The 72089-nt window shown below is 43.4% G+C and overlaps 2 protein-coding genes, 1 long non-coding RNA gene and 1 pseudogene across 3 annotated transcripts; 2 read left to right on the top strand and 2 right to left on the bottom strand.

Annotated features, from left to right (window-relative positions):
• Positions 1-22746: 22746 nt before the first annotated feature.
• Positions 22747-24014, bottom strand: LOC115382136 (uncharacterized). The gene is made up of 2 exons (XR_003930498.1): positions 23893-24014; positions 22747-23747 (listed from the first exon to the last, which is right to left on the bottom strand). It is a non-coding gene; the product is annotated as an uncharacterized LOC115382136 (long non-coding RNA).
• A 6803-nt stretch (positions 24015-30817) lies between these two features.
• Positions 30818-36170, bottom strand: LOC115381974 (serine/threonine-protein kinase pim-3-like; annotated as a pseudogene).
• On the top strand, positions 35977-48083 carry lrrc8c (leucine rich repeat containing 8 VRAC subunit C). The gene is made up of 3 exons (XM_030083699.1): positions 35977-36140; positions 41001-41143; positions 44709-48083. The coding sequence occupies exons 2-3, from the start codon at positions 41006-41008 to the stop codon at positions 46956-46958; spliced, it is 2388 nt and encodes a 795-aa protein (XP_029939559.1). The 5' UTR covers positions 35977-36140; positions 41001-41005; the 3' UTR covers positions 46959-48083.
• A 1589-nt stretch (positions 48084-49672) lies between these two features.
• On the top strand, positions 49673-57163 carry lrrc8db (leucine rich repeat containing 8 VRAC subunit Db). Its single transcript, XM_030083391.1, has 2 exons — positions 49673-49954; positions 51606-57163. Exon 2 carries the CDS (start codon positions 51608-51610, stop codon positions 54161-54163), a length of 2556 nt encoding a protein of 851 aa, XP_029939251.1. The 5' UTR covers positions 49673-49954; positions 51606-51607; the 3' UTR covers positions 54164-57163.
• The last annotated feature ends 14926 nt before the right edge of the window (positions 57164-72089 follow it).

The following is a 72089-nucleotide window of genomic DNA, read 5'->3' as shown; positions in this document are numbered from 1 at the left end:
TAATATTGAGCTAGAATTACTAGTAATGTGCTACAACAATGGTATACATGAAATCCCGGCAGGAGAACAAGATTTTTTTTCTTATTTTAAGAGAGAGATAAATTGCAAAAGTTCTCAAGTCAAGAAACTACAGCGATTCAAGTCTGAATTCACCTGTTTTTATGCACTGTCAATAGAACAGAACCAAAATCTGGTGTACCCTCATCTTAAGCGTCCTTTGTTTACAATTGGAGCGATAGTCTAGTGGTAGAGCATCTGCCTCTCAGCCGAGAGGTCCGGGTTCGCGTCCCGGCTGTCCTCGTGACAGTCCTCGTGACAGAGAAACTTCCCACTGCAACTAGTGGGTCGATCCGTGTCTGCGACCCGCTAACCTTCGCCTTTTTAGACGCCTTTCCCACTGCCTGCAGACCCTGTCGGTTCCCGATCCGTACCCGGAACACGATCCGTACCAGACGCCTCTGCGCATGCGTCAACTCCCCGCACATGCGCAGAAGTGGGCGTATTTTACGACACTCTGCGGTGGGAATTAAATATAAAAATAGATATTTTAATTGCTGCCAACTGTCACGAATTGGCCGGATTCACACGCTCCCACGCCACATCCTCCATTTCTCCCGCTGAAATGTCTTTTCAGGGACTTTGTTTTAGATTTCGGCTCAAAAGTGATCTGTGATCTACCTGTTCAGCCTGTGAACTCGCGATCGTTTAGTTTTGTCTCAGAGGCCGTGAAGAGATGAACTAACGCTGTCAGGTATGTGTGTTTTCAGTATTTATGCTCTTAAAGTTATAATTACATTTTCTAATTCGTTTATGTGTGTTGTGAGAACATTTTAAGGCATTTTGAGCGCTTTGTGGACACTCTTCGGAGGGTTCCATGCTTCATCCGTGAAGCTGCTTCACTCCGTCCTCCCAGCCTGCTCCTTGCTACCATCTGGTCTGTATCGATGCTGATCAATCAGGGACTCCAGAGCAGGATTCACGATTGTTTATCAGTTTTGGGATACAGCTGTTGTTCTTGTGAGTTCGTTTGCAAGCTGAAATGTGGTCAAATAAAACTAGACAGACATATCTCTACAGTTACTATGCATTCAGTAATTCATGTCTATGTGTAGAACTTAAGAACAGTTTTATGGTCACTTGTTAACGATTTGTTTTCACATGTTAAAAAAGGGGAATTACAACACACTTGCTTGTGATATTAACCTGTTAGGAGACAGTCACTGGTTCACTCCTGTAGCTTTAATAAACCAGCATGAGGTTTGATAAGACAGGGCCAGTGGCAGGAGGAAAGAGGGAACAGGTTTTATCAAGATCAACAGAGCCTCAGGACGACAGAACAAGAACAGCTTTGTTGTTTGCTGATTCAGTGAAAGGAAAACAAGAAAACAGCAACATTTAAGAGCTGATTCCCTCTGTTCTTTGTCCAGTCTTCATAGATGATGGGGCTAAACCTGTCCCAGAAGTTTGCCCCCATCACAGGGATGGTCCTGGTCCTGCCCCACTCCAATGCAGATGCAGTGTGTTTTCTGTGGTGGGATTAAACAAGACCAAGACCAGGAACAGCTTGGCTCTGGTTGGAACCCTGGAGTCCTGGATTCCTGGAGCCCAGCTTCAAGTGGGAGCCCTTCCCCTCCCCAGCATCTGGGCCTCAAAGACCACGACTCAGTACAAGAAGACTCAGAGCTTCAACGTTTTGACTACAGCATCCTCTATCCTTTAAAGTTGTGACTAGCGTTTTGAAGTGATAACAAATTTAGCAGGAAGGTTATTATTCATGAACCGCCTCCCCCTATATCGCTGCTTGCCAGTTAGCTGTTAATCATGTCAGTAAAAAGTTGAATTGATGTTTGTCTCATGGTACATGGCAGAAGCGGACCCCCCTGGGAGATGTCTGCCTGGATCTACTGAGAAGCTCCCGGGAGGCCCAGAATCAGACTCCTCGCTGCGATCAGGTGTGGTGAAGCAGGACTGAAGTTCTCCAGTGTGTGTGTGTGTGTGTCTGTGTGTGTGTGTGTGTGTGTGTGTGTGTGTGTGTGTGTGTGTGTGAAAACCCCAGACCTAAACATAGAAAATCTTAATACAAAATCAATTTAAAATATGTGACACAATATGTTTTCCAGGAGCTTTTCCGTCTGTGCAAGATAGCCAGAGCCTTCCCAGTGAGCAGTGCAGCATGTGAGCGAGCGACCTGGGTGTCCTCAGCATGTCCAAGCGTCTTCTTGGGAGAGTTTCAGCGCGGCGGACACTGTAGCTGAGGTGGATAAGTGTTCCTTTCTACTTGAACACTTTTAAGGTTTGAGCACCTGTGGAAGCACCATTTGTAGTTGTGGAAATTAAATTACTGAACAAGTTTGGAGCGCTTGTAAAAGCAAAACTTGAACCTGTGTGTTGTCCCAGGAGTTAAGCTGATGTATTTACATCACATCTGTAAATAGACAAAAAAAGACAAGCTATGCATTTACATAGTTTTACGTTGTTTCTTTTTTTTTTTTTTTGACTGAAAATGTGATGTACTGCACCTTTAAACGCTGGAGTTTCATCTCCTGACATGTGACGGCCGTCTGTCCAGCAGAACATGACTCTGATCGGCGAAATCAACCAGCTGCGTCTGGCCAGGACCCAGATCAAGGACTACAAGACTCAGGTCTCCACGTTCAAAAGGTCCAGCAGGCTCCGGCCCGCCTCGGATCAAGGAGCAGCGGGGGGCCGAATGAGGACGACCTCTGACCCCGTCAGCTCGGGGATCGGCTGAAGAACCAGCCTCAGTTCTTTTCTCTCCATCGTCATGCAGCAGCATCAGCTTTACAGTAAAACCAGAGTGGAAATGTGTTTCTAGTTTGAAGTCCAAAGAGGCTGGGCTGATCAGGAAAACAGAAGAGTCGGCATGTCGACAAACTTTTCATGAGAAAAATATGAACAAAAGTGATAAAGAATTTTTCCCAACACATGGTTGACCTGGTTTGTCTTTATTAATCATTAGACAGAACACAAAACAGCATTAAACAGATGAGCTGTCAGACTGTGGAAGCCCCCTCGTCTGATCAGGCTCTGAAAGTGAGAACAATGAGAACAGTGAACAGGCTCAGATGTTTGCAGACATCTTGGCGACGGCGAGCTTCAGGTCTCTGGAGTGAGCCTCGATGCGCTGGTGGAGCTTGTCCATGGCAGCGGACAGGGTGTTGTAGATGGCCTGGAGGGGACAGGAGGAAGGCGTCAGCGCGGGAACAGGAAGTGGCCTGCTGCTGCTGCGGGAGGCCGCCGGTACCTGGGCTTTCTCCGTCTCCTCGCCGCAGACGTCCCTCAGGCTCTTGAGCTCGGCCCTCAGTGCTGCGTCTGGCCGGAGATCTTCTGGATCTTGTCGGCCATCTCCTCGCGATTCTGCTTACATATAGTCTAGTGGAAATGTACTATAATATGAATGCATATAATCTGGCTTGTAAAACTGCTTGTGTAGCTTTAATCATAACTGGACGAGCCCCCAGAAACTGGGGACTGAATGAGCCACGAGGCTGGGAGTGAGGATGGCAAGGTCTGATGATCAAGGTTTTGTCCACTGTAGGGACGTTACTGTTGTGTTTCTGTGTATTTGTCTGCTGTGTTGTCCCATGTTTGAGGAGGATGGTAACTACAACGATTTCACAGAAGACTGTGTTGCTTCCATCATCTCCAGCTGCAATCTGATGTCAACGTACATGCAGGCAGTATCAAAATAACATATTGTGTAGTGGAAGCCAAAATTACCTTTCACAGTAAATGTCTCTTTTTATATTAACTATGCTATGCATTGTATAACATATAACAATCATCGTCAATTTCTTAAAACGAAATTAAGCATATTTTACCACAGAAAATGGACAGAAACAATAAGATCAGAGGGTGTTTAAGATTGTGGTTACGAGTGTCATTCAGTGTCCAGTGAACCTTCACAAAGCAATCAGGAAGCAGCCATGAGCAGTCAGTCCCGCTCTCTCACCAGCACTCTGAAACGTGTCCGCAGAAAAAAGGGATCTGCATCCAGAGCGTCTCAGGTTTACAGTCAGGCCCTCCTGAAGACACGCACTGACACTGCAAAACAGGATTTCTAAGAAAGTTAAAAAAAAAAAAAAAAAAAAATCTTATTTCAGGGAAATTGTTCTTATTTATTGTCTAAAAATTTAAATAATCTTGACAAGCAAGTTTTGCTCTGGAAAATTTTTCTTATTTTATGAAAATATATCTAACATTTTCTCAATAAGATACTACAGCTAATATTGAGCTAGAATTACTAGTAATGTGCTACAACAATGGTATACATGAAATCCCGGCAGGGGAACAAGATTTTTTTTCTTATTTTAAGAGAGAGATAAATTGCAAAAGTTCTCAAGTCAAGAAACTACAGCGATTCAAGTCTGAATTCACCTGTTTTTATGCACTGTCAATAGAACAGAACCAAAATCTGGTGTACCCTCATCTTAAGCGTCCTTTGTTTACAATTGGAGCGATAGTCTAGTGGTAGAGCATCTGCCTCTCAGCCGAGAGGTCCGGGTTCGCGTCCCGGCTGTCCTCGTGACAGAGAAACTTCCCACTGCAACTAGTGGGTCGATCCGGGTCTGCGACCCGCTAACCATCGCCTTTTTAGACGCCTTTCTCACTGCCTGAGACCCTTTCGGTACCCGATCCGTACCCGGAACACGATCCGTACCAGACGCCTCTGCGCATGCGCCAACTCCCCGCGCATGCGCAGAAGTGGGCGAATTTTCCGACACTCTGCGGTGGTAATTAAATATAAAAATATATATTTTAATTGCTGCCAACTGTCACGAATTGGCCGGATTCACACGCTCCCACGCCACATCCTCCATTTCTCCCGCTGAAATGTCTTTTCAGGGACTTTGTTTTAGATTTCGGCTCAAAAGTGATCTGTGATCTACCTGTTCAGCCTGTGAACTCGCGATCGTTTAGTTTTGTCTCAGAGGCCGTGAAGAGATGAACTAACGCCGTCAGGTATGTGTGTTTTCAGTATTTATGCTCTTAAAGTTATAATTACATTTTCTAATTCGTTTATGTGTGTTGTGAGAACATTTTAAGGCATTTTGAGCGCTTTGTGGACACTCTTCGGAGGGTTCCATGCTTCATCAGTGAAGCTGCTTCACTCCGTCCTCCCAGCCTGCTCCTTGCTACCATCTGGTCTGTATCGATGCTGATCAATCAGGGACTCCAGAGCAGGATTCACGATTGTTTATCAGTTTTGGGATACAGCTGTTGTTCTTATGAGTTCGTTTGCAAGCTGAAATGTGGTCAAATAAAACTAGACAGACATATCTCTGCAGTTACTATGCATTCAATAATTCATGTCTATGTGTAGAACTTAAGAACAGTTTTTTGGTCACTTGTTAACGATTTGTTTTCACATGTTAAAAAAGGGGAATTACAACACACTTGCTTGTGATATTAACCTGTTAGGAGACAGTCACTGGTTCACTCCTGTAGCTTTAATAAACCAACATGAGGTTTGATAAGACAGGGCCAGTGGCAGGAGGAAAGAGGGAACAGGTTTTATCAAGATCAGCAGAGCCTCAGGACGACAGAACAAGAACAGCTTTGTTGTTTGCTGATTCAGTGAAAGGAAAACAAGAAAACAGTCACATTTAAGAGCTGATTCCCTCTGTTCTTTGTCCAGTCTTCATAGATGATGGGGCTAAACCTGTCCCAGAAGTTTGCCCCCATCACAGGGATGGTCCTGGTCCTGCCCCACTCCAATGCAGATGCAGTGTGTTTTCTGTGGTGGGATTAAACAAGACCAAGACCAGGAACAGCTTGGCTCTGGTTGGAACCCTGGAACCCTGGAGTCCTGGAGCCCTGCTTCAAGTGGGAGCCCTTCCCCTCCCCAGCATCTGGGCCTCAAAGACCACGACTCAGTACAAGAAGACTCAGAGCTTCAACATTTTGACGACAGCATCCTTTATCCTTTAAAGTTGTGACTCGCGTTTTGAAGTGATAACAAATTTAGCAGGAAGGTTATTATTCATGAACCGCCTCCCCCTATATCGCTGCTTGCCAGTTAGCTGTTAATCATGTCAGTAAAAAGTTGAATTGATGTTTGTCTCATGGTACATGGCAGAAGCGGACCCCCCTGGGAGATGTCTGCCTGGATCTACTGAGAAGCTCCCGGGAGGCCCAGAATGAGACTCCTCGCTGCGATCAGGTGTGGTGAAGCAGGACTGAAGTTCTCCAGTGTGTGTGTGTGTGTGTCTGTGTGTGTGTGTGTGTGTGTGTGTGTGTGTGTGAAAACCCCAGACCTAAACAAAGAAAATCTTAATACAAAATCAATTTAAAATATGTGACACAATATGTTTTCCAGGAGCTTTTCCGTCTGTGCAAGATAGCCAGAGCCTTCCCAGTGAGCAGTGCAGCATGTGAGCGAGCGACCTGGGTGTCCTCAGCATGTCCAAGCGTCTTCTTGGGAGAGTTTCAGCGCGGCGGACACTGTAGCTGAGGTGGATAAGTGTTCCTTTCTACTTGAACACTTTTAAGGTTTGAGCACCTGTGGAAGCACCATTTGTAGTTGTGGAAATTAAATTACTGAACAAGTTTGGAGCGCTTGTAAAAGCAAAACTTGAACCTGTGTGTTGTCCCAGGAGTTAAGCTGATGTATTTACATCACATCTGTAAATAGACAAAAAAAGACAAGCTATGCATTTACATAGTTTTACGTTGTTTCTTTTTTTTTTTTTTTTTGACTGAAAATGTGATGTACTGCACCTTTAAACGCTGGAGTTTCATCTCCTGACATGTGACGGCCGTCTGTCCAGCAGAACATGACTCTGATCGGCGAAATCAACCAGCTGCGTCTGGCCAGGACCCAGATCAAGGACTACAAGACTCAGGTCTCCACGTTCAAAAGGTCCAGCAGGCTCCGGCCCGCCTCGGATCAAGGAGCAGCGGGGGGCCGAATGAGGACGACCTCTGACCCCGTCAGCTCGGGGATCGGCTGAAGAACCAGCCTCAGTTCTTTTCTCTCCATCGTCATGCAGCAGCATCAGCTTTACAGTAAAACCAGAGTGGAAATGTGTTTCTAGTTTGAAGTCCAAAGAGGCTGGGCTGATCAGGAAAACAGAAGAGTCGGCATGTCGACAAACTTTTCATGAGAAAAATATGAACAAAAGTGATAAAGAATTTTTCCCAACACATGGTTGACTTGGTTTGTCTTTATTAATCATTAGACAGAACACAAAACAGCATTAAACAGATGAGCTGTCAGACTGTGGAAGCCCCCTCGTCTGATCAGGCTCTGAAAGTAAGAACAATGAGAACAGTGAACAGGCTCAGATGTTTGCAGACATCTTGGCGGCGGCGAGCTTCAGGTCTCTGGAGTGAGCCCCGATGCGCTGGTGGAGCTTGTCCGTGGCAGCGGACAGGGTGTTGTAGATGGCCTGGAGGGGACAGGAGGAAGGCGTCAGCGCGGGAACAGGAAGTGGCCTGCTGCTGCTGCGGGAGGCCGCCGGTACCTGGGCTTTCTCCGTCTCCTCGCCGCAGACGTCCCTCAGGCTCTTGAGCTCGGCCCTCAGTGCTGCGTCTGGCCGGAGATCTTCTGGATCTTGTCGGCCATCTCCTCGCGATTCTGCTTACATATAGTCTAGTGGAAATGTACTATAATATGAATGCATATAATCTGGCTTGTAAAACTGCTTGTGTAGCTTTAATCATAACTGGACGAGCCCCCAGAAACTGGGGACTGAATGAGCCACGAGGCTGGGAGTGAGGATGGCAAGGTCTGGTGATCAAGGTTTTGTCCACTGTAGGGACGTTACTGTTGTGTTTCTGTGTATTTGTCTGCTGTGTTGTCCCATGTTTGAGGAGGATGGTAACTACAACGATTTCACAGAAGACTGTGTTGCTTCCATCATCTCCAGCTGCAATCTGATGTCAACGTACATGCAGGCAGTATCAAAATAACATATTGTGTAGTGGAAGCCAAAATTACCTTTCACAGTAAATGTCTCTTTTTATATTAACTATGCTATGCATTGTATAACATATAACAATCATCGTCAATTTCTTAAAACGAAATTAAGCATATTTTACCACAGAAAATGGACAGAAACAATAAGATCAGAGGGTGTTTAAGATTGTGGTTACGAGTGTCATTCAGTGTCCAGTGAACCTTCACAAAGCAATCAGGAAGCAGCCATGAGCAGTCAGTCCCGCTCTCTCACCAGCACTCTGAAACGTGTCCGCAGAAAAAAGGGATCTGCATCCAGAGCGTCTCAGGTTTACAGTCAGGCCCTCCTGAAGACACGCACTGACACTGCAAAACAGGATTTCTAAGAAAGTTAAAAAAAAAAAAAAAAAAATCTTATTTCAGGGAAATTGTTCTTATTTATTGTCTAAAAATTTAAATAATCTTGACAAGCAAGTTTTGCTCTAGAAAATTTTTCTTATTTTATGAAAATATATCTAACATTTTCTCAATAAGATACTACAGCTAATATTGAGCTAGAATTACTAGTAATGTGCTACAACAATGGTATACATGAAATCCCGGCAGGGGAACAAGATCTTTTTTCTTATTTTAAGAGAGAGATAAATTGCAAAAGTTCTCAAGTCAAGAAACTACAGCGATTCAAGTCTGAATTCACCTGATTTTTATGCACTGTCAATAGAACAGAACCAAAATCTGGTGTACCCTCATCTTAAGCGTCCTTTGTTTACAATTGGAGCGATAGTCTAGTGGTAGAGCATCTGCCTCTCAGCCGAGAGGTCCGGGTTCGCGTCCCGGCTGTCCTCGTGACAGAGAAACTTCCCACTGCAACTAGTGGGTCGATCCGGGTCTGCGACCCGCTAACCATCGCCTTTTTAGACGCCTTTCTCACTGCCTGAGACCCTTTCGGTACCCGATCCGTACCCGGAACACGATCCGTACCAGACGCCTCTGCGCATGCGCCAACTCCCCGCGCATGCGCAGAAGTGGGCGAATTTTCCGACACTCTGCGGTGGTAATTAAATATAAAAATATATATTTTAATTGCTGCCAACTGTCACGAATTGGCCGGATTCACACGCTCCCACGCCACATCCTCCATTTCTCCCGCTGAAATGTCTTTTCAGGGACTTTGTTTTAGATTTCGGCTCAAAAGTGATCTGTGATCTACCTGTTCAGCCTGTGAACTCGCGATCGTTTAGTTTTGTCTCAGAGGCCGTGAAGAGATGAACTAACGCTGTCAGGTATGTGTGTTTTCAGTATTTATGCTCTTAAAGTTATAATGACATTTTCTAATTCGTTTATGTCTGTTGTGAGAACATTTTAAGGCATTTTGAGCGCTTTGTGGACACTCTTCGGAGGGTTCCATGCTTCATCAGTGAAGCTGCTTCACTCCGTCCTCCCAGCCTGCTCCTTGCTACCATCTGGTCTGTATCGATGCTGATCAATCAGGGACTCCAGAGCAGGATTCACGATTGTTTATCAGTTTTGGGATACAGCTGTTGTTCTTATGAGTTCGTTTGCAAGCTGAAATGTGGTCAAATAAAACTAGACAGACATATCTCTGCAGTTACTATGCATTCAATAATTCATGTCTATGTGTAGAACTTAAGAACAGTTTTTTGGTCACTTGTTAACGATTTGTTTTCACATGTTAAAAAAGGGGAATTACAACACACTTGCTTGTGATATTAACCTGTTAGGAGACAGTCACTGGTTCACTCCTGTAGCTTTAATAAACCAACATGAGGTTTGATAAGACAGGGCCAGTGGCAGGAGGAAAGAGGGAACAGGTTTTATCAAGATCAGCAGAGCCTCAGGACGACAGAACAAGAACAGCTTTGTTGTTTGCTGATTCAGTGAAAGGAAAACAAGAAAACAGTCACATTTAAGAGCTGATTCCCTCTGTTCTTTGTCCAGTCTTCATAGATGATGGGGCTAAACCTGTCCCAGAAGTTTGCCACCATCACAGGGATGGTCCTGGTCCTGCCCCACTCCAATGCAGATGCAGTGTGTTTTCTGTGGTGGGATTAAACAAGACCAAGACCAGGAACAGCTTGGCTCTGGTTGGAACCCTGGAACCCTGGAGTCCTGGAGCCCTGCTTCAAGTGGGAGCCCTTCCCCTCCCCAGCATCTGGGCCTCAAAGACCACGACTCAGTACAAGAAGACTCAGAGCTTCAACATTTTGACGACAGCATCCTTTATCCTTTAAAGTTGTGACTCGCGTTTTGAAGTGATAACAAATTTAGCAGGAAGGTTATTATTCATGAACCGCCTCCCCCTATATCGCTGCTTGCCAGTTAGCTGTTAATCATGTCAGTAAAAAGTTGAATTGATGTTTGTCTCATGGTACATGGCAGAAGCGGACCCCCCTGGGAGATGTCTGCCTGGATCTACTGAGAAGCTCCCGGGAGGCCCAGAATGAGACTCCTCGCTGCGATCAGGTGTGGTGAAGCAGGACTGAAGTTCTCCAAACCAAACACCACCCGCTGTGTTTCTGCGACACCTGTCAGAATGACTGCTCCACGGCCGGGCTTCGCTCTCCACTCGTCCAGTTTCTGGATCTGATTCTCGATCAGCATCACGGCCACCCCGAACACCAGGACCGCCAGGAGGAGCAGAACAAAATAACATCAACCAGCATGTTACACCAACGCTGTTTGTGTCCATATGGGAAGAGCACCTGAGGCCCAGTCTGCATATCCGCCCGCGGACAATCAATCCCTGAAGTCCTGCATGGAGATTTATTAATCTGAGAATAAAGTCAGAATTCTGAGTAACCTGTGGCAATCAGTACTGGTACAGTGGAAAGGTCAAACTCTGTGAAATAGAACCAAGTGTATGAGGGTAACACATGATGGAATTACTTATTGCTTAAAAGGCCTGACATCTGAAACGGCCACAAACTGAAAAACAAAAACTACCCAGTCACACTTGATTCATTCCCATTGGGAAATTGCTTTTTTCACATTGAGCCATCTAGGATTCTAGGGTCACAGTGAGGGAGCACAGGGAGCTTATGGGGGTCAAAGTTCACGGCCAGAGACCCACAGTGTCTGCGCCTCCCCCACTCCTGCCCAGCTCCATCGTCCCTCTTCTTCCTTACAGGGCCTGTGGTGCCTGAGCTGAAACCCGCTGCTGTCAGAATGGGCAGCAACACACACTGTACACCTGCTTCCATCGTTTGGTCCCTCCGTATGGAACCATTGCTCCACAGCAGGGCTGTCAAACACACAACCTGCAGGCCAAAACATTCAAACCACAATGAGGCATTGACTTTTTTAAGTTGTCAGGTGTTTTCACTGAGCCAAACCTGCTGATGAGGGGCGGGTGGGCAGGACGGGGCCCTCATTAAGCTATCCAGTATTTAAAAGCAAATTCAAACACTAACTGAGAAAATAATACATATTCAAATAATGCATAGAAGCTCCTAAAATACCTTATTTTTCTTGGCATGAATGCACTGCTCCCGTGAAGTCCAGAAAAAGTCAAGCAGTGCACTAAATTCTACAGATGGGGTCAAAATAACCAATCAGAAATCCTGAGGGTGGGTGTCAAACCGTTTTACAAGGAATTATCGCCATCTACTGTTCAGCTATGTGAATAGACGTTCAGCTTTTTTCCCCCTGGACTCTATTTTCACTGGCAAACACCCACGTGGTCCGTGGCCCACCAGGTGAGAAATATTTGGGGAAAACATTTGGAATTGTCAAAAAAGAAAAAGAAAAAAGCTTCAATGCAAAGCTGATAATTGTGCGTGCAACTGTAACTGGTCTGGCCCACCTGAGATCAAACTGTTGTGGAAGTGGAAAAAGCATCTTTCTAACAGCATTCACCCCCACCAGCCTCATTACAGAGTCTCCCCTCTACAAAGGCTGAGATTACACTCAGGAGGGAGGAGGAATCTGTTTTTTCCAATGAAATGGACTTCATGTAAGAGTTATAAAAACTGTTGTCCATCTGAAAGCGTCAATATCGAAATGAGCTGCTGTCAAATTCAAAGTTCACCCTGAAGAAGAGGCATGCATGCAGGAATCAGTTTTCTTCCTGATGAGCATTTGGAATCAGCTCTTATAAACTGTACTTTATGGATATGCAGCGTGGTACCTTCACAAGCTGCTTCAGTCTGAAACCAAGGAGTCCCTCACTCTCCTGGATCCAGAAAAGGATGTCGGTGCGGGTGTCCAGGCGCCATCATTGCCACTTAGTGACTGTGGTCCGGATCAGCGGCATCAGGTCTGCATCAAGGCCTCCACCGTGTGGAGCTGGAGGCTGGCTGAGGCGCAGGACCAGCATTGATGGTGAGGGGTCCACAGACATCCAGCGTGCTGATTTTCAAACCTGTCCTACAGGTGCTGCTCCTCTCTGTCTTAAACCCCATGTCTTGATCAGAGGGCTGTCTTTCCGTGGCTGCTGAGGAGGGTTGAGCCTCTGAACCAGGATCTCCATCCTCTATGGGTGGATGTACTGTCATCTGTTATTTCCTGACAGGGTCCCTCATGCATTCTGCTCAACACTTATGCAGCTGAAGCCAATGTCCAAAAATCTGATTTAGAAAAAAAAAGCTGGAGTAAAGCAAAAGTAATCCGTCCGCCAAGCAGACGAGCCCGTTGTCTCTGTGACCGCCGCATCGCTGTGAGTCAGCCGTCGGTCGCTGGGCTGGTTTGGATGGTCCTCAGGGAGCACACTGTCACAGATGGAGTGTCCTAACAGGAGAGAGGGCACAGGTTCTATCTTCATCCTCATGTTAGCCATCTTCTAAAGCCACAGAGGAAACCTTCCCCATAAAAGGCAGCAGTTCCTATAAATTCTCTCCAGTGCTCATGTGTTTGATGTGAATGTAAGATACCAAGAGCTGTTGTCCACATATTTTCTCTATGGACGCAGAGACTATTTCGAGATTTTGGGGGCCTGTTTACATGGCAACGGTGCAGGTCCTGGAGCAGGTCCTGGTGCAGGTCCTGGTGCAGGTCCTGGAGCAGGTCCTGGTGCAGGTCCTGGAGCAGGTCCTGGAGCAGGTCCTGCCTTTGACACCTCTACAGAATTAAGTCCAGGTTAGTCCAAGTGGATCACATCTCATTCACAACCTCTTATTTTTTTGCGAGCTAATACCCAACTGCATCCACATAAATTGTCTTTTAGACAAAATATGTTGTTGTCACAAAATTATTATTGGTCTCACGGAAACCTATATAATAATAATAATAATAATAATAATAATAATAATAATAATAATAACAAACTCCCATAATAATAATAATAATAATAATAATAAACTCCCAGTCCTGCAAATGGCTGTAGCAAACACACAACTATGCAGCGATTTTCGAAAAGAAAAACTGCAATTTCAACAGGTCTGCGTGGCCTGAATCATAGCCACGTTAATACTGCGGTCAAGTGAGCCTACACTTCTTAGCCCGCAGTCAAATGAGCCGCACGTTCACTAGCTGTGCGCAAATACACCGAGCATTACGGTAACACCGTTCCAAAACCCATTTCAAAAAAAAGTGGAGCACGACGGAACACAGCTCACTGCATGTAATACATTATATATTGATGATTATATATTACTGCACTTCATGAATTATATATTACTTTCATAAACACTATGAAGTATGAATACTGTGTACTTTTACTCTGATTTGTTGCCAAAGTTCATTAGACATAGTAAGACAAGCCATTGTTATCTGACTTTGAAGTGCATTACAATCCTGTTTTTCAATAAGTAGTCCACAAAACCAGTACTGCTGGACTTAATACATTACAAATTACCTGCATAAGTACTATGAAGTACTATTACTGTGTACTTTTCCTGTAATTTGTCGCCAAAGTTCCCCGTTGGTGTGAATAAAAGCCATTTTCACCTAACTTTGAAGTGCATTAAAATCCTTTTTTCAATAAGTAGTCCACAAAATCAGTACTTCTGGACTTAGTACATTACATATTACTTGTACAATGACTATGAAGTACCTTTACAGTGTACTTTTCATGTAATGTGTCACCAAAGTTCCCTGTTGTTATAAATAAAAGCCAATTTTGCCTGACTTTGAAGTGCAATAAAATCCTTTTTTTCAATAAGTAGTCCACAAAATCAGTACTGCTGGACTTAGTACATTATATATTCCTTGTACAATGACTATGAAGTACTTTTACTGTGTAGTTTTCCTGGAATTCATTGCCAAAGTTCAATGTTGTTGTAAATAAAAGCCAATTTCGCCCGACTTTGAAGTGCATTAAAATCCTTTTTTTCAATAAGTAGTCCACGAAATCAGTACTGCTGGACTTAATACATTACAAATTACTTGCACAAGTACTATTAAGTACTATTACTGTGTACTTTTCCTGTAATTTGTCGCCAAAGTTCAACGTTGTTGTAAATAAAAGCCAATTTCGCCTGACTTTGAAGTGCAATAAAATCTTTTTTTTGATAAGTGGTCCACAAAATCAGTACTGCTGGACTTAGTACATTATATATTACTTGTACAATGACTATGAAGTACTTTGACTGCGTACTTTTCCTGTAATTCATGGCCAAAATCCCCATTTCATGTGAATAAAAGCCATTTTTGTCTGACTTTGAAGTGCATTAAAATCCTTTTTTTCAATAAGTAGTCCCCGAAATCAGTACTGCTGGACTTAATACATTACAAATTACTTGCACAAGTACTATGAAGTACTATTACTGTGTACTTTTCCTGTAATTTGTCACCAAAGTTCAACATTGTTGTAAATAAAAGCCAATTTCGCCCGACTTTGAAGTGCAATAAAATCCTTTTTTTTTCGATAAGTAGTCCACAAAATCAGTACTGCTGGACTTAGTACATTCTATATTACTTGTACAATGACTATGAAGTACTATTACTGTGTAGTTTTCCTGGAATTCATTGCCAAAGTTCCCTTTTGTTGTAAATAAAAGCCAAATTCGCCCGAATTTGAAGTGCAATAAAATCCTTTTTTTCAATAAGTAGTTCACAAAATCAGTACTGCTGGACTTAACACATTACATATTACTTGTACAAGGACTTTGAAGTATTTTTACTGTGTGCTTTTCCTGTAATGTGTCACCAAAGTTCGTTTTTGTTGTAAATAAAAGCCAATTTCCCCCGACTTTGAAGTGCATTAAAATCCTTTTTTTCAATAAGTAGTCCCCGAAATCAGTACTGCTGGACTTAATACATTACAAATTACTTGCACAAGTACTATGAAGTACTATTACTGTGTACTTTTCCTGTAATTTGTCACCAAAGTTCAACATTGTTGTAAATAAAAGCCAATTTCGCCCGACTTTGAAGTGCAATAAAATCCTTTTTTTTTTCGATAAGTAGTCCACAAAATCAGTACTGCTGGACTTAGTACATTCTATATTACTTGTACAATGACTATGAAGTACTATTACTGTGTGGTTTTCCTGGAATTCATTGCCAAAGTTCCCTTTTGTTGTAAACAAAAGCCAATTTCGCCTGAATTTGAAGTGCAATAAAATCCTTTTTTTCGATAAGCAGTCCACAAAATCAGTACTGCTGGACTTAGTACATTACATATTACTTGCACAAGCACTATGAAGTACTATTACTGTGTACTTTTCCTGTAATTCATCGACAAAGTTCCCAGTTGATGTGAATAAAAGCCATTGTCGCTTTGAATTGTCGCCCGACTTTGAAGTGCAATAAAATCCTTTTTTTCAATAAGTAGTCCACGAAATCAGTACTGCTGGACTTAATACGTACTTGCACAAGTACTATGAAGTACTGTTACTGTGTACTTTTCCTGTAATTTGTCGCCAAAGTTCCCTGTTGTTGTAAATAAAAGCCAATTTCGCCTGACTTTTGAAGTGCAATGAAACCAATTTTTTCAATAAGTAGTCCACGAAATCAGTACTGGTGGACTTAATACAATACATATTACTTGTACAAGCACTGTGAAGTACTTTTACTGTGGACTTTTCCTGTCATTTGTCACCAAAGTCAGGCAAAATTGGCTTTTATTTACAACAGGGAACTTTGACAATGGATTCCAGTAAAACTACACAGTAATAGTACTTCATAGTACTTGTGCAAGTAATTTGTAATGTATTAAGTCCAGCAGTACTGATGTCATGGACTACTTATTGAAAAAAAGGATTTTAATGCACTTCAAAGTCGGGCCAAAATTAGCTTTTATTCATACCTACAGGGAACTTTGGTGACACATTACAGGAAAAGTACACAGTAAAAATGCTTCAAAGTCCTTGTACAAGTAATATGTAATGTGTTAAGTCCAGCAGTACTGATTGTGTGGACTACTTATTGAAAAGAAGGATTTTATTGCACTTCAAAGTTAGGCGAAAATGGCTTTTATTCACATCAATAGGGAACTTTGGCAATGAATTACAGGAAAAGTACACAGTAATAGTACTTCATAGTCATTGTGCAAATAATTTGTAATGTATTAAGTCCAGCAGTACTGATGTCATTGACTACTTTTTGAAAAAAAGGATTTTAATGCACTTCAAATTTGGGCCAAAATTAGCTTTTATTCACACCTACATTGAATTTTGGTGACACATTACAGGAAAAGTACACAGTAAAAATACTTCAAAGTCCTTGTACAAGTAATATGTAATGTGTTAAGTCCAGAAGTACTGATTTTGTGGACTACTTATCGAAAAAAAGGATTTTATTGCACTTCAAAGTCAGGCGACAATGGCTTTTATTTACAACAACGTTGAACTTTGGCGACAAATTACAGGAAAAGTACACAGTAAAAGTACTTCATAGTCATTGCACAAGTAATATGTAATGTACTAAGTCCAGCAGTACTGATTTTGTGGACTACTTATCGAAAAAAAGGATTTTATTGCACTTCAAAGTCGGGCGAATTTGGCTTTTATTTACAACAACGTTGAACTTTGGCGACAAATTACAGGAAAAGTACACAGTAATAGTACTTCATAGTACTTGTGCAAGTAATTTGTAATGTATTAAGTCCAGCAGTACTGATTTCGTGGACTACTTATTGAAAAAAAGGATTTTAATGCACTTCAAAGTTAGGCGAAATTGGCTTTTATTTACAACAACAGGGAACTTTGGTTATGAATTCCAGGAAAACTACACAGTAATAGTACTTCATAGTCATTGTACAAGTAATATATAATGTTCTCAGTCCAGCAGTACTGATTTTGTGGACTACTTATCGAAAAAAAGGATTTTATTGCACTTCAAAGTCGGGCGAAATTGGCTTTTATTTACAACAAAAGGGAACTTTGGCAATGAATTCCAGGAAAACTACACAGTAATAGTACTTCATAGTACTTGTGCAGGTAATTTGTAATGTATTAAGTACAGCAGTCCTGATTTCGTTGACTACTTACTGAAAAAAAGGATTTTAATGCACTTCAAAGTCAGGTGAAATTGGCTTTTATTTACATCAACAGGAAACTTTGGTAACAAATTACAGGAAAAGTACACAGTTAAAGTACTTCAAAGTACTTGTGCAAGTCATTTTTAATATATTATGTACAGCAGTATTAATATCGTGGACTACTTATTGAAAAAAAGGATTTTAATGCACTTCAAAGTCGGGGGAAATTGGCTTTTATTTACAACAAAAACGAACTTTGGTGACACATTACAGGGAAAGTACACAGTAAAGGTACTTCATAGTCATTGTACAAGTAATATGTAATGTACTAAGTCCAGCAGTACTGATTTTGTGGACTACTTATTGAAAAAAGGATTTTAATACACTTCAAAGTTAGGTGAAAATGGCTTTTATTCACAACAACGGGGAACTTTGGTGACACATTACAGGAAAAGCACACAGTAAAAATACTTCAAAGTCCTTGTACAAGTAATATGTAATGTGTTAAGTCCAGCAGTACTGATTTTGTGAACTACTTATTGAAAAAAAGGATTTTATTGCACTTCAAATTTGGGCGAAATTGGCTTTTATTTACAACAAAAGGGAACTTTGGCAATGAATTCCAGGAAAACTACACAGTAATAGTACTTCATAGTCATTGTACAAGTAATATAGAATGTACTAAGTCCAGCAGTACTGATTTTGTGGACTACTTATCGAAAAAAAAAGGATTTTATTGCACTTCAAAGTCGGGCGAAATTGGCTTTTATTTACAACAATGTTGAACTTTGATGACAAATTACAGGAAAACTACACAGTAATAGTACTTCATAGTACTTGTGCAAGTAATTTGTAATGTATTAAGTCCAGCAGTACTGATTTCGGGGACTACTTATTGAAAAAAAGGATTTTAATGCACTTCAAAGTCAGACAAAAATGGCTTTTATTCACATGAAATGGGGATTTCGGCCATGAATTACAGGAAAAGTGCACAGTAATAGTACTTCATAGTCATTGTACAAGTAATATGTAATGTACTAAGTCCAGCAGTACTGATTTATTTGACTACTTATGAAAAAAAAGGATTTTATTGCACTTCATAGTCGGGCGAAATTGGATTTTATTTACAACAACGGGGAACTTTGGCGACAAATTACAGGAAAAGTACACAGTAATAGTACTTCATAGTACTTGTGCAGGTAATTTTCAATGTATTAAGTCCAGCAGTACTGATTTTGTGGACTACTTATTGAAAAACAGGATTGTAATGCACTTCAAAGTCAGATAACAATGGCTTGTCTTACTATGTCTAATGAACTTTGGCAACAAATGAGAGTAAAAGTACACAGTATTCATACATCTTAGTGTTTATGAAAGTAATATATAATTCATGAAGTGCAGTAATATATAATCATCAATATATAATGTATTACATGCAGTGAGCTGTGTTCCGTCGTGCTCCACTTTTTTTTGAAATGGGTTTTGGAACGGTGTTACCGTAATGCTCGGTGTATTTGCGCACAGCTAGTGAACGTGCGGCTCATTTGACTGCGGGCTAAGAAGTGTAGGCTCACTTGACCGCAGTACGTTAATGGGGGTTTTAATAAACCAAAACCGTCAAGAATTCAGCAAGTTCAGTGTATTATTGTCAGTGCAGGCTGCTCACCTTCCATCCACCACTGCAGAGCGCTCCGGAGAAGCCCCCTGGGTAAGATGGCCGACCGCTGACGCCGCCGACGAAACTCCAATGAGCCATCTGGCCTTTCTATTTGTAAATCTATGGCCTGTGCCTTCAATTGAAATAATAATGATGAAAAAAAAAACAATAGACGGTGCGGGGTGAAGAGCAGGAAGTGAGTTTTTCAATCGTCCAATCAGCTTTCTCTGACGTCACGTTGATTTGCATATTTCCCGTCATGCACTTGAAAAAGTCGGAAATAATCGGTCGTGGTCTGATCAGAACCGGAGTGGATCTGCGAGCCTTTGTGAGATCGATGTGACAACCTGTCGGGGGTCCTGTTGGTCGGGTTTGGGCTAACTTCCCATGTGGTCCCACCGGGAGTCAGACCCGTCTCCATTACATGCTACTTAAATAGCGCTCAGTCACATTCGTATTTTGTACAGCAGTCCAGTCTGGCAGCTCGTGCTCGTGACGGACGAGATGCAGTAGTAGCTGCTGGACAGCCTGTCTGATGGCACTGGGGATTGGTGAATCGGGCAGGTGGGCTGTTGTACCGGGTGTGAGACTAGGTCGGAGAACTTACTCCGGGACCGTGATGAGACGAGAGGTCTCTCTGGCCCGTATCTCACACTTTGATTTTAAATTTTCGTTTCAACATACGTTTCAACTCTTTCACAACGTCGAAAAAATGCACAAAATACAGAAAAAATATAACTTTTTCAGGAGCCATTTTACTGACTGGAGATTATTTTTTATTCAGTTTCTTAGATCTAGTAGTTATTATAAAAACAAATTTTGGCTTTCTCAATGTTTTTTTTCAGTCTCTCCACATTTTCATTTCCTGAGAGACTTACAAATTGGCTTTTTTTTTTTTTTAACTGAACCGTGTTATCTCCGACGTATGCTAGCTGAGGTTACAAACAACACAGTTTCGGGTTTTACCTTGGTAATTGTGAATGTAGCTTGGAATATAAAGTTGGAATCCCTTGGTTTTTTTACTCCATGCTGCAGCCACTATATGGAGCCATATTATTCTTGCATTGCGTCTCATCATGCCTACTTCTTCATTAATGCTCACACTGTCAAACTTGCATTTCAACTTTCACTTTACATTTGTACATGTCACGCTCTTTTATTGCAGGTCTGACCTGACAACAATACATTTACAAAAGGTGAATGCTATTTTTACGACAAACCTAGTTTTATATCAATCTTTAACAATATCTGCTTAGAAGCTCTTCATATATTTTGGCTCTTCATATATTTTGGCTCGTCAGTGGAACCACAGCTTCTCCATCAAACACTATTGATTGCGGATTGCAGATAAACAGTGCCACCTAGTGGCTGGGGAACAATGACATTTCAAGTTCAAGCAAGTTTTGTTCTAGAAAATTATTCATATTTTAAGAAAATATATCTAACATGTAACATTTTCTCAGTAAGATACTACAGCTAATATTGAGCTAGAATTACTGGTAATAAGCTACAACAAAGGTATACATGAAATCCCGGCAGGGGAACAAGATGTTTTTTTTCTTATTTTCATCTGTTGATCTGAATTCACCTGTTTTTATGCACTGTCAGTAGAACAGAACCAAAATCGGATCTACCCTCATCTTGAGCGTCCTTTTCTACCAGCTGGAGTGATAGTCTAGTGGTAGAGCATCTGCCTCTCAGCCGAGAGGTCGTGGGTTCGCGTCCCGGCTGTCCTCGTGACAGGAGAACAGAAACCCAAATAACAAAGTCCTATTGATTGTGCAGTGTTTATTTGTTTTCTTGTCTATTTTTAACAAATCAGCAAAACATTTGTGATTGTCTATCTAAACTCTCCGTGATGTGCTGTGAGACTGAAGTGAAGTCAGCCGGCCAAGCAGCGAGCCTCAGCGTACTTACAAATCGGCTATTTTTTTTTTTAACTGAACCGTGTTATCTCCGACGTATGCTAGCTCAGGTTAAAACAACACAGTTTTGGGTTTTACCTTGGTAATTGTGAATGTAGCTTGTAACGTAAAGTTGGAATCCCTTGGTTGTCAGCGTGTGAAGAATGAACGCCTAGCTACTCTGCTGCTGCACGAGTGACCGGAAGTAGTTACGCTGGCTGAGAATGTAGCGGAAGTACGTCAGTCCAGCTCGGGCATATGCCCTATTGCCTTTGATTATTTCAGTTATTACTCATTTGTTGTAACTGAATGTAGAGACAATCAGAGGATTTCTGTGTGATGGAGCAGGAGTCCACTACCATCACTGCTTCACTTTGCTTAAAGCCTATATTGAAGCCTTTTAAAGGCTTTCTCTCAAGAGACATTGGGCTGTAGACAACAGGTATTTCTAGAGAAACTAAAACCCAACCCAGTCCCGGATACAATAATACTGAAGGAGGATTACCGGACATATTGATATGTTAATATATTCTCTTACTGATACCTGTAGTTCTTCACAATGTCCACTAGATGGAGCCACAGCTAAAGTTTGACTTTGAGACAGCATTGAAACAAGTGCTATCTCTCACGAGATTTATTCAATTGAATCTATTCTATATATCCATTCTTATTGTCTAAGATATTGATTTACCATTACTTTAACCTAGCCAACAGTAGAAAGAGTAGACGATTTCTTGAAACCACTCTTAAAATGCTTGAACTCTGTTCAATAAACTTCTCAGTACTTTTGAGTGAAATTTCACAGTAATTTCATCCAGAACAACAAAATATACTCTTACACGGGAGGTACTGGGAATGTAATTTTTGTTTTTCCTTATACATTTAGTGTTGGCGTCTGCAAGAATGTCTGCAGTGCCATTCTGTTACAAGAATGAGACTTGTTTTCAGACACAAAGTTAAAAAGTACCAGTATGTGGAAAAGAAAGTCAAGTTTGACACAATAGGTACAAGAAATAGAATAGGTACAAACTAAAAACAAGCCCCATGACTTTCGTTAGATTTTCTGTGTTGAATTGTAAATGACATAAAATAAGATGACTCATTTAAAAAAAAAAAAAAGGAATTAAGGCAAAATTGGAAGTTGTGTCCAAACAGAATCCAATAGAATTTGAGAAAAAACATTTGCAAAACTCAACATGTACTAAAAACGCTTCAATTGATTATCCTTAAATATGTAAGAAAACAAATTTAACTTCAGATTTTTCTTGTATGTTTTTCAACAAGTGTGTTACTTGTGTTCAAACTTCAGAATCAGGTCACAGACAACGCTGGATGTTGTCTTCTTAGCTCGAGGTCTAAGGTTGGTTCTTCTCAGCGTTTTTAAGGGGAAAAAAAAGTTTTAAGAAAAGAATGAGGAGACGTGACAGAGGGTTTTCAATTTTTATTGACTTTTTGGACAGTTTCTTTTCCAGTGTCATCCATAACCGTTCACTTCAATGGTATTTGCATATTCTTTCTTTCATTTCTAGGAGGATATAAACAAAGGTAGGCTGATGTGCGACGCTGAATCATCTCGTCAACAAAATCTGCAGAATTCAGCACTGAGTTTAACGAGGGACCTGCAGACACCATGAGGCATCCTCTCTACCTTGTTTGTATCTTTCTAGTTGTAAGGCTGATTTTGAAAAACAAAAACAAAACAAGAAAGGGCCATTGCTATTGAGCAGAGTGACCTGCATAGCAACTGGAAGACAAAAGGACTGGACACTGACCCAATACAGAGGAGCAACACCAGACACCACTAGACATGTAAGTTGGCACAAGATGGTTTGCTGTCTTTGCACACAATCGCACAATGTCCTACTGCAGAGTGATTTTTTTTTAATATGTGGAAAACAGTCCATTGAACAGTTAGTGTGAGGCTGTGATGCACTGGAGCTCTAGGCCTAGTGTTGTAAGAGTTTCTTTTTTTTTTTTTTTTTTCAATTTCCTTGTTTTCTTCTTCCTCCCGTTTTTTTCTCTTCAAGTTTTGGCGCGATCTCCGAGCATCTGGCAGTTAGAGCAGGTGCCTCTCTGCAAGTGGCTGAACACGTCCCTCCGATCCCCACGCCCCGTTTTGTAGTTATGCCCCATTCATAAGGCTACAAGGTACATGCCGCTACTCACCCATGTTCTCACAAGCACAGTCAGAAGCAAACGGAAGGACGCCGACGGAGGACAACCACTACACTGTGCTTGAAAGGGAAGGGTTCAATGACCAGACAGTTTTCACTTGGCTACATGGATAAAAGCAGGTGGGAGGAGGGATGCTCGAACAACCGCCGGTGTGTCTCAGTACGTCGCCGGCGCTAATTCAACCCCTTCAGCCCGACCTGCGAAGGCAACTAAGAGAAGGGCAGCTCAAAGAAACACATCGAAGTCTGGCCACCGCTGAATTTGATTTGACAGTTCGACCCACAATGAAATGTTAGCTTTAAGCAACGTCTACACACAGTCTTTCACAGACTGACTTCACCACTGCACCTGCCTAGTTTTGTCCTCCTTATGAAACCTTATTCTTATATAATGCAGGACACAAAGCTCACGAGTCAATTACAGTATCCGACAGCACTTTGAGACGGATGAATGTGGGAGGGCTGATCAAGAGGAATGAAGAGAAAGGGGTCAGCGGTCAGTCCAGTCAGAGGTGGAGTGGCTGGGAGGGAGGGAGGGAGGGAGGCAAGGGGGGGAAATGACTTGGGTAGAGGGAAGATTGTGTCCGATTCGGGTTCAGGCCGACGTAATAAGCAGCACGGCTTAGAAGCGCTTTGGTCCCCAGGGTGAGGCCTTTGCGGCCACAGGGGCTACGAAGCTCGGGAAGTCTTCAGAGCTGCTCATGTCAGGAGCCTGAGAGCAGACACAAACATCACTGAGGACGCTTTTACATCCACAGAGGCAGGAGACGCCACCGCAGACAGGCACGGGTGCTCAAGAGAAAAGTGAACCTGAACACCAGTGTGCCAGCGGAGTGTCGTTCCCCGAGACCGCTCACCTTCTCATTGGTGTTAGTCCAGGGAGCCTCCCTCACCACAAAGCCTTTGGATGGGCCGCGCTGTTCATCGCCGGCAGCAGCGCTGCTGCTCGGGGGCCTCATGTAAGCCATCTTCGCTAAGTTTTCCACCACATCTGCCATCTGGAGAAATCGCCACCAAAAAGACAGGTGCCTGAGCGAACTTGTCGTTATCACCGACCGGTCGGCGTTGATTGATTGTGCGGAGGAGGGATGAGCTCACGTATTCCTCTTCCAGGTTCAGGAGGTGGTCGATGGCTTCATCCACGAGCTAAACTAAACTAGCAAATGTGCAGAATAAAATCATTTGAACTCAACTGAAATGGAAAGTGACCTTTTGTGGTTTTCTCTGACAAATGGAAAATGTAATTTTCCACCATCACATAAAGCAAAGCTGGAGACCCGACATGGCCTGAACCACTGCAGGAAGTGATCATGTTCCTGTAACCTGTTCCATCAGTAAAACTGCAGCGTTATTAAGGAGGAGTGACAGTGGAGCAGAGCTGGACGACTCTCTCTGATCAGAGCTGACAATATATGAAGTGTATCCTCCAGACAAATACAAACTGACCATTTCTAAGTACTGTGAATACTATCACCACCAGCGGAAGTGAAAGATCTTACTTTGCGAAGTCCAGATAAGCCATGTGGCCATGGTAGAAGCCGGGCTTCTTCTCTTTCCATGAGGTGATGTTTTTCACAAAACGAATCTGGAGATGACAGATTAAAACAAGCTCAATATGGAAAAGAGTAGCTGCAGTTTGGTGCTTGAGATGAATGTTAAAGTTCTGAAGTCACTGAAAGCTTCTACCAGATTGACATTTCAGTGAGACCGAGTCAGCTCAGCTGTCTTTCCCCAAATGAAACAGAAAGCAATGTGGGCCCAACAGTGACTGAGGAGGACTTCTGTAGACAAATTCAAGTTTTCCAGATTAGTGATGTTCAAAACCAGAGAGTTGAGCGCTGTGTATCCAGGCAGTGAAGTGTAAGACTAATAATACTGGCTCACAGTCGCATATCTCAACAAACCAGTCCAAGCTAAAAACAAAAATGAGGGGTTATTTGATTGTCATTATAAAATTAAAAAAATGAAAATTCAAAGTTCTCTCTCTCAGGGTCAAGAAGGGATAAAAGCTGGCTGAATTTCAGCTTCTGTTTCTCGAGTTTTGGGAGATTGGTTGGCATCGCTGGGCGGAGTGCGGTCGCAGCTTCCTGGACGGTGGAGGGAAGACTGGAGCACAGTGAGAGCAGGACAGGTCGTCCCCCCACTGCTGGGGTCCACGGCTGCAGCAGGCCGGCTGCTCCTCGGCATGGCTCTATTCCAGACACATGATCGGTTCAGCAGGGAGCAGCTCTTTGTCATTATCGGTCAAACCATTGAAATATGGAATCTATCCAAAAGCTTATTGGCCGTGTTTCATATGTCTACGGAGGAAAAGTTATTTAGTGATCAATATCTATATAGTTTTATTACCCAGCCCTGCTCAGGGCGTGGTTAAAGCTTTGTCATCTGAAAGCAGAACTTTTCTGAAGCAGCACAGCAGCGTGCAACCACGCCAGAGAATGTGTTATTGAACCCTTTGTCTCTGCTGCATCAGAAGCACCAGGCTGAATGGAAACCAGCTGGTGTGGGAGCTGGAGTCCTACTTGTCCTGCTCGCTCACCTACTCACCTACATCTACTGAGAAGCTCCCGGGAGGCCCAGAATCAGACTCCTCGCTGCGATCAGGTGTGGTGAAGCAGGACTGAAGTTCTCCAGACCGAACACCAGCCGCTGTGTTTCTGCGACGCCTGTCAGAATGACTGCTCCACGGCCGGGAGCGTCTCACCGAGCTTCGCTCTCCACTCGTCCAGTTTCTGGATCTGATTCTCGATCAGCATCACGGCCACCCCGAACACCAGGACCGCCAGGAGGAGCAGAACAAAACAACATCAACCAGCATGTTACACCAACGCTGTTTGTGTCCATATGGGAAGAGCACCTGAGGCCCAGTCTGCATATCCGCCCGCGGACAGTCAATCCCTGAAGTCCTGCATGGAGATTTATTATTATGAGAATAAAGTCAGAATTCTGAGTAACCTGTGGCAATCAGTACTGGTACAGTGGAAAGGTCAAACTCTGTGAAATAGAACCAAGTGTATGAGGGTAACACATGATGGAATTACTTATTGCTTAAAAGGCCTGACATCTGAAACGGCCACAAACTGAAAAACAAAAACTACCCAATCATACCTCCGTATGGAACCATTGCTCCACAGCAGGGCTGTCAAACACACAACCTGCAGGCCGAAACATTCAAACCACAATGAGGCATTGACTTTTTTAAGTTGTCAGGTGTTTTCACTGAGCCAAACCTGCTGATGAGGGGCGGGTGGGCAGGACGGGGCCCTCATTAAGCTATCCAGTATTTAAAAGCAAATTCAAACACTAAGTGAGAAAATAATACATATTCAAATAATGCATAGAAGCTCCTAAAATACCTTATTTTTTCTTGGCATGAATGCACTGCTCCCGTGAAGTCCAGAAAAAGTCAAGCAGTGCACTAAATTCTACAGATGGGGTCAAAATAACCAATCAGAAATCCTGAGGGTGGGTGTCAAACCGTTTTACAAGGAATTATCGCCACCTACTGTTCAGCTATGTGAATAGACGTTCAGCTTTTTTCCCCCTGGACTCTATTTTCACTCAGGGTCAAATTTTCTAGGTGGGCATTGTGACGGAGGAAAGAAACACAGTGACCCAGCCAATAAAGTCAGAACACCGAGGATGGAGCAGATTCAGAGGGACACACATGAATGTTGGTTTAACTGCTAATGACACAAAAGCAAACACCTTCTGCTCCATCTCTGGCCTCTGCGGGCCGCCAGCCCCACCCCCAGCACCACCCTACCCTCTTCAGAGAAGCTGTGGTGGTTTCGTCTTCTTGGGAGAGTTTCAGCGCGGCGGACACTGTAGCTGAGGTGGATAAGTGTTCATTTCTTCTTGAACACTTTCAAGGTTTGAGCACCTGTGGAAGTACCATTTGTAGTTGTGGAAATTAGATTTTTGAACAAGTTTTGAGCGCTTATAAAAGCAAAACTTGCACCAATGTGTTGTGAGTTGTGTACTTGAGATGTTTTTTCTCTTCACAAATCCTTAGATTGCAGGTGTACAAGTTCTACAAGAGACAGATGAAAAAAAGTTGCATGCAAAAGCTCCCCTCCTCTGATTGGCTGTGGAGTCTGCCCAGCCCAGGTGAGCATGGCCTTTTTCTCCACCGACTGAAGGTACAGATGGTTTTTCAACAAATAGGTCAGTGCAGCTCTGTGATGTGTGACTTGAAGATGAAGGAAGGAGAGTCTGTGACTCTTGGCCAAGAACTTCAAACTGATGCAGGCGAACAAATGTTTTTCACCTCATTTATTGCAGCACGTTCTCCGTTGGTTGTCCACACACACACACACACACACACACACACACACACACAAAGCAGCACATTCTGCTTTCTTCTGACCAAATATGAGAAACGTAGAAATGCTTCCAGGTAACTGGGAGAGTTCCCTCTTTCCATGTGGAGAATGAACACAGCTCCCCCGGTCTCAGATCAGCGTGACTTATGGTCTGGTGGCGCCCCCTTGTGGGGAAAGGGAAGACGTGTGAATTGATTAAAAGTCAGGCAGTCCAAACTCTACAAATGAGGATTGTTAATGTAACAGATGATCAGTGATCCACCTCAATATCTGAGGCCCTTACACCGACTTTGAAAACACCATGGTGTTTTTAGGTCAGTTCAAAAGCCATTTTAATCTCATAGCAATATCAGAAAGTTGGTTAAACAGTGCTGAGGATCAGTGATTTTGGCACTGAAGGGGATGGAATGGTTGACAGACACAGGCAGAAGAAGAGTGGAGGTGGTGTGGCGTTATTCACTGACACCACTGTGGAGTTTAAGGCGGTGGAACACATGTTAACCATGGATTAGAACGTATTACTGTTGAAATGTTTATGGAGAAGAAGAAAAATACTGTGAGTTGCATTTCTAGAGTACCAAGTTCAAACATTGACTCATTTACAGAATGAATCCAAAGCAAAAGAAAGAGTTCTGTTGGTCTGTGGAGATTTGAACGAGGATCTTCTCAATCCAAACCAACATCAAAAAGACTGGGGGATTTATGAACACTCTCAACGCTCTGAATGTATTTCTGAAGATCACCAGAGCCAGCAGGATCAGCACTCATTCTGCAACACTGACTGATTATATATTTACAAATATGACAAACAATTGCATAGTGAGTGGACCACTTTCCACACGGACGTGAAGCCGTCAGACTCAGTAAATCACCACACACATTTAGAAAAACGTGGAAATACAAAACACAAAGGCTAATTCTTTCAATACTAACAGACATACTCGTTGAGACTCATTGAGAAAAAGACAAACAATCATGAAAAATTCTGAAAACTCTGCTGTTTGCCTACAAAACACAAACAGGAAGTAGCTATGGAGGTCCATGAGGCTTTGCACTATTCAAAATTCTGACAGTAATATTTTTCAGTGTTACCGTGAAGGAATGTGGGTTGTAAATATCGGTGACCGGCCTGGTTGACTACCGATAATGGGTGTTGGTATTGGCCCTGAAAAACCACATGGGCCTGTCAAGACCCAGTTTGTTCCACGGTCCATCCAGCAGTGGATTGGGCTGCAGGGCAGCAGGGCGAGTGCAGGCTCTTTTATCATTTCACTGACAAGGTGCACATGAAGCCATGCAGGACTGAACTTGTGAATGGATCTTTGGCCACCAGCAGAGGTCCCGCAGGCGTTGTTTGGAGCCAACAGTTCCCTGATGACTCTCATGTGCAAATGTGATCAGTGCATGTCTTAGTGAGATTGGTGCAATCAGCCTGGTACCTCTGAGGATGTCGTCCTCCTGGACTGAGAGTCCATCTTGTATCTTGTAGTGTGGAGTCAGCATGTCACTTCCTGGTTTGACTTGTGAGTGGGGGGCAGAAAGCTCAGGGCAGGATGAGCAGGCATCGTCTAGGTCAGTTACCAGGAGGGCGCTCAGCCAAGTAGAAATCCGTGCCACCAACTCAGGCTCAGCATCCTGAGAAGAGTCAGCGTGCACAGATCATGGGAGGCGTGACAGACAATCAGTGTGTAGTTCAGAGAACCTGGTCTGTAGATTGCATCTTAATCAAAGCAGAGCACGCGGGCATACGAGTCAACGCTGGCTTGACTAAAACATGCTGCTGCTGCTGCTGCTGCTGCCGACGGCTCATCTACGTGTCTTCAGCTGGTTGGAAGACACCACCGTGTCCCTCTGCAGCCTGACTGGCTCTGCAGGACGGAAAGTAGTGCACAACCAGGACTCTGGAGGAGACCTTCACAGCAGAAGCAGATGAATCAAGCAGGGCAAAATCAAGCCAGAAACTGCTCATCTCCACATTACAGTGACAAGGCCTCCTCGGGGTCAGTGAACCACAGTTTGAGAAGCCACTCACTGCGGCAGGGTTGTGAATGGATGTGGCTCCTCCACACCAGCATCTGAAGTCCACCTGGACCTCCTGCAGAACAGCAAAGTCCAGCAGACTGTTGGGAACTGCACTGAACAGTCACAGTGTTCCTGTCTTCATCATGTGGACGACTGGACTTCACCTTCATGTACGTCCCAAGGAGCTCTTCTTCCATGAGCTGTCAGAAACAGCCAATTCAGCAACAACCAATGTAGGCTATGTATTTAGCCACATTACTAACTCCCTCTCCAGGCTTAGAAATGTTTAGCATCCTGTAAGGCTGCACGATTAATCGATTTTGAATCATAACTGATTTTTTGGGTTAAGAAGATGTTAAAAACGCTGAAATCGTACATAAACTATTTTGGCTTTTCACATGAACGCGTCCTTTTTGGTGCCTCGAAGCCAAAGCCACCGTAGTTTCTCCGGCCCGTCTCATGACGTCATGACGGAAGTGCGTGTCTGCCTTCGCTCAGCGTCTGGTAACTAAGAACAACAAATCATGGCTGCTGCTGGAGAAGTGACATTTGCTCAGGGAAGTAAAGTTTTAGGCTGTGTTCATACCGACTTGGGCATCTGGATCGACCTCGGACCTCCTCCTCCAAGCGGCCCCGGCTCGACCCAAAAGTAGGTCGACCCAACGAGAAAAACGTGTTCACACTGTCGCTCCCGGCTTTTTCTTTTACAAAAAAATGACTTTATTCGTTTTATTTTTTGTTTTAAGTGAGAACAGGAACCTGGAGTGTGTCAAGATTAGGTATTCTTAATCCCAAGGGATTCTTGTGCTTATTTGCAACAGAATTAAGTTCACTGGCAGTAAGGATGCATATTTGAGATTGATTGTTCACTTTGGATTTTATAATTGACAGTTTTGCACTATTCACGTGACTGTAACTTTTGGACTTGGGGTTTGTTGAATCGAAACAGAGAAAATAAGGTTCAATAAAAGACATTCAAAGTACTTTATTCATTTAAAAAAAAATTTTTTTTACAAAAAGTCATAATTGTAATCGACAAGTCGGGTCTCAGAGAAAGTAATCAGGATTTTATTTTTAGGCAAAATCGTGCAGCCCTAGCATCCTGTAACATTTCTAATTCTTAATCAGTTCTTTGATATGTTTATTGCAGCTGTTTTGTGCATTTTATTGCTCTATCTTAAATAAAAATGTTCAGCCTCTTATATATTTAGAAAAGAGCACAACCATGGGCGGCTCTTACAGTGTCATTGTTTCTATGACAAAGATTTTTCTGACTGTGATCGTAACTTTGTAACCAAACCCTCAGCAGACAAAAATAAAATGAGCTGGAATTGACGATTATCCAGAATGTATTTACAAGGCTCCGTAAAGGAAAGCTGTAAAGATTTGGATTGATGGACGGAGGGTAGAAATCTTCAGCTGGAGGTGATGGAGGCTAACAGAGCCAGGGGTGGAGCTGGAGCTGCTGGACTGTGGACCTCTCCTCTGGGAGGATCCCCAGACACTTCTTCAGGAAGTCCTGACAGTCTGGAGGAACAGAGAGAGGAAAGAAACCATGAATACAGGAAGCTGAATGAAATCCTAGTGATGAAGAGGAGGAGAGGAGATGGAGAGAAGGGGGCTGAAAGGGGCGGATAAAGACTGCAGCTGGTTTTCTACCTGCAGACAGGGTTTAGCAGATCCTCAGCTGGTTGCAGAGGAGCAGGGTGGTGTCACACTCCGAGTCCCTGTGGAGCAGCTCAAACAGGACCGTCCCCAGCTGCCACACTGTGGTGGGTCCTGCTGAGTACCTGCCCCGGCTGAGGCACTCTGGAGGGCGCTAAGTGACGGTTCCTGAGGAAAACACAAGGTGGACATGGTGAAGGACTGTTGGCTGCAGCTTCATGAGGACTGACTTCTGCTCTCAGTGTGTCTTTGGAGGACGGGGCCGTGTGGAAAACAAAAGAGGAGAAATCTCACCGCAGAAGGTGGTGAAGACCGACGACGGCTCGGTGAAGCAGCTCACCCCAAAGTCGATGAGCTGGACTCGGAGGGCGCCTCCACCGGACTGGATGAGGATGTTCTCCAGCTTGATGTCCCGGTGGAAGACGTGGAGGAGCTCCAGCTCAGCTGATGACCTGGGAGAAGACAACAGTTTATATCCTGGAAATCTGCTCTCACTGCTGGATCAGGGCTCTTTGACATGTTGGAAGACTCTGAAGACACTCTTCATGTCCTCTAGACTGTCTGGTTCCGAAGACTGTGGCTGAACCAGACGGCTGGACAGCATGTTGAAAGACTGAAGACCTACCTTAGCCTGTTCCTCCTCCAGCAAGCCTCCGCGGGCCTCCAGGTAGTGGAGCAGATCCTGACAGGGGACGGGTCTCTCCATGACCAGGATCTGCTCCTGGTCCAGGTCGTAGAAGTCCAGAAGGCCCACGGACGCCGACTCCCACTCCGGTCCGGCTCGTCCTCTGGAGAGCGCCGACATGACGGCCACCTCGGCAGAGACCTCGTCCCCATTCAAGTCCTGAGAGCAAGAGAGAGGGGCAATAACCACAGAGAGAGGGGCAATAACCACAGAGAGAGGGGCAATAGCCACAGAGAGAGAGGCAATAACCACAGAGAGAGGGGCAAATAACAAAAGAGAGAGGGGCAATAATCACAGAGAGAGGGTTAATAACCACAGAGAGAGGGGCAATAACAACAGAGTGCAGGTGAAGTCAGATTTACAGATTATCACTTACAACTTCCTTTCGGACATTTTCGTCCTGAACGTATTTGATGGCAGCCTGTGAAACTCAAATAAAGCTTCAGTTAGTTTTTTTTTTTTTCACTTTTCAGGCTTTTATCGATTGAACGTCTAAAACTACATGTGGATGTTTCAGACAGCAGCCGACTGTTCTGCTCAAAGGAAAATAAGCTGCAGACATTTCTGAAAACTGACTCATGAATAGCCTCTGGTGCTCTCTTGATCAATGTGGACACATTTTCAACTTACTGCACTAAAACTATACCAAATCTGCTAAAAAAAAATCAACTTTTGAACAACACCAATCTGGGTTTTGGTCCCAGAAGTTGAGGTTTCCTGCTGTCAGCCACATGTGAACCAACTCCAGGTGTCTAGAGATTCACAATCTGAATTCATCCAATCAGCGTCAGGCCATGTTTACACGGGCCTCATATAATCGTATTGTAAGGTGAAGCAGATTGCAAATGTGTCACTTAAACGCCCGAGTGGATCAGCTTCACTCGGAGCGGATTGTATTTAGGATCCGATTGTACGAGGTTGCTACGCTGATTGGTAATCCGCTCCGTGTCTCATATAATTGGTGTTTGACAGCAGAGCGGAATATTCAGCGGGATTATTCATTCCGCGCATGCGTTCCCTCGTACGTAGTGACGTGTTACGTGACAGGAAACAGGAAGCAGGACAGTCAAAAACAAGCAGAAGAACTCAATGGTGGTTGAGAAACACTTTTTTAATGAAAACCCCTAGAGAACAAACACCTAAGAGACGGCATGGTCGCAAATCTCGCAGTGGCGAGTTGTTCACAGAGCTCCGTGGCAGACTAGAAGAGGACTACCCCGCCGGTGTTATGGATTAATTGGTTCCCTCTGCCTTTCATTGATCAGGGACCTTTTGCCAGCCTTGTAAGACCTTTAGCCATGATCCAAGCTGGTCATGCAGGAGACGACCACAGTGGTCTTAATTCATGCCTCAAATTACTACTACGAGGTACGTTATAAAATCAAGCGCACCTGGTGGCCATGTAAAAAATGTCATGGACGCCAGGACTGACCATGAATAGTAAATAGTGTCAAACTGAAGTCTTCCAATGCAGCGAATTATATTCACGGTGAAATGTAACTACTAGGTGCAACTGGCTCCTCTAAGCAAAAATAAATCTTGACGACCGCTGGAGTTGGAGGACTTGTTGGTTTTGCTCCATTCAGACCACACTGCCCTTGTTTGGGATTATGGTAACATATAATCTGAGGGGGGTCAATGTCTGTCCTCTTTATCTATGCTCGAGAATGGATCCAGTGTCTTTTCTGATGGTCGTCTCATGTCCGCAGTGTGAACCCCTGGTCTCAGACGGTTGTTTGTGCCGTGAAGCAGGGCACTGAAAGCAAACGGCTCCTTTCTCATGTTCCTGATGCTTCTACGAGCTCTAAAGTGACGCTGATGGTGGCTGATCAATCAACTCCTGAACAGTGAGATTTCTTTAGAAGGAGCGACTCCTCCACAACTCCTCCTCCTGTGTCTGACAGTCGACTGTGAGAAAGTGCAGATGGCCTGCACATTACACACCAAACACGTCTCTAAAGTGACTGGATAGAATTGAGTGTGTGTTTTATTTATTTAATTTTTTCTTGGATGTGGGAAGGGTGTTTGAGAACATGAGGTGGCTAAAAGAAGCTTAAACACCTGGACTGAGTTTCATTTCTCATTATTTCTCTCAAAGAGTGAATCAGAAAATAAATCTTAGTCTTAATTCTCATTTGAATCCATTTGTTTTAACTACATACAGTTTTAGAACTGGGCTTTAAGAGCAAACACATGCAGTCTGTGTTTTCGATCCACTGTGGCTGCAGAATGACCCTGGCTGGGCTATGAAGCCCCCTTCGGTGGACTCTCACACCAGAACGCCTCCACCAGCAGAGAAACATCCCGGAAACTTCTGACGTCCTTAAGTCACCTTGAAAGATTAAAACAGACAAAAAAGACACATGACACATTACAAACAAACATGTCCTGTCCTGGCCCTCCTTCATCTAGAACAGTGGTGCTCAACTGGTGGGTTGTGACCCAAAAGTACGTCGCCTGCTGGTTTACAGTGGGTCAAACAAAAATGTTAAGATCTCAGTATATTTTTAAACACAGAAGTCACATAGATGCCGAGCTGAGGATGACCTCCCCACCCGCCTCTGCAGCGATCAATACACACCAAATAATGACTTTGATCAGGGAGGACAAAGACTCAAGCGCACCGACAGACATAACCTCTGACATAATTTTCATGAAGCAGCATCAAAACCTTGTTAAGAGCTGCTATGAACACACCAGAGTATTTACATACCGGAGGCAGAACAGTATGATGCATGAAGCCGTGCTAGTCAATCAGAATACTGGAAAAACACAACACAGGTAGCACACATGATGCTCATGGCGTTTCATCTCCTGCTGTAATGTGAAACTCCAGCTCCTCTGGTTTTTCAGCTTCAGTTTTTCAGAGATGATCATTTCCAGTGGCTTGTAGCGTTGTTTCTGTGCATACGAAAGGCTCAAGTGCATTGAAATATCACCGCTTTCAGTCATTTTCATGTGAATGCTGCCTGAATCGTTCACTTCAGAAGATGTGAAGTCTGGTCTGCCGCTTCTCGCTTACTTAAGACAGAGCTTCCATGAAACCGAGGAGGTCTGAAGTAACACTCCATAAACCGCACAGTGATAACATGACACACTAAACATCCACACCAGCTCTGTCCAGCAGCAACCACAGGAAATCTTCAAATAACGCTCTTTGAGATGAACAACTCCCAGCATAAAAACAAACAATTCAAAATTTCAAAGCCTTCCTGCATGGGGATGAACTGAGAGGTGGAGTTCCAACAGGAAGTAGTTCTGGAGGGTTCATGTGATGTCCGTGCTTTAGTGTTATCTATGGTCCAATCCCATTTGTTGTTTTTTTTTTATGTCACTACCTCCTTCCTACTTTCAGCCTTTGATTGTTCGTGCTAACCCTTACAACATTTTACCAGCAGTGGTGAGATTGTTCCAGATGTTTTTTCTTTGATTCAATATTATCAGGATGTAAGTGAAAGCATTTAGCATTGGGCTTTTTTTTTCACTGTTCTTATTCTTGTTTCTCGGTGTTGTGTTCTGTCTGGTATTCTTAAGAAATTTGCTCCAAAAGTCTATATCTTCTTTGAATTTTGACTATTGTTTTTTGGTTGCCAGGCCAGATTGGAGCCTTTAGTGCTCTCATTTTGGCCCATGGGCCTCATGTTTGATACACCTGCATTTGACAAGGAGCTCAAATTTTTATTTGTTCAATAAATCAATGGAACAAAAGTGTTTGACATGTTGATAGAGATTTCCTCTTCAATAAAACTACCAGGAAAATGATTATAATTGTCCATGTCTCTTGAGCAACACTGTCAGTCTCAGACATTCAGTTCATTGAAGGAATATACACCTTTAATTGACAGTTTAATTACCTGATGGCACTGTTTGTCATATTTTAGGTAAAACTAAAAAAAAAATGCATTATTTGATTTCTTGAGAGGGTACTTAACTTTAAATATTTAGCTGTACAGTCATGAAAATAATTCATCATGGTAAAAATCATGGATAAACTGAGGTGACTGACTTACCAAAGAAAAACCTGAGTATTTTTATTTTCATTACAGCAAAGTCGTCAGCTAATATAACGGATACAATCTAAAAATGCTGAATATGTGGTAGTTTGGAGAAGGACTGAAGTTGTTTGATCTAACTGTTGTACAGATCCAGGTCCTGCGGCTCAGCCCCCCCAGCAGTCCCCGCCCCGGGGCCGGGCCGCCGGCCGGCCGCAGGCTGCGCTCTGGCCCGGGATCCAGGAAGGTTGTCCCGGACAGAGGAGAGGAGGAGGAGGCGGAGTATGGGGAGTGGAGAGGGGGAGACCGGAGACCTCGCTCATCATTACCGGAGACCTGGCCGCCTGAAAGCCCAGCCGCGGGGACGCCTCTCCGCTCGAGGACGACCCTCCGGACGGCGCCGCTCCTGAGACCCGGTAGGGACCATGTCCGAGTCCGGACCGCATCCGCATGAGGAGTTTGTCCTGAAACTGTTAGTTCACACAGACACGCGCATCGGGCAGCAGACAGAAAGCATTTAATGTCTGTTTTCCGGTCGACTCGCTGATGGGTGCAGGACGGATGTGGAGGTTCTGCTTCAGTCTGGTGTCAAAGTAAAGTCCCGTGAAAAGTCAGGCTCACTGGAAAGCACGGACTCCTGCAATGCGGATGTGTAGGGTTTTCTTTTTTCTTTTTTTCCACGTCCTTTATGGGACAGTACTTTAGGGAGGCTGGGTGTGTTCCCAACATGTCTGTTTTTGGATATCTGGGATTCAGACAGGTTTCCTGTCAGGAAGGCAGGAGGATGTGGGCTGGTCAGCTCCATTCACTGAGGTTGACTCATGCAGTGGCAAGGCTGGAGTTTTTCCATCGACTTCACACAAACTTCTACCACCTCCTTCAATTTGTTATTAACTTTTATACCATTTCATCCTGCTATTCTGAGAACACAAGGCTCCTAGGGATTTAGGAAACACGGGTTATGTTTGTGGGTGACCTGTCTGCTGATTGGAACCTCTCAAGTTCTGGTCCCAGGTCCAGTTCTAATTCCTTAACCAAAGCCGGCCTCATGTATCCAGCGGGAGCAGTTTGGGGTTCAGAGTCCTGTTCAAGGATACTTAAACATGTGGGCAGGGCGAGGTGGGGAATCGAACCTACATCCTCTGGATTGGAAGACGCCACTGCGCCGGCTGAGTCACAGCTGCTGAGTCACACCGTTTCATTGAATGACATGTTCTCTCGAAAGAAATGGAGTTATTTTTGCTACTTGGTACAGTAATTTAACGTAATGTGACACATTCACTGAGCAGTATGGGCCTGCTGATGGATTTACTCAATGATTTCATCTAAAGTAAGTGGGAGGAAGATGCTCTATAATTTCAATGTCAGCATTTCTTACAGGAGTGACAAAACAGCTGAGATACAGTGTGAACATGCTAACAGAAGCAGGCGGCCCTTCTAAAGGGAAGCTTGCCTTTATTTTATGGATGTTAATGCGTCGCCGCTACTAGATGGAGTAGATGACTTTCACATCGTTTTCTGGAGGACTGAGTTAGTTTGGGATTAAAAAGGTGCTCCTCCTCTGGTAAACAGGTAAAATAGTTCCTCTTTCCAAAGCGCAGCAGTTTGGGCCAATGCTAACCCTCAAAAAGAAGAGACAGCAGCTCTGTCGCTCTTCGGCTTGTGGTTTGTCTTTTCAGGATCCTCATTTTGCGCCACAGTAGGGAAAACTTCACTTCCTGTCATCCAGAAGGTTATCCATGTATGGAGCTCTCAGGTCAGATGACTCTCACAACAGGAGGAAGCCAGATTGTCAAAATAAATCCAATCCCACCAGTGTCTTAATGAAGCCAGCTGCAGCGAACATTGTGTTTCCCTAGCAGCTGAACAGAAGAGATCTTTGTTGGATCACTTACAGGTAAAATTAACCAGGAAGTGGTGTGAGGGTAGAGGAGGAGCTCTTTACGTCTCATACATACAGCATATAGAGGGTTTTTATTTAATATCACATACTGAATCTTGAAAAAATGTGTTCCTGTGTTCCAGGTAAGGGAGGTTTCACCATATGCCCGGGATTATAGTGACTGAGTTGAACTGAACCCTGAAGTGCAGGCATTAGTGGCTATTTTCTAAATAGCCTTTGTAAATTCTTCCTGTTGATATGACTCTGAGCTGGAAGAATCAATGCAGACAGACAGTCCGAACTGAACTGTGATGAAAGTGAGCTCTTTAAAAGGCTTTCAGGAATGCCTTCAGCAGTACCTCACGACTAAACATATCATTACTGGAATAAAGTTTGAGCATAGTTCTGTTCCGCTATTTACAGTTTATCTCCCTGAGATGCTTTGTAGATGTAAATCTTAACACATTACAGCGTTGTGGGTCTGTGTGATCATTCTTTATGTGTGCAGTGTGTGAGTCTCATGCACTGGTAGAAGATGCATACTGAACGGATTTGACTCAGAAACCAGCGCTGGCGGCCCTCACAGGCCTCTTCAGTGCGGCGCTGCAGCCAGAGCGACAGGACACAGGATACACTGCAGCTGTAGCACTTTGCAGAAGGTGACCACGGACTATTTGAGCACACAGCAGCATCAGGAAAACGCCACTCAGCACTCACTGCTATTCAACTGCAGTCTTTATCAGACCATTACACTGTTACAAGTCATGCATACTGTAGTTTAACAATTTACTTGAAGACATGTGAGAAATAGGGACCCCACATCTGATTATATCAGTGTTTACATAACTTAATGCAATTGTCAATTGTTTTTCAACGTGGATATGTCTTGTGAGTCACTGTTGGGCTATGAGAGCTTACAAGGGAAGCGTGTCCTCCATTTGATCTCTCATGACGAGGCCAGACGATGTGTTTGGTGTAGCAACACTCTCACAAGGATATTCAGAGTTCCACAGAAATCTAAACAAAACAGAGGAGGAACATTAAAGCATGTCTGGCATCATTAAAAACAGAAATGTTTTCAAAAACAAAAGTAAATGCATGGCAATTAAAAAGTAGACATCGGGTTTAATTAATTTCCATCTAAAATCTTTTGCTGGAGGCAGTGGGATTTTGTGGAGTGACGTCTTCCTGCCTGGAAAAAAACAAGGTTGTTCATCATTAGAGGGAATCTCACTACAGACTTATAGCAGGATGAAATCCAGTAACAATCCCTCAATCTCCACAGTCTGGGAGTGCAGAGGGAGGACCGGCCTGCCGGCGATCCCGTCCTCAGCCTCAGCGAACTCTTGTGGGATCGGCTCGGCCGCACTGTTTGTGCCAGAGTGACCAACTAACCTACATCGGTCGACTCCTAAACAAACTCGTGGTTAGAGAATGAAGATGCCATGAAAACGCTGTGTGGGACTAGTTAAGACAGCCAGCCGGCTGTTTATTTCCTCCACAAGCTGCTGAGACTCCCGTTTGTTAAATTAATACATCAGTAAACTGACAACGTCTCCTTTTCTTTTGGACCCAATCATCCAATCCACCAAAAAGCACCAAACAGGAAGCAGAGAAGATTTGGCAGTTTAATTTCTGTGTGTGCAACACTCACATTTTCAGCTCTGCCCAACATTTCATCAAAGAATAGAATGTTTCAAAATGAAATTAATTTAAGACAATTTGTCAAGTCGAGACTGCCCTGAAGTTGAGTAGGCATAGTATGTTCCAGCATCTAAATTAAGCCTTTTTAAAAGAGTCTGTGCTTCTCATGGTGGTCGAAGAAGATCGAAGGGAAGAGGACACTTAACTATGTCGAATAAAGATGAAGTTATGCAGTTAAAATATATTTTAAAAGGTTGTAGGCTTTTAAAGTGTCAAGGCAGCAGGCATGGGTCTTAGGTGTCTATGCATATTGAAATTACTTTTAAAAAGTGTCAGATTTAACTTCAGTAATCTTAGAAGGCTGTGTTGAAATTAAAGCATAAAAGACTGATTTTGTTTTATGTATTATTGCAGACAAACTGTCACAATAGAAGTAGTGGATAGGAGGGGCAGATGCTGATGAGTGTGTCAGTCTCTCACCAACAATAAACAAGGCCTTTGCTGAAAGTGTCAGTAATAATTACTACATTTTTTTCTACATCTTAGCTCCAAAATCAAAAGTTTGCCGACTTCTCTGATAGTTGTCATCATGAATCTGAAGTCTGTTGTGTAACCACATTAGCTGGTCCTGTTGGCGTTACCAGTGTGGGAATTTTTTTAAAATGACCTTCTCTGAGTACTCCAGTCACTGAGCGAGACACCGATCCCCAAACTGCCTAGTTGCCATTAACTAACAACGTAGAGTGCTTTGAGAGTGCTGAAGCAGTGAAAATGTGCTATAAAGTAGCGTCCATTTAGCATTGGATTTTGGCCAGGATGGGAATCCTGAATCCTGTAGAGAACAACTGTTGTTTAGGACGTGCTTACATAACAATCTGATGTCCCTTTATTGGAATTCAATGAAAAACTGATTCAAAAACTGACGGTTCTTGATTGTTTTTGCTATTTCTAATAATGCATTATTATACTATCATATTTTTTTGAATACTTTGATTTCTGTGGTTAACCTTCTTTGACATATTATACGAAGTAAAATATAGTGCAGAAGGTGTGCAGGTGAATTTTTCTATTTCAAATTGTGGAATTTTGGCCCCAGCTCAGGTTCTGAAAACAGTAACGTTTCTATTTGACCATCCTGTTTGTACACGACTGAAGTGCTGGAATCTCATTTTGGAGATGGTTTTCCACGGTGTACTGCCAGCCAGAAGCCTGGGCTCTGAAGTAAGCAATAAACACCTGGCACAAGCTTTACAAATAGGACATTTTGATGGTCCTTTGTGGGCACCAATTTTTAAATAATTACATTTGCAAATCTGCATTTGTATAAAGTCATAGCTCCTCTCAAGACAACCTCATTGGTTTGGGGAAAGATTTTGTCTTTATTGTTCTGGATCGATGCCAACGAGCACAAAGTGAAAAGGTTTGAATGTAAACAGGAATCAGTGGTCATCTGGGGAGTGGAGAGTGCGTTTATGACATTACTAACAATATCCTGTTGTACCGCTGGCGCTGTACTTTACGATGATGACGTTTTGTTTGTCAACAATAATCTTCCCGTGGTAAAACACAGGACGGACGGACGGATGGACAGATGGATAGCTAGACGAACTCCACTGGTCCTCGATGTAGCTTATAATCTGGTGAATGGTGAATTGTTTGAAGAAATTGTTTAATCCTCCCGCAGGCCTTTCACATCCGTTTTCCTCATTGTCCTCCCTGAAGGTGAACTTTTCTCATGTTTTTCCTGCAGGCACCATGATTCCTGTGATGGAATTCCGTCAGTTCTCTGAACAGCAGCCAGCGTTCCGGGTCCTGAAGCCGTGGTGGGACGTGTTCACCGACTACCTGTCCGTGATCATGCTCATGATCGGCGTCTTCGGATGCACTCTTCAGGTCAGACATTGATCTCAACTAAAGAATCTTTCTATAGTAGATGACGATCTCCTTACTACAATGGAAACAGTGGCTGCAGAGTAGAGATGCGCGGATTGCGGTTGCACCTGCGGAGCCCGCGGATAACCACGGATCGGGCGGATGACGTGTCGAAAAATTAAGTTTTTAATTATATTTGGGTGGGTTGCGGTTGAAGCACTCAAATAAAAAAAAGCAACATTTTAATAGCCAAAACACTATTCTGCGGATGGCGGGCGGGTTCGGTTTCGAAAATTGATAAAAAAAAATCTTTTGTGCGGGTGGATAGCGGGCGGATGGAGATTTTAAGAAGCGGTTTCGGATGGAAAAATGAGCCATCCGCGCATCTCTACTGCAGAGACACTTTTCCCAGTGCCACAGGCCCTGCTACAGTCTCAGAAACAGGCAGGGTGAGCCAGTGGGCTTAATTCAGTTGAAGTCTGAACACTGGTGGATGGACTGAGCGCCTTGCATGGCAGCTGCCTCCGCCGGTGTGTGAATGTGTGTGTGAATGTGATAATACAGTGTAAAGCGCTTTGGTCTCTGCTAATGCAAATGAAAAAGCGCTATATAAGTGTAGTCCATTTACCATTTGCCATTAAATCTGCAGCGTCACTGCTGGGAGCCACAAGGGACCTTATTCTACTGACGTAAGCATGCAGGGCACAAAGGTGGTGCAGCTGCATTTAGAGGGTTTTCAAATCCACACTGGACACTTCTGTAGCCGATAATGTAACACACCTCCAGAGTGCATGCCTCAGATAGGTTGTAGTTTATGGATCATAGGTGCATTTTGGGCACAGCGTCGTCTGCTGAGGTTCATTTGTGGCTTGATTGAATTTGTTTGCAACAGAGAATGAGTTCTGTGTTAAATGTAAATTAACCTTCATGAGAACAAAGGCCTGAACTGAATGTGTCCCTTATTTTTAAGCCTATTGAGGATAAAAAAGAAATTTTAATCCATCAAGTTTTGAGACTGTGCAAAATGTGAATAAAGACAAAATAATGAGTCAAATGGAGATCTTACCATTTCAAGAAAAACATAATTAGATCCTTTTCAGTTTTATGGACCCAGCACACCTCAAAAATGTTGAAACTCAGACCAGATAATCTTGGAAAAGTAATGCTTTTAGGCAAAATGGAAAACTGTTCTGTGGTCAGATGAGTCACCATTTATTTCTTTTCTTTCTTATTTTGAAACCATGGATTCATCTGCACAGAGCACAGAGGCCTTACAGCTCATCGCCACAGTTCAGAATCCTGCATCTGTGATGGTATCGGGCTCCATCAAAGGGAACTTTCCTTCAGTGCATTGACGTTTAAGAACAGCGTCTGCTCCTTCTTTGGGAGAAGACCTTGCTTATTTTAGGAAGACGGTGTTTAACCAAGCACTGCATGGCTTCACAGCAGAACAGACATCGGACATTTAAGACCTGAACTGTCTGAAATGTCTCCATTTCAACATCTGATATGCCAGTTAAAGTCTGTTGGGTATAGTATACGGGCATATGAGATCATTGTCTTCTGTAATCAACTGAGGTTGAAAAATATGGTGGATTAGAATTGTATGTAATCCGCCTTTCATTACACTGTTTCTGTTCTGAACGCAGATACGTACAGCAGGTAGGGAAGTGAAGGAGGACAGTCATTACACAGTAATAATTACTGATAGATGTTGATTAATCCAGTCTTCTTCTCAGGGATTATTCCCGGAGATTCCCATGGAGATGCCGCTGCAAGCATTTCTTTTTCTTGTTCCCGGGAAAGGTCTCAAACAGCTGCAAGTCACAAACACAGCATAGCAAGCAGAGTGTGTGTGATACGATGCAGATGTAATTACTCTGGTTTCAGTTAGTCAAAGCACAGTCACTTCTTTCTGCCTCAGGGCAGCAGTGGTACCAGAAAGTACCTGAAGCTGCACTAGTGACTGACTGACGGGCTCCCATTGCAGAAACTGGAAGATTCTGTCTAAAACGAAGCAACAGTCATGCTGATGGTGCACTTTTTACTTCTATATATGCACGCTCCTTCACATGTACTGAAGCTCACACAGGTGGTGAAAACATACCCATCAGTCTGCTGCATGAGCTGTTGTTCATAAAAACTAAGTTTGGTGCTTTAAGAGCCCGGCCTGTGTACAGCAAAGGAGCCATTCAGCCCATCAGGAGTTTACCAGTGGAAAAAACCTTTCGCCACCACGCCTCCTTCAGTAAACATAAGGATTCCTAACTCCTGCGGCCTGATGCTTAACTTTGCTCTCTCTCTGCGGAGCAGGGACATTTTCTGGGTGCTGGAAGGCCGTTGTGTGTAAATCCTGGAAATCAAACCCAAAACATTTGGGGAGAATTGTTAACAGGATATTTATCAGGGCAGGAGCAGCCATTGTTGGGCTTGTCTCATCGCAATGGTGCTCAAAGAGTTTAAAAATTAAGGGGACAATTAGTTCTCAGTCCAAGTTTACTTTATAAATCAGAGCAGTATCAACATGCAACCATGTTAAATTACTTGTTATTGCATTGTCTGACAATAGTAATTCCCTCATTTGGAGCGAGAGGGAGGCCTAATTTGTAGAAAGTCACACAGAGGTCTGCAGACCTGACTTTGCACTGCCTCACTGTGGCAATGAGCTCATTTTGGCATCCGCTGCTCACGAACGTACATTAACATTCCTCAAAAGTTACACTGGCGCGGGTTGTGTTTCTCACAGGGAAGGAGAGGGAGCGAGATGTGCTCCCTTCAGGCCAGCTACCAATGAATTAAAGTGCCCATTTCCTGTGATTAGCCTTTCAGAGTCAAGCAGCTGCTTTTTGTTATTCACGAGAAAACACCAAAGGCATCCTCTGTTTATGGACGCTGGCTTGTGGCTGACATTCAGCAGGTTTACAGCAGCACGAGAAATAGGTTATGCACGTGATCAGGGCATGGTTTACATGCACATTAATGGTGGGCTGTGGCTTTATGGGCTTGATCCAAACTCATGCTACTAATTTGCAGTCCCATTTGTAGCCTTGCCCTCTGCTCTCAATACTAGTCCCGGACTCCAGATTCTCCTGGTCCTGGTCCATATTTGTTTCTATATAAGAACAGTGTTAGCGGGACTCTCTTTTGTGCTTGTGCTTACAGCAGAGCAAAACAGATATTGCATTTTGCATTTCCTCTGAACATAACCTGCATTTAGATGCAGTATTTCCCTCCACTCACAACATCCAACGGGCTCTTTTGGCTCTAGCCTGATTATTTGTTTTAATTTGATGTAATCAGAAATACTATTTTCTCTCACTTCTTGGTTATCTGATTAGATCCATTCAGACTAATGCTGCATGTTAATCAATTAAGGTTTTGTGTTGTGTGCTACAAAGTAGATCCTCCCATAATGTTGGTCTGTAATGCAGTAGTGTAAGACTTTAACTCAGTTTATTTGTTCAAATTGCCACTTTAAACAGTGGATCCTCAACTCTCAAAGATTTAAAATTCACATACTGTATCTTGTATGAAGTTGTTATCGTGGCGGTTTTGCTCATGATTTTTTAATTGCTTTGTATTTCAGGTAATGCAAGACAAAATCATATGCCTTCCTCAAAGAGCATCCTTGTCTCCAGAGAACACAAGTGAAGTGGAAATAAAATCACTGTTACATCTGCAATCCAACGCCTCAGCAGCCCCGAGAGAAATGACGGGGCTAAAAACTGATCTGGATCTTCAGCAGTACAGCTTCATCAATCAGATGTGTTACGAGAAGGCTCTGCACTGGTATGCCAAGTACTTCCCCTATTTGGTTCTCATACACACTCTAGTTTTTATGGTGTGTAGCAACTTCTGGTTTAAATTTCCTGGCTCAAGCTCCAAAATAGAGCATTTTATCTCAATGCTCGGCAAGTGCTTCGACTCCCCCTGGACTACTCGAGCACTGTCAGAGGTATCCGGGGAAAATCCAGAAGAAAAGGACCATAAAAAGAGCGGCACTTCAAGGTCCAACATCGCTGTCTCTCCTGGAGAAGGCAGTTTGGAGAAGACTCAATCCCTTCGCTCAATACCAGAAAAGATTGTAGTTGAGAAGCCCTCGGCAAGTGTTTTGGATAAAAAAGAGGGGGAGCAGGCAAAAGCTCTCTTTGAGAAGGTGAAGAAGTTCCGCTTGCACGTCGAGGAAGGAGACATCCTCTATCTTATGTATGTTCGTCAGACTGTATTCAAAGTGTTCAAGTTCCTCCTGATCATCGTCTATAACAGCTGTCTCGTAAATCAAGTGCGGAACAGAGTGCGTTGCGAAGTGGAGATCCAGGATATGACCGGCTACAAAGACTTCGAGTGCAATCACACCATGGCTCACCTGTTCTCGAAGCTCTCCTACTGTTACCTGTGCTTGGTGGCCGTCTACGGGTTAACCAGCCTGTACACCTCCTACTGGCTGTTCTACCGCTCGCTGAAGGAGTACTCCTTTGAGTATGTGCGGCAAGAAACCGGCATCAATGACATCCCCGACGTGAAGAATGACTTTGCGTTCATGCTGCACATGATCGATCAGTACGACCCTCTGTACTCCAAGCGATTTGCGGTTTTTTTGTCCGAGGTGAGTGAGAACAAACTGAAACAGCTTAACCTGAACCACGAGTGGACGGCGGAGAAACTGCGACAGAGACTCCAGACTAACCCCAACAACCGACTGGAACTTCAGCTCTTCATGCTCCCTGGCCTGCCCGACACTGTTTTTGAGTTGACGGAGCTTCAGTCGCTCAAGCTGGAGATCATCAACAACGTCACCATCCCAGCCTCGATCTCTCAGCTGGAGGACCTTCAGGAGTTGTCCCTTTACCAGTGCTCCTTAAAGCTGCATACAACAGCTACCTCCTTCCTCAAAGAGAACCTGAAAGTGCTTCGAGTCAAGTTCGACGACAACCGGGAACTTCCAAACTGGATGTATGGCCTACGCAATTTAGAGGAGCTGTACCTCACCGGGTCACTCAGCCCCGATGCCTCCAAGAACATCGTTCTTGAGTCTCTGCGAGAGATGAAGTGTCTGAAGACGCTTTCGCTCAAGACCAACTTGACCAAGATTCCCCAGTCAATCGTAGATGTTTCCAGTCATCTGCAGAGGCTATACCTGCAAAACGATGGCACTAAGCTCGTGATGCTCAATAACTTGAAAAAGATGGCTAACCTGATTGAGTTGGAGCTTGTACGCTGCGATCTGGAACGCATTCCACATGCGATCTTCAGCCTCACAAGTCTCCAAGAGCTCGATCTCAAGGAAAATAACCTTCGATCTATAGAGGAGATTCTCAGCTTCCAGCATCTCCGAAAGCTCACGTGCCTCAAGCTGTGGTACAACGGCATCATGTACATCCCGGAGCACATCAAGAAGCTCGGCAGCCTGGAGCGCCTCTACTTCAGCCACAACAAGATTGAGATTTTACCTTCACACCTGTTCTTGTGCAACAAGCTGCGCTACCTGGACTTGTCAAACAACGACATCCGGTTCATCCCGCCAGAAATCGGAGTCCTTCAGAGTCTGCAGTACTTCTCTGTCACTTGCAATAAAATTGAAAACCTACCAGACGAGCTGTTCTTCTGCAAAAAGCTGAAAACGCTGAAGCTTGGCAAGAACTCGCTGTCCATACTCTCGCCAAAAATCTCCTACCTAGCTTTGCTGACCTACTTGGACCTCAAAGGCAACCATTTTGAGCTGTTGCCGCAGGAGCTGGGGAGCTGTCGGGCTTTGAAGCGCAGCGGCCTCATGGTGGAGGAGACGCTGTTTCAAACCCTGCCTTCAGACGTCAGGGACCAGATGAAGGCCGAGTGAGAAGGTGCCTTGCTGCGTCGCCACAGTGCCTGCTGTTTGCTCTGCCCGTCACTTCAGGGCGCTTCTTTATCGGAGGTCATTATCATACCAAAGTATTACACTACTGGTAACAGAGGTTTATAACTTACTTTTATTTTCCTTTTGTATCTGTTAACATATTGTCACATTTTGTGTGGTTGCAACAGAGACCGACTTTTATTTAATTTAATGTCTTTTTTTAAGGGAATAGATCAATATTTTGCTTCCATTTTCAGTGTGTAATCATCAATGAACAGTGCCAGGCCAACTCTTTACCTTGATGCAAACTATCTGCTTCACACAAAGCCATGGATGTGATTTAAATCTACTCCAGTGAAGAGCTAAGAAAAGAAATGGAAGCCATAGCTGTAAGCAAAAATGACATATTTTCAAGTGAATAAGCAAAAACTTTTTACACGACAACGCAGCTTGGAGAAACTTGAAAACACAAGTTTTTGACAACAGCGCCCAAAGTGGAATTGTTTTCTCCATGCAGGCGGTGGAAATGTTGCGCATGCACACACAGCTGTAGTAAATCGTTGTTGGTTCATATGGACGTCCGTTACTCCCATTGTCAGTGTTTATAGTGTTTTGTTCTCTGCAGCATGTGTGCTAACAACATTGTTTTCTGTGTTTCTGGCATTCCTGTGTAAACGGACATCGTTTTCAAAATGCTGCTGTGTAAACGTGGAAAAAAAACCCCTGCAGAAACCGTCCATTTTGAATTGAAACATCGCATACACAGTGTCTGGATTCCAGACTTCTTAGTGTTTTACAGATATTACACACTACTGTTAACAGCAGATGGAATCCACAGGAAAACCACACTCAGTCTTCTTTTATTATTTCAATTAGTGTGTCTTGAAAGACAATAACAGTTAATTTCATCCTACACTTATTTATTTTTGCTATTATCCAGAGCTAAAAGGGAAAAAAAATCAGGAAAACAGCATCTCCCTCCCTGATTCCAAGATATTTCCAGTTGCTACTTTTAAAGTGCATTAAACCTAACGTACTATGCAGTATCTATTTTTTTTGTGCTATCAAACATGCACTAGAAATGTGCACCAGGTTAAATTAGTGTATTTTCATAAATAATAATGTTACGTTGATGACAAATAAAATGAATTTTCTTTTAAAGCTCGTGTGTTTGGAGTTTGTCAAATCATGAAGAAAAATAGATCTGCAAAGGAAAGTACAAATTCTGCTCAATGCATCATGTCATGTAAGCAATCTGACTAATATCCCAACAGGATAACTACAAATAGCACCTGGCTCTACTTTCCGCGGTGTAGTTGTGCGTGACAGTATGTCACCTGCTGGCTCACAAGGATTAATAACGTCAAAGAAGATTATTGGGTAAGCAGGAGGCACTGAGGAAGAAATATCCTTATCTAATGTCCACAGAGGAATTTTGGAAACTTGTATATGATAGAGTCTGTTTGATGATTTATGTAAAAAAGAAAAAGGATGTTTAAGACGAAAGAAAGAAAAAAGTCATGTACAGTGTATACTAAGCAAGATGTGTTCATGTTTCCTTATTTATTAAGCTATTAGTTATTGAGTGGGATAACACAGATCAATGGGAGTTCATTAGCAGCCAAACAAAACACATGAAGATGTTCTAGAAGTTCATTCAAAGGCCCAATGCAAAATCCAATCGTGCAACAAGTGACTGCAGTCTGAGCTGCAGCAGTAAGAATTACCAAATACTTCCTTCTGTGTCATCTCCTACTTCTTTCCAGTAACCTGTGGCAGATGCAAGCTTTTCAGTTGAAATTAGTCTGTATCCACCAATCATTACCATTAGCAAACTTGCTTTGTTGCTTAATTTTGGATAATGACATTAATTTCTATTTTAATATTGCTCCAGTTCAAGCCTGGCATGAATACTATGAGGCATTACAGTGGAGTTTGCATGTTCTTCCTGTGTGTATGTGTTTTTCTTCCAGGTACTCCAGTTTTCTCAAACAGTCCAAAACCATGCATGTGAGATTAATTAGTGACTAAACTAGAAAAAGGTGCTTTCAGTGTGAGTGTGTGTGGTTGTCCTGAGGTCGGCTGTTGATCTGTCCAGGATTCTCCTAGACAGATTTTTCTTTTTTTAAAAAAAGTGACTCCGCATGTGATCCAGATGATGGTGTCATAAATGCACATTATATTAGAAAAGTGCTGTTAAATTTGAGAGTGAAGAGCACACACTGCATTCGCTGTTATGATTAAATCCTTCTCGTGCATGGACAGAAGTAATTGCAGTGTTGCAGAGTTAGTCCATGTTAGTCCAACACTTTCATGGTTGGTAACAACCTGAGTTAATGACTTTGTTGTATAAGATATTATACACAGTGAAATATTATCCTGCACATGTATCCTATTATCATTATTATCATTATCATTATCGTCATTATTATTATTATTATTATAATACCAACACACATGCGCGCGCACACACTCAGTCAGCTGGGATTTGACGCGTTTGGCGCAGTTTGCTCTTTGTCGTCGGTCCCTAACTCCAGGAGGTCATCTTTCTGCCACAAACATCCCGATGTGCACAAACAACCGCTGTGCCACATCTGTGCGCACCCCTCCCCCTCCCCTCCCTCCCTCCCTCCCTCCTCCCCCCTCCCCCGCGCCCCCCCGGTGCAGACGCACGGTGACACACCGGGGATCGGAGCCGGTGAAGGCGTGACGAGCTCGCGTCCAGCCCCGGCTGCAGCCCTCCCTCCCTCCCCGGCCGCTGGTGCCGGCTGCGCGGCCACGGAGAGCGGCGGAGGACCCGACCATCTGAGGCGGAGCGGGGGTAGCCGCTAAGCCGCTTTGCTCGCCCCGCCAGCAGCAGGCCGCTCACGGCCGAAGGAGAGCGGACAATGGAGGGTTGCGTCGCCGCGGCGGAGCGCGGCGTGTAGCGGGGCGCGGAGCAGCTCGGTGCCGCCGGCACCCACCGAACCGGACCGGAGCCCAGCCTGCGCTCCCCGGAGGTGTGTATCCGCTTTGTTAGCCTCGCCCAGGTTCATGGCATCGCTGCTGCACTGTCTCTGCTTGCATCGCAGGATTTATTATTATTATTTAATGTATTTATAGCGAAGTGTTCGGAGGCTGCCTCCCCGGACATCAGCCCTCCCTCTGCGCATGCAGGCGTGCTGCTGGAGCCGGTCTCAGCCTGCTCTGCAGCCACACTGGAAACACTCAAATTCATGCCTTCCAACACACTCAGTTTAAAAAAGTCCCCATTTATCTCACTTGACATGTTTTTATTTGTCCTACTTGAGAGACTGATCAGATTGTACTGACATTCTGTATACAGTGTTTACAGTCAACATTAGAGTGTGTTGAGGCTTGTGGGTCATGTGATGTGAACTCTGTTGACCCCCCATGGAGTAACAGGGTGCAACACACACACACACACACACACACACACACACACACACACACACACACACACACACACACACACACACACACACACACACACAGAGAGAGATGTGACAGATGATTCAAGCTTGCAGGGGGTGTGCAGATTGCAGTGTTTGTGTTGCACGTTGCATGGACACCTCATGTCCTGCGCTGTGTCCTAGATCAGCGGCTGCCCCCCCTCTGCTAAATCCATAACAGTCTCACATGGCCTGTTATATCTGTGAAATGTGGCCCTGGCCTGCAGCACGAGGACACAGAGGACCGTCTCACACTGAGAAGTCCAAACTGTAATCACCTGCAGCCCTGGATGTGCTCCAAATGTCCACATCTATACTCAACTAAATTCTGTAATAAGATATTTGTAATATTTTAGACATTTTGCATTTTTTGATAATTTTTAAGACCTCCATATAGCCTAATTATTTCGTGATAATTACTCTGCTTTTTTAGAGATTAATATTATTTCAACTGTACTCTTACACTATATGATATGATTAACAACATACAATAAAAATAATGAATTTTAGTTATTCTTGTTTTGGACATATTCACAATGTTAAAAATGAAAGACAGTAATTTCATATATAATAATTCCATATAATCTGTATAATGATTCCTTATTTTTTTCAATCAACCCAGTATACTTGATCTTGAAGTCAAATTGATCAAATTTAAATATGTATTTATACTGTGCATATAAAAGCATGCTCACCTATACACGAGTAAGACTTTCCTCACTATACCGTGTAAAAATAATCTGTGGACAATATACCTTCTTGCCCCACTGTGACGAAGTCATGCATTGAAATGCCAGCCCGGGGCCTTTCTGTGTGGAGTTTGCATGATCTCCCTGTGCGTTTGTAGGTTTCCTCTGAGTACTCCAGTTTACTCCCACAGTCCAAAAACCTGCATGTGAGGTTAACTGTGTGTACCGCATAATGTCCAGTCAAGGACAAATTCCGTCTCAAGTTAAGAAGGGCTGGTACAGCATACCTTGGGGGCAGAAATAGCTTTGGGCTACATATAGCTGCCTTGTTTGTCCTTGTTTAGCAGCAACTTAGCAATATCAAGGTTATTTTTTTGTCCGTTTTCATCAAGACTTTACACAGTCCCTGTTTTGTGGAAAAAGACTCAGAATATTGGTGCAATTACAATCAAACATTGTTATTATTTTACTGAAACAAGCGTGTGATCACTTCTCATTCTGTGTTGCAGGAATGTTCACCCTCACGGAAGTCGCCTCCCTGAATGACATCCAGCCGACATACCGGATACTGAAGCCATGGTGGGATGTCTTCATGGATTACCTCGGGATTGTCATGCTGATGTTGGCCATCTTTTCCGGCACCATGCAGCTAACTAAGGATCAAGTGGTCTGTCTTCCCATCCTGGAGCAAACTCCAGAGGGGACAGAAGGCCTCCTGGAGCCACAACCACCAGAGCCCACTAACGGCTTGTGGAACAAAGAGAGTGCCATCGGAGAGCAAGCTGCTCCTCTGATGGCTAAACGGCCTCCTGAAAGCATCGCCACAGCAATTCACTTCGCACAGTCGGCGAGTTTGGGGCAGCCGCAGCCCACAGGGGTCAGGACCAAGCTGGACTTCCAGCAGTATGTTTTTGTTAACCAGATGTGCTATCACGTTGCCCTTCCGTGGTATTCCAAATATTTCCCGTACCTCGCTCTAATTCACACAATTGTACTAATGGTCAGTAGCAACTTCTGGTTCAAATACCCAAAGACAAGCTCTAAAGTAGAACATTTTGTTTCCATTCTGGGAAAATGTTTCGAATCACCGTGGACTACTAAAGCGCTGTCTGAGACGGCGTGCGAGGACTCGGAGGAAAACAAGCAGAGGCTGGCCGGGGCCTCCTCTCTCCAGAAGCACCTGTCCACAAGCAGCGAGGAGGGCAGTCCCAACCAGTCCGCCCCCATGCTGACTAAATCTGGGGTCACCTTTTCAGCCGAGAAGCTCGTGAGCGAAGTTCCCGCCATGACTATTCTGGACAAGAAAGACGGTGAGCAGGCCAAGGCCCTGTTTGAAAAAGTCAGGAAATTCCGTGCCCACGTTGAAGACAGTGATTTGATTTACAGACTTTATGCCATTCAGACGGTTATCAAAACGGTGAAGTTTATACTGATCCTGTGTTACACCATGACCTTTGTGGCCTCGATAGATTTCGACCATGTCTGTGAGCCTGAAATAAAGCATCTGACGGGTTATGCTAAGTTCCAGTGTACACACAACATGGCGTTCATGTTGAAGAAGCTCCTCGTCAGTTATATTGCTCTCATCTGCGTATACGGAGTCATTTGTATATACACTCTGTTCTGGCTTTTTCGGAGGCCGCTGAAGGAGTATTCCTTTGAGAAGGTCAGAGAGGAGAGCAGCTTCAGCGACATTCCCGATGTCAAGAATGACTTTGCATTCCTCCTCCACATGGTCGATCAGTATGACCAGCTGTACTCAAAGCGTTTTGGAGTTTTTCTCTCCGAGGTGAGTGAGAACAAACTCAGGGAGATCAGCCTCAACCACGAGTGGACCTTCGAGAAGTTGCGGCAGCACGTAACGCGCAATCCTCAGGATAAGTTGGAACTCCACCTTTTCATGCTGTCGGGAGTGCCAGATGCCGTGTTTGACCTCACTGACTTGGAAATCTTGAAATTAGAATTAATCCCAGAGGCAAGGATTACAGCTAAAATCTCCCAAATGATAAACCTCCAGGAGCTGCACTTCTACCACTGCCCGGCAAAAGTTGAGCAGACCGCTTTTATTTTCCTCCGAGATCATCTCCGGTGCCTTCATGTCAAGTTCACAGACGTCGCTGAGATTCCTAGTTGGGTGTACTTGCTGAAAACATTGAGGGAACTGTACTTGGTGGGCAACCTTAACTCTGAGAACAACAAACTGATAGGACTCGAGTCTCTCCGAGATCTGAGGCACTTAAAAGTCCTGCATCTGAAAAGCAACCTCACAAAGATCCCAACCAACATCACGGATCTGTCCCCGCATCTGCTCAAGCTGGTGATTCACAACGACGGGACAAAACTCTTAGTGCTGAACACCCTGAAGAAAATGATGAACCTCGCAGAACTGGAGCTTCATAACTGTGAGCTGGAGCGAATCCCTCACGCCATCTTCAGCTTGAACAACCTTCAGGAACTCGATCTGAAATCTAATAACATCCGTACCATCGAGGAGATCATCAGCTTCCAGCACCTCAAAAGACTGACGTGCCTCAAGCTCTGGCACAATAAGATCATCACTATTCCCCTGTCGATCAGCCACGTCAAAAACCTGGAGTCGCTCTATCTCTCACACAACAAGTTGGAGTCTCTCCCTTCCCCCTTATTCACCCTCCTGAAGCTGAGGTACCTGGACGTCAGCCATAACTCTATAGCGGTGATACCGCTGGAGGTGGGCTTTCTGCAGAACCTCCAGCATTTCGCAATCACGGGCAACAAAGTGGAGGTGGTCCCGAAGCAACTGTTCAAATGCACCAAACTGAGGACACTATGTCTCGGTCACAACTGCATTTCCTCCATTCCCGAGAAGATCGGCCAGCTGTCGCAGCTCACACACCTGGAAATGAAGGGAAACTGTCTGGATCGCCTCCCGGCTCAGCTCGGCCAGTGCTCTCTCCTCCGCAGGAGCTGCCTGATGGTGGAGGATCACCTCTTTGACTCACTCCCCATCGAAGTCAAGGAGAGTATCAATCAGGAAGCTAGTGTCTCTTTTGCCAACGGGTGTAAGTGTCTGACCGATGGACGGTAACAAGACCATGTAAGCAAATGTAAAGAAAGCGTATTCAGCACACCATTAGAAATAAGTGGTGTAACAGATCACAGACGATCCAGGAACAACACATTATTTATTTTGTTTAAGCAGAATTGCATGAACTACATACTTCTGCAGGTACTCTTGAGAGTAAGCCTAAATCTACACGCAGACTAAGGCTGCGTTTGCACTGCAAGTCTTGACGGACCAGATTTGCTGCCTCAGTCTGATTTTTTTGACCTTGTGGTTACAAGTATTTGATCAAGTGATCCATATCTGATTCTTCCAATTACACTTACGCTTACTATGTACTTGTAGTGTTTGCAAACATCAGGCTACTTCAGAAACAAACGCAAACTACGACGCAATGGATGATGGGATATTTGATGCTGAAGTGGCGGATGTCGTCAGAGGCAAAGCACCATAACTGCACTTTGTGCACATTGTAGTTCTGGCTGGGCATGCTAAGAATGAATCACTGAGCTTTCATATAGGAAGTGAGAATTCGGGCTTTAGTAACATGAACACAGACTGTTGTTGTTGATCACTTCTCACATAACCTGCACTGAGCAGGGTAATACCAACGGCGATCAATCAATAAGAAACACAAAACCAATGGGTATAGTTCCAGTAAACATAGAGGAAATGTTCCGGGAAATAACATCCCATAATCCCTTGCACTGCCTGCCACTGCGTTGTCATGTTATTTCCACTTATGAAATAACATGCGCACTGACAAGCGATCTCAAAACATCTGAATCCAACAGCAGATCTGCTCTGTGCCACATCAGAACAAGGAATCGGAATTGGGTGAGAATACATTGAGAGTGGAAGAGAGGCCTAAACGTCCGGTGGTTTGAAAACGGCTCCTGAGATGGACCTTTTGAAAATGCTTCAACTCCTTCGTCCTGGAAATAGGGGAACACGCAACCTTTCGAAAACACTCAGGCTCCGTCTCCGTGCAGACGGTGGATGCCACTGGTCATGAGCGCCACGTTATGCGAAAATAACTGTTTTGCACATGCTCAGTAGAAGGACTGTTAGAAAAGTGTGTTCCTCCAGAGTGTCATGACTCCCAGTCTGGATTCTCCTGGACTTGGTGGTTTTAGAATTCAATAACCACTCCTGGTCGTCTGTCCATGCCAATGTCTCTGAACTCCCATTCTTAATGTTTGTAGCAAATTGTTCTCTACGCACCTGTGGTTTCGTTAAAGAAACAGTCAACAGCACCCACTAGTGGCCATACAGGAAAAGTGCATCGTTTTCAGTGTTTTAGGCGTTTCGGTGTGAACAGAAACCAACTTCAAAACACTGCTCTGTAAATGTGAAAGTTTTCTAAAATGAAAATGGAAAAACAAACAATAAACGTATATTTGGAATCAATGGAACTATACCAGGTTCTGGATCTGTCGGATTAGAAACTCTTAAAACTTTCAAGAGAAATGAAAACATCTCATACTCATTTGAGTCATATTTTGACTCCTCTTTTCATCTCATTTATCTCAGAAAGGAGCCGATCCATGTGGGATTTGCGCTCCGTTACTCTACTCTTAGAGTAGAGAGTATGGCTGTTAGTGTAGAGTGGAAAGGAGCAGTAACACTACTGAACCAGAAATAGTGTCATGATTGTTATTATTTTCTGTTATGACTTGGACTCATGTTTCCATCTCAATTCACTGTCGCAAAATATTTTGATATCTGTTGTAAATAAGAGAATTTAACTGCCTTTGAAAGTAACATTTTCCTTCCTTAAGATTCAATCCAGTGAAAACTTCACCTACAGTGTATTTTGACCAGTCATTTTTTGAAAGCACTGATGCCATTTATATATGTGTCAGTTTAACATTAAAACAATTGTGGCTCTCCCAATTTATTTATGTTATCCATCTTAGCTCTGTGTTTTTACATGTGGTCAAAACTATTGTAGCACCTGGCTTTCCCAGAAAAAATACTGTTTACATCACCTCTAGTTCTTTCAGAGAACCTTTCCCTTTTTTTAAATCAAGTATTTATGACTACTGCTCAGATATAGTTGCTGCTTCTTGCTGCTTCTGGAGACCGCGTTGCTTCCATAGTTTGAATATACTCAGTATTAAAAACAAAAATGGATTGTGCTCTATTAGTATTGAAGTAGCATTTCACAAAATTGCAGATATTTGTAGTTATTATAAATCACACCACAGCTCTCAGACTGTCAGGTTATTTTATTGGGTTTATTCCAAACGGGTCCATTTATTAGTTTTATGCTGGAATGAGATAATATAAGCAAGTTTCAATTAATTTTGCTAAAAAAAATCTGAATAAGTTTCCAAAATTGCTCCAAAAAAAAGGGGGGGGGGGGGGGGGGGGGGACTGGTGGCAGCCTCATGAACAGAATGAGAGCAGTTAAAGCAGACCTGGAGAGAGAACTGAACCAGTGTGTTGAATATATGTTCTGTTCCCCACCTTGACCCTGGCTCATACTAACAGATGTGAATCTGCTCTGTCGCTCCACTAAACCTCTTTTTGTATCCAGTGTGATGTTTTATTTGAGTGCAAACCACAATGCTTTCTTTAATTTTGGTGTAGTTTTGATGCCTAAACATGACAGCAGCAAGCAATGTGGCATGCATGAATGTTTCCACGCACTGGCTGCTAGACTATGCTAAAATATATATTTATGGAAAAAAGAAAAATCAGATGTTGCTTCCGACCACCATTTTAAAACACACTGAAGTATTTTTTTTTTTTTTTTTGGGAATAGATGCATTCCATTGTCAGTATACCTGGAAACCAGCTTCATCTTGTGCATCACAACTGCATAAATCCTTCTCCTTGTTTTTAACTCTAGCCAGTTAAGCAGGACCAGTCAGCCAACTGTGTTAGTCCTTTAGTTATTTGACGCGCCTGTTCATGGTTTATTCTTGTGACCTATGTTTTTACCCCAGCATTTTGTGTACATTTTCTTATTGTCTTTTATGCAATTTTTTTCTTTCTGCACAGCACTTTGTAAATCAGTTTTTAAAATGTGCAAATAAAGGAATTATTATATGTTCATTATTACTACTATTATACATGTTGGAAGTTAGCTCCTACTAGTAGTTTTACGATAGCATGTGGCTATTACCGTAATCATTACATCAAGAACTTCACACTGCCATTGCACCAAAAACACACTTTGTAATTGTTTTATATCATCGTGGTCTATATCAGTCTGGTGGCATTTCCCCTCCTCCTCATGTAATTCATGCAAAGCACTAACAAACCACACAAAACAAGCAGAGACAGTGAAGTTACATCAGATCGCAATCTGGAATGATAAATTATCCTCAAATACATGTTTGTGGAGAAAAACCTCAGCACTAAAAGGTATTTAAGTTCAAAACGCAACAAGGAATATTTGTACTATGAGGGGCAGAATGGTGAGAGAGTGAAAACAGACTGAAGTGACACAAACATTCTTGTACTTATTACACAGGCAGAACATGCAAACACCACCCACAAAACTGCAGCCCATACTCACACCTTCAAACGTCTTGCTGAGAGATAAGTGTGCTAACCATACAAGGCAGTTCAGAACAACAGGTGACCAATACACAAATATATATATATATTAAAAAAGAGTGGAGTTGAGCCTGAAACACAGTATTTACAGCTCAACAGCGATTCACCCTCATGAATAAATGTTAAAGTCCAGAACATGATGCATCTAAAAGCCCTGGGATAAGGCTTCCTCAGCTCACAGCTTCATGACTACACAACTACTCAGAACTTCCTGCATACTTTCAGTTGAGCAATACTGACTAAACATTACAAGACAACAGGATATTTCATATTCAAGCTGCATTAATGCTGTGTTTTCGATTTGTTTTAGTGTGGGTGGTAAAGGTAAATTACAATGAATTCACTTTGTTATGCTCTAGTCTACATTATTATTTACATTATTGTCATTAGGATGTCGGTCCTCTTGAGGTTTTTTATATTTGTATTCAGTTATCACACAACCTACATTTCTTCCACAGAGATGCTAAAAAATGCGACTATTCCTCATAGTAATGATTGCTTTTAAACAGATTCTGCACTGGGCCTTGAAAACATTGACTCTCAGACCTCATTGCTATACAGTACTGCCCTCTAGTGGAAATAAGTTGTCATTAATAATTCTCGTTTTCCTGGGAAAGACAGATGACCATAATGCATTTCATCAACTCTGGCCTGCGTCCACTGATTCAAACTGTTTTCATACACTGTAAGGCCTGTAAGCCAAATTAAATCACTAAACACTTAGAGTGTCTTTTTTTTACAAGGGCCATAAACAATTCAGAGTATCTGGACAATGGTTCTTACTCCATTTTCAATGCAATTCAATTTCATTCCCTTTCTATATCGCCAAATACAACACAGTCACTTCAAGTCACTTTTATAGACGAAAAAAAAAAAAAAAAAGATTCCACATCAGCAAATAGATCGTGAAAAAGAAAGAAGAAGAAAAAAATTGCTTTAGCAGGAAGTAAAATGTAGAACCAGACTCAGAGGAGACTTTCTGCAGAACCAGACTCAGAGGAGAGTTCCTGTAGAACCAGACTCAGAGGAGACTTTCTGTAGAACCAGACTCAGAGGAGACTTTCTGTAGAACCAGACTCAGAGGAGACTTTCTAGAACCAGACTCAGAGGAGACTTTCTGTAGAACCAGACTCAGAGGAGACTTTCTAGAACCAGACTCAGAGGAGACTTTCTGTAGAACCAGACTCAGAGAAGACTTTCTGTAGAACCAGACTCAGAGGAGACTTTCTGTAGAACCAGACTCAGAGGAGACTTTCTGTAGAACCAGACTCAGAGGAGACTTTCTAGAACCAGACTCAGAGGAGACTTTCTGTAGAACCAGACTCAGAGGAGACTTTCTGTAGAACCAGACTCAGAGGAGACTTTCTGTAGAACCAGACTCAGAGGAGGACACTTGAAGTCTGATTATTTCCACATACTGTATGTAAGGTGATGTGTTGGAATTGAAAACAATATAAATCAATCAAAACTGTTTTAATTCCATTTCAGACGCGGAAAGTTTTTGCACTGGCTTCCCTTTGAAAGATAATCATTTCTGAGGGACAAAAAAAAAAAAAAAAAAAAAAAATACTTAAAGAAAAATACTTAAAAAAAAACTTTTGGCAGAACGTACCTTCAATGTCTGTATAAATTTCATGTTTAGGTGGCAGCAGCAAACTCAGTTGAAACAGTTATAAATAAGCTTTACTTTTCCAGCTTTATCGGTTTATTTAGTCAAACCCGAACTTGAATTGATAAATAATATCATTGACAAAAAGATAATTTGACGAGAAAGTGGAAAACTGACATGACGCTTTATACAAAATAATTAATAACACATTTCAAAATGTTTCAAATGAATGCCAAAAGTGATTTTTTTTTTAAAAAAAACAGAATGGGAACAACAGGAATAAACCCTGAAGTTCAAATGCCTGAAAATGTGATAAAACCTGGAAATAATATGAGGAAAATCATTACGTTTGCAAAAGAATTGTGGCTTAATGTGGAAAAAACCCTGAATTGAAGTTAAATTGTAAAATAACGTAAATAGATAAACTAGAAGACAAATAAATAAACTATTTTAAAATGGAACTTTATGTGATAAAGTTCTGTGACCAGTCGCTCTTGAACAGTTTTCTTGATGAACTGAGGTGAAGTTGATTGATCTTCAGGGTTGGTAGTTCAAATCCCACCTGTTCTTATGTTCAGACGTGGACCTGATGGGCCAAACACTGACAAAATGGGCTGTGTGAGTGCTGTAAAGACACACTAAATAAGTACACACACACAGCCCCCCATGGAGTGTGTGTTGCTGACTGTGAGCCGCCCTGACACCGAGGCTTCGTTAAGCTCTGCCGCCAGGCGGCCCACTCGCTCTCCTTCGTTACTTCCTTCGGGATCAAGTTGTGGCCTCGGCGCTCGTCACGGACACTCAGCATGCACGTCGTCTCCCCTGTCGTCCCCGCCCTGTGATCTCTGCCCCCCCCCCCCCGGCCGCCATCTTTTGGTCTTTCGGGGACATATTTTGGGGAAAATGGTCACACATGCCGTGGACAGACGGCGAACACGATGCTGGCTCCCAGAGCTCCTCGGCGGACCCGAGGCCCTACGAGCTCGTGACACACGGGCAGAGGAGGCCGAGTGACTGGCCTAACGACCCGCCTGGCATTGTGGGGGTTTCCCCGCTCTGTCCTTGGCAGACGGCTGCATTTTAAGGCACGCAGGTGTTTATTGAGGATAATAGGCCAGCTTCTTTTCCTGCTGGAGGAAGGGAGTCATTAGGAGTTTGGGAGCGTTAGATTCCTCCCGGTGGTTTCCGGTCCGAGCTCCAATGTGCTGTGTTTTTTTTCCTCTTCTTCTTTTTTCCTCTTTGAGGGTGGGGGTGGAGTAGGGCTGGGGGGTCTCCTGTGGAAAAACAGGGCAAGATCTTCAGCGACAGCACTTTGTGAGCACTTGCACAGCTGATGAGCAGCAATTACACTTTAATTATTTCTGTGGGGCATTTTTCTCTCCCATGGCCGCCGCCCCCCTCCCCCCATTCCTCCTCTGCTTCTGTGCAAATGAAGGTTATTTTGAAAACAATCGGTGATGAAACCCCTCGTTCCAGCCAAGTCCACTTAATTACTGTGGATGTGAGCATCGCCCCAGCTCTGTTGATGTCTGCTCCTGATCAGGGGCGCTGCTGCACTGCGATCAGCTGCGTTTGGTTCCAGTTTGTTTACAAAAAATAAAACAAAAACAAAAAACAACAACAACAAAAGAAGAGGGGAAAGGAGGAGGAGGAGGTGGTGGTGGTGGTGGTGGTGGAGGGGGTGGGGGTCACCGCATGACTTTGACGGCTGCTTCGCACAGCCACCGCTCGGAGACACACACACACACACACACACACACACACACACGCTCCTCCTCCATCCTGTGCCCACAGGGTGAGGAAGCCTTGTCACTTATTAAGGAGGCTGTTGCCATGAAGTGACAGATGTCCTGATGTGATCTGTCTGCATCTTTGGCCTCCATCTGTCTTGTTAGTACACATAGTTAGGAATGGTGTGAGGATGGGGGGAGAGCGGGGGAGAGAGAGGCAGAGGCAGAGAGAGAGAGCTGTTGTTCTTTCATATATATGTTAAATGCATTGGAAGCTGGGAAAGCAGACTCTCCCCTGGCTACTCTTCCCCTCTGAACAATAGCTCAGCTCTTCTTCTTCCACCTCTTGTTTTCCTTCCCCTGCCTCTTCCAACCACTTCTGCAGGCCCTGATGTTCAGTGCCACTGAACCATCTCCAAATCTCCATCTTTTTTGCCCCCCCCCCCCTCTCTCTCTCTCCCTCTCCCTCTCTCTCACCCCTCTTCGCTCGCTGTTTGGCAAGAGGAAGATTAGGGGGCTCGGGTCCTGGGGTGTGCATCCCACCCTTCTCTCTCCCGTCCTCACACCCTTCCCCTCCTCCTCCCTCCTCACCCATCCTGGGAGATTCAAATCCTTTTAGCTTCTTCCTCAGGTAAAATTGCCAAGGACCTTGTGAGCCCTGGGTTCCCCTGGAGGTAAAATCTATAATGGAGTTTTGATATGAGCAGGAGCAGCCTTGAAAATGGACTTCTTTAACTAGCTCGGCTGCCTCGCGGAAGGTCAACGGTGCTCCGGGTGGACGCAACATGCCACAACTGTGCTGGAAAAAAGGCAGAACAAAAGGAACAGTTTTACACCAAAAGAGAGTGACCTGTAGACAGGGTTGTAAATAAAAAATAAATAAAAAAAATCAAAGCTGGGTGCTGTTTTTGTCAACTTTTTTTTTCCTTCTTTCTTTTTTCCAAAGTGAATTCAGCATCACAAACAGACAACTTTATACATGAAAACGTCTCTGTGGGAAGATCAGCGTCTCATTCAGTCTCACGGCTGCCGCAGATTTCACTGAGTATATCTTAAATGATAAGAAGAAAACAGGAAAAGTCAATGGAAAACAAAAAAGTTAGCAAATAAACAGTGGTGGAACTCATATCTGTTGTTCAATTGAGGGACATTTTCAAAGGTTTTTCCTTTAAAAACAGTACTTCAACAGGAAGATAGAGGGCACCAGAGGCTCACTTTTGGAAGGACTGCAGCTGAAACGCAAGCATGCAGGATGGGAAATGTTTTCTGTGTACTGCTCTTAAATTAGACACAAAACCAAGAAGATTAATATACTGAAACCATATCCAACAGGTTTAGATGAAACTGTTACAGAATATAATTTAACATAAAGGACATATTATTATAGAATTAGTTAGAATAAAGGTTAAAAAATACTTAAACAAGAAAAATATATACTGAAAGGAACAAAAATACAACCAAAAGTGGAAAAATGGATGACAGCTACAACAGCAGCAACAATAAAATCGAAAAATTACTGTTTTAATTTGTATCAATACATCATAATTTTAAAGTGACACAAATGCCACATAGAACAGTATTTACAGAGCTGATGTTTAAAGAACGCGACGATGCAGTGTAATCGTGCTGGAAAACTGTTTGTCATCTTTAGATAAAGTCACACAGCTTAAAAAAAAAAAAATTAAAAAAAAATCCATGGCATTAAAATGTGGTTCAGTTTGGCTGGTGCTGCGACCATTAGACAATTACAAGTTTTATAGCTTCATGTCTGGACCAAAAATTATTGATAATCTTTCAGTATGAATCGTTTTTACACTGTGAAGTTGAAGAACGGTTCCACATTATTGTTATTATTATCATTATTATTATTATTATTATTACTATTACTATTGTTATTATCATTATTATTATCATTATCATCATTATTATTATTATTATTATTATTAATTATTATTATTATTATTATCTAATACATACTCTTTTGCATGTGTTGTGGGATGAAAAATAACTCAAGTATGATTGTTAAAAAACTTGTGTTATGGAAAATGTAAGTGTGAGCAGCTCTCCTGGAATTAAAGACATAAAATGACTTGAAATGTGTGTGTGTGTGTGTGTGTGTGTGTGTGTGTGTGTGTGTGTGTGTGTGTGTGTGTGTGTGTGTCAGGTCCATCCAGTTTAGATTTTTTGGATTTTTGGCGCGCAGCAGCAGGGACATGTGTTTTCCGTTGTGCTGTGGTGAGGGTTCGGGCTGGAACCATCCCGGGTCTGGTTCAGAGCAGCTTACAGGTCTGCGGTCAAACTCAGCCCACTTTGGGACACTAAAGAAGCCCTACCTGCATTATGGAATTTTTCTGAAGTAAGAAGAATGATTTTTAAAGACATCATAATGTAATTTAACATGTTTTACAGAAATCTGAACAACTGGGACTGTTTCTGTCTGTTTTAGCAAAGAGGCTGTTGAGCTTTCACTGACCTCTGACCTCTGGGCTCAGGCCTCGGAGCCCTCATGCCCCCAACGCTTAATACAACATTGTGATCAGAAACAGCAGTTGATGCAGTTAATTTGTAATTTTCACTTCAAGAAATGGGCTAAACGCTCTGAAGGTGAACCCTGGCAGGTGTTTGGGCTACAACCAGCACAGCACACTGGCACGAGAAGAGGCAGACAACCTTTAATGCTGTTACGTAAAAAAAAAATGAACAAATAAAAAGGAGCAACTTTATCTTCACAGTGACAGACCCCACAGCTATGAAAAGAAATCCTCTCTTTTTACATTCCTCAATGTATTCAGCATTTCAGGCTGATTGAATTGCTTCTGGTAATATATAAATAACAGTGAATGAAATAAATGACAGGATGAGAGCGGTGCGGGTCAGGTTTCAGGGGCGAGCTTTTAGAAAGCATCTGCAGTCGATTTCAGGGCAAGGCTGGCGGCAGTAATTTATTCAGGAAGATGTATTCTCATGACATTATTATATTCTAATGAGAAATATTAAAACATGAAAAGGGATTATATTATGATAATCATTTTGGAAGTGATGGTTAAGTATTGTAATTAGTGTTTGTTTTAAAGTGGTGAAAACGTGGCGGTAATTTCTAATAAAGCAAGCGGGAACAATCGCGCTGGGCTGCAGCAGCCGTTACATCCGAGGCGAGGAAGGATGCTTCAGATGGCTTGAAGAGTGACAGAGTTGGAGAATTAGGAATTTCACACAAATATGCCTCATTACCAATCTATTGATGTACCCTCTGCTGACTTTCAATTATTCATCAGCCACTCAAAAAACTGTTTGCTCTGCCTCAATTCATGCTCCGTATCAAAACAGAAATCACATCCCTGCTGCAGCCATAATCTTAGTTAATCAGCATCATTTAATGCACTTAGCTGTGTTTCAAATTCAAATGAAACACTTGTGCAGAAGCAGTCGCCGTCTGCCCTAGTTCTCATCGATGGTGGGTTTGTCAAAATGATGCAATTGGTCATTACCTCACATCAGACGCCTCCAAGACATAATTCTGCCTGACAGTTGGATTCAAGCTTTGACAGCCTCAAACTTGTTGAGTTTTCTCTAAATACTTGCCACTGCAATGAGTTAAACATCCCCCGGAGGCACTGCAGAGTTTTCCTTTTGAACAAACACCCGAGGGACGCCAAGCTGGGACTGCGCGAGGAACCGGAGGTCTTATGGAGAGGGCTGTTTGGGTTTATCTAATGGTACAATGGGTAATTTCTTCTGCCACTGCAAAGGGAGGGGGAGGGAAGAGAGGAGCGGGATGAAAAGAGAGAAGGGAGTATGGTTAAGAGAGAATCTTTATCTGGGCTTAATTTCCCATGCTCAAGCAGAGTGGAGGATTTTTTTGCTGTACAGATCTCTTTTGTCAGATCCTACCTACCCATGGAAGACCCAGGGGCACTCTAAGAACATACGCATCACCTAGATTTGCCTTCCAGCCCACTTCTCTCCAGCGATTGCACCCTCTCCCCGCTGGCTTCTTTGTGTAGAAGAGACGAGTGAGCATTTTGGAAATCAAATCTCAGTTTGTCAGAGTAAAACTGGAGCAGACTTCAATTTGAATAGATTTATTTCTACATAATTGTTCTGAGCACACGCATGCACGAAGGCCTCTTTCTTTCCCTCCGTTTCTCTTTCCCGGGCTTTTAGCCTGGTTGTGATGCAAAACGAGGCTGAGCGGGAGACACCGTGAGAGATACCCTGCACGTCTATCCTGGCTTTACCGCTGAGAATTGCTCCTGAAAGGAATCCTCAGGCTGAGCTCACCCCCTTCATGTTAGGCTTGATGAAAACAAACTTTTACTTTACAGAAACAAACTATCATTTAAACACCCAAACACACAGAAAATGACAAACACTCCCGAATTCACACTTTGTTGGACAAACTCATCGTTTCACTCTGTTGAAGAGTGGAGATTTGTTTTGTTGTCATGATTACAGAAATACTCTTTATGTTCCTCCAAAGGTATGGTCTGGTTATCTTTGGATGCATGTGACTGAAAAAACCCAACAAACTCTGACAACTCACACAAGGAAGACCTAACATCACCTCTTCCACCACATTAGACTCATTTCCTCTCTGACCACACACACTTCCTCCAAATCCTGATATTTCTTGGCATCTTGGATCTCATCTCTCAGAATTACTATTGCAACAGCACATCTTCAGCAGGGCAAAACTAACCTGTATGGTAACGAGCCTTTTCCCTCCTGCTCTATGACCCCTAGAGGTCACAGAGTTCATCCACACGGCAGCCTGGTCCGTGGACGTCCAGGACTTCAGATATTCTATCTGTAAAACCTCAGATGATGCCAGGAGTCACGATCAAACAGTTTATGAAATAAAGAAATGTGGACTGTTTTCATACATTTAATAGATATTTGAATGACCTGAGATGATAAAAAATGCCAAAATTCTCTCACGAGTACATTTGTCCCTTCTTAAAACGTGAGCAAAGTGCAAACAAATCGAGACAAGCTAAACTGATGAGAAAGATCCAGTTCAGCAGACAGAGAATACATTTCTAAATCCAACAACACAGTCCAATAATGTAGATTTATTAATCTGTAAACCCCCTTGTTTATTGTGTTTTTCTGTTAATGTCTTACTTCTGTTGCTTTCGCCGTTCACTGCTGCACTCAGCCCTGTAATGTATTAACACTTATTGTTACTTATTTAACTCTAGCATATTGATAGTTTAACTGCTATTCACTTTATTCTGTGATGAGCCATGTAAGTACAATTACGCATTCTGACAGTCTCTTTCTATTCTATTCTATTCTATTCTATTCTATTCTATTCTGTTCTATTCTATTCTATTCTATTCTATTCTATCTCTCATGAAATGCTGATGGTCTGTTTGTGGTAAAATCTCCCGACGCCCTGCCGAGGTGCCCGAGCCTCCCCAACAAGAGTGTGGCTTGGTCTCAGAAGGCCGGGGCCACTTTGCAAAAAAGGTGGGTAGGTGGAGTGGGGTGGAGTGGGGTGGAGGGGGGGTGGAGGGGGCGTGGGGTCTCCGGCAGGTGCAATAGTCGTGGCTGCGGGTGAAGAGAGAAGGTAAACACACTGCAGGGTGTGGTGAAAACAGGAGGTGAGTGGAGACAGGCTGAGGTGGAGGCGCAGGGAGGGGGAGGAAGGTAGGTGGAGAGAGTCCCAGAGCTCCCTGCCAGTGATGACCAGAGTGTCCATCAGCGAGGTCTCCCGGGTGCCCCGCTGAAACAGCAGCGCTGGCAGAACTAAAAAACACACCCACCCTGGGAAAGTGCTTTTTCTCCCGCCAGACGCCCCGGTGATGGATCGAGCCGAGCCCGCTGCACACAATACATTTGTGAGGAGAAACAGAGAGTGGTGGAGGTGGTGATGCCGGTGGTGGGAGGAAGGGAGGGGGGAGGGGGAAGGGGGGGGGGGGGGGTGCAGGCAAGGTCTGTCAGAAAAACACTTCCACTTTACTCCTAGAATGCACTAAAATATTTACGAGTTCAATATTTATTTCATTATTCCACACATCGGACGTGAGAATGGACAGACACATAAATGGAAAGTGTGCAACAAAAGGTTTAGGAGCATCACGCCACACCGAAGCCGGCCAGGAGGCCAGACAGCAGCACCAAAGTCCGAGAAACGTGAAATTAAGCACCATTAAACACTTCAGAGTGATGGACGACGGGGCTACGGGAAAAGTTGGGAGTTGATTTCCCTCGTTGTAGTTTTTTCTCGCTCTCTCGCTCTCTTCCTGAATGATGGAAATGCTTGTGCTGAAAGAACCGACCGTACCTGCCAACCTCAAGAGTCAACAGTATTGATTAAACCGCCGCATCCTCTCAAATCCATCTCCATTTCCTTTGAAGGTGAAAATCATCCTTGATATCTGCCAACAGCTCACTTTACTTTGGGATTTCTTTCCTTTCCATCTAGGTTGTATTAATTAATGCATGCTTTTTTTCCTCTCCCCCTCTTAAATTAGCCCTCTGAGGAGCTATAACTCAAATTCCTGTATTTATGGAAGTAATAGGTTGGGAAAAAAAATGCTAAACTGAAAAAATTATGCAGTCCAACACTTTGCTTTGAGAATAAACTGCAAGAAACCTGATGAAATATGAATGTGCGTTGGGTGCAAAGATAGTTAAATATTTACAATCCTGTGTTGGTCCGTAACCCCAGTAAAGATGCTAGTCAACTGCAATAATTGCTCCACTGCAAAACTTTGCGCTTGATTCGTGGATTCGCCCGGTGTTATACAAGTCCAGACCGCTTTCCCGCTTTTTTTTTCTTTCTCTTTTACACATGCGCCCATTAAAAATATATATTTTCCAAACATCCAGTACACCCTGCACAATTCTGTGTACATTCTGTCTTTCTGTCTAATGTAATCAGGCAGGTTGTTGCATCTTAAGCAGCAGCCCCGGATCGCAGTTAAGAAAGGGCAAGACTGTGAGGGAGCCCCCCTGAGGGACTGATCCTGTATCAGGAGACTGTATATTTCTACGCTAAAGAGGCTATTCAAACCCACCATTGCTTGAATTATTAAAGACGCTGTATGTTTTTCAAAGCCTTGATTTATTTTTTCTTTTCTTTAAAAAAAAAAAAAAAGAAAGAAAGAAAAGTGAGACGCGTCGGGGTTTGCTGGTGGTGCGACCAGAGGATGGGGATGGTGAAGCAGGAGGAGGGTGGAAGGCGGAGGGTGGGAGGTGAACGGGAAGTACTGCCCCGCTTTGCCCCGCACTCCCTCCTCCCCCTGCCCCGCCGCCGCCGCCGCCGCTCCTCGTTGGCTAAAATGGCCTTTTACTTTCTAAGCATGCTTTTACTGCCTTTGAAGAGTTATTTTTGTTGATGAAAAAGATACGCCGCTGCGGTTAAAGCGAGCCCCGGCTATTCGCGAGGTTGTTTAATACTTTCCCCTCAGTTTGGCTTATAAATTTATCATCAGTAAAGCATACCAGTGGTCTCATGCCGTAGTACAGGCTTCAAGCTAAGTGGCTGAGGTTGAGTGAGTGAACCGAGCACACACACACACACACACACACACACACACACACACACATAGATGGGAAAAAAACAAAGTGCAAGAAGGGAAAGACAGAAGACAGTTTAACGGTGGTTGATCCTGTTCCGGAGTGGAGGAGCGCACACTCAAGGTTTTAAGACATTAAAAGTCTTAAATTGGCTTTATCGATGGCCCTCTTTATTCCGAGCTACAGTACAGAGGCCTCACTTGTTAACAACTTGTATGTTAATGACTTGTATTAGAACTGATCAATCTACTTTGGATGCAGGCGTTTCCCATCGCTTTGAAGTGAACGCATTGATTGGGCTGAAAATAACAGAATTAAACAATCGGTCGTCTTCCGTGCTGAGTGGGGCTGCCTGCTCTCTTCTCTAATAAAAAGATCGCAACGCAGCAACGCCGAGCAGCACAGCTGCACTGCATCGCAATCTGCAGCGTGGTTACGGCTGTTTGAATTACTTGATGTTTGTCGATGCGCGACAACGTTTTCAAGTGAAAACTACATGAAAATGAACTTTTCTGCTGTTTCAGTGGAAATGGAGGTAATTTTTAAAAGCTTTGCTGTTATAAACGTCGTCGTGTAAACAGGGCCACAGGGGGTTGAGGCCACAGTCTGTATACCGGACGTCACTGGAAACAGCACAAAAGAACTTGTTCTGCATTTTGTTTGAACATATCAGTAACCTTTTATATCCAGTCAGATGCGATGGAACAACCATCAGGACATCGCATCGGCCGGCTGTTTTTAGCATTAGCACGCTCAAAGAAGCATTACTTTCTTTTTCTTAGACGCTCCATCACTGTCTACATGTTAGTAGATGGTTTTGGCTTCTTGTTATTTCATAAATCCATTTCTGTCAAAAAGTGCTACGTTCCAACATGTTTCTCTGTCTAATGGTTGAAACACTGAGCACCGCTACTCTAATGCGGCTATATGAGCAAAATCGAGGAGGTAGGAGACGTCAAAGTCAACTCTTTATATCCTTTCATGGAGTAACGAGTTACTTTTATTCGCAGTAACTTCAACAGTAACTCCTCTACTTTTAACAGAAGTAATCTGTTACTGTGAAGGTTTGCTGATTGGAGAATCAAACCTGTTATCAACAGATTAAAAACTAGATTAAATTCATGGTGGAGATTGTCAGTTTTGCGTTTACAGATTTTTTTCTGCCCCCAAGTGGACGAAAATTTTGAATGTGGCTTTAAACCTCCAGCTAACAGAGGAATATACTATAAAAAACGAAAAACAAAAACAACCTGAAGTGTATCCGTCCTCGCTAACAGAATTTCCTGATGCTTCCATATGTCGATGATTCTTGGAAGCTCATTTGTTATTTAAAACCTCACATAAGTGGTGTTAAAACCATCATATCATGCATATATAACATCATTACATGCATATAACCTGCATCCTCACCATCAGCTCTGCTCTCTGCTCCGTGTGTTTTACTGCTGGTGTGGGCAGAGCGCGAGAGAGGGGGGGCTCTGTTTATGGATGCTATTCCAGGTGGAATATTCCTGGTGTATTGCCCACCAAACAGATGTCTCCCCTGAATTAGTTACCTCTGGATCCTCCCTGAATACCGAATCAGGGAAAACACACAGGTTGTGCCCAATTGTGATTTATTCATCCAGTCTATACCTCATGCCTAGACAACAACATGCAAATCACCCGCTACTCACTGGCAGTATACACACAGTAATACAGTATACATATAGCAGTTTGATGCTTTATTGATTTGTCTCCTGCAAGGATATCATAGATAAATAAATGATACAGCCTTGAATTAAAGGTGCTGCTGCTGCTGCTGCTGCTGCTGCTGCTCGGACACCAGCACACTGCTGGGATTTCAATGACCTGAAGGAGCGCTTCTAAAAACAAAACACGGCTTGCAGTCGTATTGCAGTGGCATGCCAAGGTGGTGGGCGCCGGTCCGCTCCATCACAGTTACATCATTTCCTCCCTTAAAGTGGGTGGGCACGGAAAACAGGTGAAGCTATCACCCTCCCATCAGCCCATCCTCCTCCTCCTCCGGCCGACCGCAGGGCCCAGCCTCTCCTTATTGATAGTGGAGCGCTCGACAAAGCAGGGTAATTAAAGCAATGGCGCCGGTCGGGTTTCATTGATAAAGATTGGAGCCGATGCACCTCCCCGTGGTGTGTCAGCAGCCGAGAAGCTCCCCGTCCCCTGGATCCCTCTTTTGCCTTTCATCTCCCTCACTCAGCCATGAAAAATTCATCCAAGACCTCCAGAAATATTTATTGTAAAATCTTAGGGAGAAGTGGTAGCACTGAAAAATTCATGGCCTTATTCGCCTCCAACAGCTGTGGACTCCTTAATTAATTTGATTGCTCACATTACACAATAAATTCATTTATACAATATTTATCTGTCCTTTTCCTCAACTTGCTCTAATCGAACAGACATCCATGCAAAGTTAACCTTTTTTTTTCCCTTTACTGCCACGTTGTATTCGAAGCTAATGGTTTAGTTTCAGGGGAATTTTATTCAGTTAAACTGCCAATGTTTTACATTCACACAGCAGTGCCAGAGGCCATATCTATCTATCTATCTATCTATCTATCTATCTATCTATCTATCTATCTATCTATCTATCTATCTATCTATCTGTTAGTGTTTTAATAGGTTCAATGGTTAAATGCTATCATGTTATGTTGGATCTAATACGTTTGTTGATGGTGCCAGACTTTCTGATATATTTAATAATAATCATTTAAAGTATTAAAGAACAACATCTGCTTTATCTAAAAGTAAAATTGTATTTTGAGTTAATAGGAGAGAGCTTTAGCTTCTTCTGAATCATTTGTGCACTTCTATAAACACATTTAAATTTTTAAAGTTTTTTTGTTTTATTGTTTGCTTGGTGTTGTCTATTTTCCATTTTCATTCCATTTGTGGACTTTTTGGTTTTGTCTTTAATGTTCATGTGTGGCGCAAACACTTCAGACTCCAACTCCTAGTTCCTAAAAGCTAGTACCTAATGATATGCATACCTGAAAAGCTCAACATAGAGTTTGTGTAACAGTCTAGGTTTTCTTGGTTTCCAGACAATTTCATGCCCATTTTGTTATTTCTTTTTTTTAATTTTTTGCTGGACTAGCAGTTTCTTAATTGTTTCTACATGGGAAACAAGTGGAGAATAGCAACCTCTCCTTTTGCCAGCCAATGTAGTGCTTGCAAGACTCCAGTGATTGTAATTTGACACCAGCCTCATTAACCACTTAGCCCATTGCAGATGATTCTGCCAGTGAGGTGCAGCAGCAGCAGACCACAGCAGCAGCAGGAGTTTGCAGGAGTGGCGGAGCATGGATCAGACTCCTGGTGGCGATGTGCTGTGGGGGCGATTCTCTCAGAACATTCTGGGCTCAATAGAGCACCGCGTAAATCCCACAGCCTACATGAGCATTGCTTCTGACCGCGTCCATCCCTTTGTGACCACAGTGCACCATCCTCTGACACTTCCTGCGGGATAACACACCGCGTCGCAAAGCTCAATCCG

The sequence above is a fragment of the Salarias fasciatus genome, chromosome 23 (genome assembly GCF_902148845.1).
Source record: "Salarias fasciatus chromosome 23, fSalaFa1.1, whole genome shotgun sequence".
NCBI classification, from domain to species: domain Eukaryota; kingdom Metazoa; phylum Chordata; class Actinopteri; order Blenniiformes; family Blenniidae; genus Salarias; species Salarias fasciatus.
The sequence above is the reverse complement of the archived record's forward strand: the minus strand, read 5'-3'. Positions and strand labels throughout refer to the sequence as shown.

Coding starts and splice junctions, on each gene's coding strand:
- lrrc8db (XM_030083391.1), top strand. CDS start 51,608: ATGTTCACCCTCACGGAAGTCGCCTCCCTGAATGACATCCAGCCGACA.
- lrrc8c (XM_030083699.1), top strand. CDS start 41,006: ATGATTCCTGTGATGGAATTCCGTCAGTTCTCTGAACAGCAGCCAGCG. Junction 41,144..44,708: donor TCTTCGGATGCACTCTTCAG/GTCAGACATTGA, acceptor TTTGTATTTCAG/GTAATGCAAGACAAAATCAT.